This window comes from Amblyomma americanum, chromosome 1, assembly GCF_052857255.1.
Source record: "Amblyomma americanum isolate KBUSLIRL-KWMA chromosome 1, ASM5285725v1, whole genome shotgun sequence".
Taxonomy (NCBI): Eukaryota; Metazoa; Arthropoda; class Arachnida; order Ixodida; family Ixodidae; genus Amblyomma; species Amblyomma americanum.
Window position 1 is genome coordinate 275,670,023 of NC_135497.1, and position 70,927 is coordinate 275,740,949.

At 49.5% G+C, this 70,927-nt stretch overlaps 3 protein-coding genes and 1 pseudogene across 3 annotated transcripts; 2 read left to right on the forward strand and 2 right to left on the reverse strand.

Moving 5' to 3' along the window:
- Positions 1 to 5,936: 5,936 nt before the first annotated feature.
- On the forward strand, positions 5,937 to 8,826 carry LOC144097239 (uncharacterized). Its single transcript, XM_077629986.1, has 3 exons — positions 5,937 to 6,262; positions 6,983 to 7,095; positions 7,697 to 8,826. The coding sequence occupies exons 1-3, from the start codon at positions 5,937 to 5,939 to the stop codon at positions 8,824 to 8,826; spliced, it is 1,569 nt and encodes a 522-aa protein (XP_077486112.1).
- A 1,307-nt stretch (positions 8,827 to 10,133) lies between these two features.
- LOC144118053 (uncharacterized) lies at positions 10,134 to 11,936 on the reverse strand (annotated as a pseudogene).
- A 7,268-nt stretch (positions 11,937 to 19,204) lies between these two features.
- On the reverse strand, positions 19,205 to 24,982 carry LOC144118069 (uncharacterized). The gene is made up of 8 exons (XM_077651260.1): positions 24,956 to 24,982; positions 24,068 to 24,124; positions 22,597 to 22,650; positions 22,425 to 22,485; positions 21,881 to 21,930; positions 21,562 to 21,615; positions 19,499 to 20,261; positions 19,205 to 19,431 (listed from the first exon to the last, which is right to left on the reverse strand). Exons 1-8 carry the CDS (start codon positions 24,980 to 24,982, stop codon positions 19,205 to 19,207), a joined length of 1,293 nt encoding a protein of 430 aa, XP_077507386.1.
- Positions 24,983 to 48,412: 23,430 nt separating this feature from the next.
- LOC144115118 (uncharacterized) lies at positions 48,413 to 50,288 on the forward strand. The gene is made up of 3 exons (XM_077649283.1): positions 48,413 to 48,795; positions 49,570 to 49,738; positions 49,814 to 50,288. Exons 1-3 carry the CDS (start codon positions 48,603 to 48,605, stop codon positions 50,283 to 50,285), a joined length of 834 nt encoding a protein of 277 aa, XP_077505409.1. The 5' UTR covers positions 48,413 to 48,602; the 3' UTR covers positions 50,286 to 50,288.
- Positions 50,289 to 70,927: the final 20,639 nt, after the last annotated feature.

A 70,927-nucleotide genomic window follows, 5' to 3' on the forward strand; every position in this document is an offset into this window, starting at 1 on the left:
GAGTGGATTCCAAGAGAAGGCAACCGTAGCAGGGGGAGGCAAAAGTTAATCGGTATTCACACGGGGGACCTGGGCGCGGATGGACGGGGAGGGGAGGCGCGCTACGTCACTGGCCGCCCAACTCCTCCCCCGCTCCCAAATTCAGGATTCACACGGACAGCGGGGATCCACCGCGGGGGATCCAGACGCGCGAAGCGGACGGGCTGCGGAAACAGGGGTGGGAAGGGTTAAAAAAAAACGGCCGGACGGCCGGTGTTGCTGTTCTTTAAAGACGGCAAAGGCTAAAACGAAAAAAAGAAGAAACAGATTGAAGGGAGATAAGAGGGAAAAGAAACCGAAAAAAAAGGAAACAGAAACACAGAAAGTTCCCAGCACAGAAGCTCAATACATCTCGAAATGTCTGGCGCTGCAGGATCCAGAGTAGCAGAAATGGACATTGCAAAAAGGCGCAAGTACGTGTTGTTGGCGGCTTTACTGGAAAGCGAGGACGAGGAAACCGAAGACTTTGACACATCAAGTACATCATGCGGCCGTATTTACTAAGACAAAGCGACTCTACTCACCTACAGTGTACGGCTCAAACTGGGGGAAACGAGTTGCCATCTCCCGACAGATATTCTCCCAGACAGAGGCTTTCAACTCTGTCTTGTTGTAGGTCTGTTGGATGGATGGATGGATGGATGGATGGATGGATGGATGGATGGATGGATGGATGGATGGATGGATGGATGGATGGATGGATGGATGGATGGATGGATGGATGGATGGATGGATGGATGGATGTGGATGGGTGGGTGGATGGATGGATGGATGGATGGATGGATGGATGGATGGATGGATGGATGGATGGATGGATGGATGGATGGATGGATGGATGGATGGATGGATGTGGATAGATGGATGTGGATGGATGGATGGATGGATGGGTGGATGGGTGGATGGATGGATGGATGGATGGATGGATGGATGGATGGATGGATGGATGGATGGATGGATGGATGGATGGATGGATGGATGGATGGATGGATGGATGGATGGATGGATGGATGGATGTGGATGGGTGGATGTGGATGGATGGATGGATGGATGGATGTGGATAGATGGATGTGGATGGGTGGATGGATGGATGGATGTGAATAGATGGAGAAGGAGGGAGGGAGGGAGGAACGTCCCTTTTGAAACGGAGCGGTGGCAGTTGCCGCCATGCCCGGCTTTTTTTTATTTTGTATTTCTTTAACGATGTAATAAATTGGTCTATAAGTTAGCCCTTTTCTTTAAATGCATTTTTAATCCTACACTTCTAACAAATATTGACCTCTCAGCTTTTGAGCCACCAATCTTCCAATCGATTTTTGCAACAGCTTCCGCCGAAGATTCATTCACATGACCATTGTTATCTATAAACCATAGGGCCCCCGGGAGAGTTACTGTGTCTGCATCGACATCCGGATGAATACCACCACATTTGAGCATAAGATGTTCAATTGTTTCCACACATTTACCACACAATATACATGCGTGATCTTCTTGATTATTTTTTTTTTGTAGCTTCGCGTTCGGAGACACCCTGGTCTAGCTTAAAAGAGTAGGGCACTGCCTCTTATGTCATAAAAGCACGATTTCTTCCTGATCTGCCTTTTCAATTTCTATATAGTACTACTCTTTTCTATTGAATGCCATTTTTACCTTCTGCGTTTTTTTCCTGTAGTTTAAAGCTATTTATTTCTCCGCCCTTGTGTCCTGCATACTTACTCGTTAGTTTCCTAGTCTTTTTTCCGCCACTGTGTGTCAACGCTCTTTCTGTATGAGTATTTAAATATCTTAGCTGCCAACCTGTTATCGTCCAGTTTCCTCAGGCAATCTCCGTATAGTATTTTACTCCGAGCTTCCCGTGCTTCGAACGATGTCCAGCCCATATCCCCCTGCACTGCCTCGTTGGTGGTTTTCGTGTGAGCACCTGATGCTAATCTTCCAGCCACTCTCTGATTTACTTCTATAGTCTCTTTATAACCTCTGCCCTTAGGCTGCGCGCAAAGACGCATTCCCGAAGGTAAGCCCTGCAGCACCATTATTCCTCTCCAAATACCTCTCAGTACTTCATGCTTGTTATACCCCCATAATGTTTCATTATCGCGGCATCTCTTCGTCCTTTCGCCTTAACAGTCTGTTCGTGTTTTTCCCTGTATATCCATCCTTCGTTTACTCATACCCCGAGACATTTGTATTCTGCCACTCTGGGTATTTCATGGCCCTGTACTGTAAGCACCTGATCAACTGAATTATTGTAAAATATCATACCTGACTTATTTGCGCTAAAAGTGAATTCTAGAGCGTCTTATTCGTCTCCACGATAATTAATCGGATTTTGCAAATCTTCCTGGCTATTCGCTAACAGTACAATATCGTCCGCATAGATTAAACCAGCGAGCCGCTGCGAAGGCTGGACGTGGCGGGAGTTAATAGGGAGTTCTAGAATACGGGGGCCCTATCGACTAGAGGATAGGGGAACAGCAGGGTGCTAGTGCGCACGCGCAGAAGAATACCGCGCCTCGTGTTATTTTCTTGCGCCTGTGCACTGGCGCTCCGGTATTCCCCTATCCCCTTAACCGATAGGGTACTCTATTCTAAAACTCTCTAATGTGCTTCCGGCGTTTCTAAAGTGTAATTCGCGGACGCGATGTATCGTGCGCAAGAGAGCGGCTGTTTGTATGAGGAAAAATGGATATACGAGGTGCTTCAGGGAATACTCTAGTAATTCTCAAAAATAGGGGCTTTTTTGTGAAAATATGGCTTTTTCAGCATGGTATTACCAAATTTGGCAGACACCAGAAAACTGGAGAATTATCTTAAGTAGTAATCTGGTTAACTATTTTTTAATAAATAACTTTTTGACTATTAGCGTTAGGCGCCTAGTTGCAATTAGATATTTGTAGCCATTTCGAAGACGCGATTACCCTTGGCGCTGTGGCTGTCAGATCTGTCAGACACTGTCAGATTCCTAGAAATCGGTGGTCACTACGCGGTCCTTCCCTCTTCCACCAGACACACCCCGTTCGGGATGGCGGCGAGATTAGGTGTCAGAAAGAGGCGAGTTTTGTTGCTAGCGGCTGGCGTTTGTTTTCCGCTGCTGGCCGTCTCTCCGGCGCCAGTCGCCCCCACCTCAAGGCAATTCAAATAGTGCTCTAGCACATAGCGTCCACCATAGCCGCTCAAGTATACGCATAGAACGAGCGTTCGTTTGGGCATGCATGGAGGACGAGTGCTCGTCCTCCTTGCGCGGAGGTGACCCGACGGGCGTGCAGGAGAGACTGTTCCTGTGCTTGTGGCGACAGCATTTGGATTCGTCATCCGTCGCCTGCAAGTACTGCACGCCGCATCACTGTCAGCATAAAAGACGGAAAAGGGGCTGCTAATTAGCAGCGCCGAACGCATCATCGAAGCATCAGGTCCAGCTCAAGAAGCCTCGTCGCCAATCTAAGTGTGCTCGTTTAACTGCTGAATTCTTCGTTGTATCTTGAGGATGCAAGAACGAGTTTCGCTTGATGTTTTCGGCAATTCTTTCTACTCTGTGAGCCTACGTAACTTATGAAAATTATGTCAGGCGGGGGTTCTCAAGCGCCGTGCCAGAGCTGCGTGAAATATTGCATCACACGTGTAACGAAAGAAAAATGATGCCAACGACGTAGTGCACAGACCCTGCAAAGCCCCCTGCAAGCCCTCTACATGGAGCCCTTACTACCACCTGAACATTGCACTCACTGAAGGAATGAAACTAGAAGAGTTATCCACTGCGCAAGACTTCGTCATGCGTTTTGCGGCTCTCATGAAGAGCTGCCGAAAACTACGGCATAAGATCAACGCTCTGTGCCATTTCTTGGGTCTTGAATAAAAGTGCCTCTCCACAGTGAGCCCCTCGTGGTGTTTTTTTTTTTATGACGCTCTCGCCGATGTCCTGCAGCACTGGCGCCGAAATGTGCCTTCTCTTAAAAACAGAGACGCCGTTGAACGAAAGAGCGAGAAACTCAGAACTCTTGTCTCAACTTACGAGTATTCGCAAGAGCTTCTAGTGAAAATGACGTTTGTATACTTGGCGGTTGGCTCATTGCGCGAAGGTTATAAGACGCTTGAGTCAGAATTCCTTCGTGTACGAGGTGTATCCTATTTAACTTGGCATGAAACTGGTCGCCTTGCTAGAAAAAGGAAGTACCAGTAGGATGAGGGAAGTGTTGACAGCCTAATCAACATGGTGGACGATGAACTGAGGATCAAGCTCGTACCATCTTTCACAGAATACTACAAAGTGCTCAACTTGAAAACTGGTTCATGACTTCGAGAGCATCTAGCGGGATATCCCTTATGGCTTCAAATTTGGCTTATAGTTTATGGGGTTTAACGTCCCAATTGCGACTTCAAAGCGAAATTGTCATTCGCCGCACCAACCCGCTTAACGTTGTGCCGTTTATGACGTTTTTAGGCTGCTTTAAATTTTCAGTTTTTTCCTTTCACAGTCGAATTGACCATGGATGAATGGATGGATGGATGGACACGGCTGAACCCTTTACATCGGGCGGTGGCTCAAGCCTCCTAGCCATGTCTTGTGAAATTTTACTCCTGTCTTGCTTTTAGCCACCAATCAGATAACCTTCGCTTGGTTACTTCTAACCTCTTAAAATCCACTTTCCCTTCACTATCCCTAAACCCCAATGCCTTGGGTAAGTCAGCTCCGCTGCCTTCCACTGTAGGGTGAAGCCCTTTACAGAAAAGTATCAAGTGTTCAGCCGTTTCCTCCTCCTCTCCGCACGCAATGCACAAAGTGTCTATCTCCTGGTACCTGACTCTATACTTCTTAGTCCGCAAAACTCCAGTCCTGGCCTCAAACAACAAAGAACTTCCCCTACAATTATCATAGATATTTTCTTTGACAATTTCCTGTTTAAAGGTCCGGTATGTTTCTAGTGCCGATTTCGTCAGCATCCCTGTTTTCCACAAAGCTCTCTCTGTTCCTTTAACCTTTTTCTTAACCGATAATTGCTGATTTGCCCCCTTACTGCTGTCCAGATATTTGCTTGTCAATTTTCTAGTTCGCTTTCTCCATTTCGTGTCAACATTCTTTATATACAGGTATCTGAAAACTTTCCTAGCCCACCGCTTTTCCTCCATCCTTCTCAATCGTTCCTCAAATGCTATCTTACTGCTAGCCTCTCTGCTCTCGAAAGACGCCCATCCCATATCACCCTGTACCCCCTGATTTGGTGTATTGCCATGTGCTCCCAAAGCTAACCTCCCTACTCCCCGTTGCCTAATTTCCAGCCTTGCTTGAACATCTGGCCTCATACACAGGACCGCATTCCCGAAGGTCAGGCTAGGGACCATCACCCCTTTCCAGATCCCTCTTACCACCTCATACCTATTGTAATTCCACAGTGCCCTATTTTTCATGACAGCTGCATTCCTACTAGCTTTATTCATTACATATTTTTCATGCTCTGTCAGATACTCAACACTGTTATTTATCCACACCCCAAGATACTTGTACTCATTCACTACCTTTAGCACGAACTCCTGTATTCTATGCTCGCCGCCCTCTTCATTAAATGTCATGACTGCAGATTTTTCCTTACTATACTTGAAGCCTAATCTATCTCCCTCTGTACTGCATATGTCTAACAACTTCTGCAGGTCTTCCTTGTTGTCAGCCATTATCACTATATCGTCCGCATATATTAGTCCCGGTAATGTCTGTTTAATCAATTCCCCTTTGCGGAAAAGCGAGCGCCCCCTGTCGTGCAAACGAGGAAGCTCCACCTGCACTTCTGGTTGGAAAGGGGTTCTTTGAGCGAGCATGTGAGAGGCAGCGTTCGGCAGTTGGCGTGCACTTGTTTTGTTGTTTTAGTGCCGTTTATTTGCCGGAAACGTGCGTTTGCCAGCCAAAGACGATGATAGAGGAGGAAAACATCCCATTTCCGTTTCAAGAAACGGGGTGGAGAGAAGATTTTTCCCGTTGTAGCGTGAGAACCGAGCACGTGTGGCAGTTCCTGCACTCTGCTACCTCAACTGTTCGCCAGGCTCATCGCGACTGGTCCTTCAAGGAGGAAGGTTACGTAAAAAACTTGAAGGTGAACCTTGGAACAGCTGACGATGAACTAGGTCTGATGAGAGCGGCGTGCGCACCGTCTATGAAGACCGGTGTTTACGTGACAACGGCATGGTTCGTCGTTGGTACGGGCCACATCGTTGGAGCGCACTGCGATTGTGCTGCTGGGTGAGATATTTTGTTTATAAACGTGTGTCTCTCTAGTGCGGAACGCCGACTGACTAAATGAAAATGTGTATGAATGTGCGCCTATGCGCGAGCGAGTTTAACAGTATAATGGGGTGCAGTTCTAACACGCACAGATGTTTATGTTTACGCTTTCTTTATAAGGCAGGAGTTTTTGCTAACTTCGTACAGCACCTTTTGCCACTGGGCACACTTTACTGATTAGTAAACGACCCGTTGTACTACTCATATAATGCTCGTGCTGATACTGCCCGTTGCGCGCTAACGGGCCGCAGGAGAGAATGCGCGGATGTACGCGAGGTTGTGCCGTTGCGCTCTCCCGTGCTCCCTCTGTTCAGATAGTAGAGCTTGACATTGTAGCATCTATGGTCAGTGTTTATACAAGTATATTTCATGCGGTGTTTACCCAATACGCGCGTGCGTTGATGGCAAAACTCTTCTGGAACGACCGCGCTGTGTGCACTTGGCAGCAAGCACGAAATATAGCAGGAGCACCAGTTTCGAAACGTGCTGGATGCGCGCATTACTGGCCTCATCAACGGCTTCGTCTTTTGCGCCTTGTATCTTGTCGCGGCCTTTCTTACGTGCAAGTCTCGCTGTTGCAAAACGCGTGCATAGTTTAGATAGAAACGCGTTGCAGTTACATGGCTGGCCTGCGATTTTGTGCGCAACAGTGAATATTGCGTTTCTTTGCTCTTGTAGACTCAGCGAAAGCTGCCAACATGTGGCAGGGCTGCTGTTCAGTGCTGCTGCGAGGGCAGAAGATGCACCGTCTTGCACGGATGTACTTTGCAAGTGGATAGTCCCTGCTGAAGGTATAGCACCCATTCCACCTACTCACATCTCCAATAATGCTACGTTGCCGTTCTTGCTGTACACTAAGAGCTTTGTGTTTCAATTAGGTTCGTAGCTATAAAATTCTTAGTGCATGCATATTATGATCACGATAAATATCAATGGCACAAGGGCAGCTTGGCTAAACTGTGCACATAAACTGGTTAACTCAATGTGGGGTCAAAGACCAGTTTTAGATGCATTTCACTTCGGAGAAACTGAGCACCAGAAAAAAAAAGGGGGGGGGGGTTTACTTGGTCTTATTCATGCATGAATGGCAACACCGGAGATTGAACCCCAAGGTGTTCCGTATATAAGGTGGATGCTGAAACCAATAGACCACTGCTACAAAGAACATTGTTTCATGAGTTCACATGTCATTGTTTCCTTCACAAAATGTACAACTGCACAGTTGCATGATTATTTATACAGTCATGGCAATTTATTCAACGGTGTTACATTGTTTACTCAATACAAAACATAGCGGACACAATAAGCTCAAGTTTTTCATATATTGAACAGCCATGTTTATAATTAATTTGGTTGCACAACTGAAGCAGCCTATTTTTCCTTCACTTGCAGCAAAAAAGGCAGCTCCAAGGAAGCCTTTGGTCGAAATCAAATTCCAAAAGTACTGTGTCAACAAGCCTCCACGTGGGAAGCGGGAGCGCGATTATGCCCCCTGCCCCATTACACCACTCCCTACTCCCCACGACATTGAGTCACTCAGAAAAAAACTAGCATCCGCCTGTCCAGATCTGCAAGCACTCCGGTACTTGTGTCCCACCGACAAAGCCAAGACAAGGCCACCATGCAACAAAAAGGCTATAGAATACAGCGACGGCCTCTGGAGCGAGCCTTCAGCGACTGAGGTGCAGTCATATATGCAGACACTCAAGCTACTAAGCCGAGAAGAGAGGCATGATATATGCGAAGAAACGGTGGGCCAAGCAGCCAACAAGAAGTGGCATGCAGCTCGGGTTGGCCGGCTAACAGCATCACTCTTAAAAAGGATCTGCCGTTGTACCAAGCCAGATGGTTTACTAAAGGGACTGCTGTACCGTTGTAATAGAGCTACGTCTGAAGCGATTGCATATGGCAGAGAGCACGAGGCAGATGCTGTAAAGGCCTATGTAAAGCTGCAGCACGCTAAAGATTTGAGTGTAGCAGTGCACGAAACTGGCCTTCTTGTCCATAACCAGTACTCCTTCATAGCTGCCTCACCAGACAGGATTGTTGTTTTAGATGGAGAAGAAGGCCTACTTGAGGTTAAATGCCCCTTCTCCAAAAAAGATATGGCATGCGAAGAAGCCTGCCTAGACAAAAACTTCTGCTGCAGGCTAACTGAAGACGGTGTGGAGCTGAAGCGGGACCATGCCTATTTTTACCAAATTCAAGGCCAGATGGCAGTTACGGGCCATAACTGGTGCGACCTTGTCATCTGGACCGCGGGAGACACGCCAGAAGACCCGCCATACCTCTATGTAGAGAGAATAGAGTTCAATGAAGAATTCTGGAATCGGGAGCTACTGCCAGGACTCCTGCACTTCAGCAAGCATGCACTGATACCAGAGATTCTGACAAGGAGAGTCAAAAGGCTTGGACGGCTGTACACGTCCGGCACGTATGTGTCGCACAGCAAATTCAGACAGGGATATTACGTGTGCATACCTCTTGGAGGTCTGCGTATAAAAATGAAGAAATTAAAGTAGCACACTAGACTACCTATCATCATTCTCATCTAGGGCACAAAAATTTCATCTTGTGTTTTTTATTTTTTAGTCTCAAGAGTTGCAATATAGAAGTGTCAAAATGTCTCCTCACAATTGTGGCACAAGCATATGTCCAAGCATACTTTTCGAACTCGAGCCTTCACTCCAGCCTTCATTTTCAACTGTTCTGACCTTTTACGTTTCCTGCTAACCTGGAAACTTCTAGCTGTAAAATATTGGGTAGTTCACTTTATTTCAATGCTTGTGACGCATCTAATTATTCTGAACTTCCTACTGTACTGACTCCCCACATGCTTTGGTCTATGTGGAGACCAGCAGTTTTGTAAATAAATAACAAAACTTAATGTTTTGAGCACTTTATATGCGTGTTTTGATGAAAGAAGCTGGCAGGTTAATGCGGTAGTGTTAAGGAGCTCGTGTCGCAGAACAGCCGGTGTCAGCTTTGCAGCACGATAACTTCCAAATAAGAAAGAAATTGTGGAGATACGCGGAATCGAATCCAAGTCTTTCAGACTGTGAGGCGAGCACGCACAGAACACTACGTAGGCTCATTGGTTCGAACTGAATAAAAGGGGACGTAGTGATTGCGTTGGGGTCTGTGACTTCGTGAAAAGTCTTTGTGTACTGCTGCATACATAAGTAATTCCCTGGCAGCGCTGCAACATGCTGTCGCATTCCACAATTAAAGGCTAAGCTTACGCGTCCTAAAATTTTGTTCCCAAATATAGTCGGGAACAGTGTAGCAAAGGTAGACTGCTTGTTACATTACATTTTAAGACTGAAGGTATGGTACGTAAGGTTTGAAGTCGCGTATAGCTGCGAGATGTATTGAAAAGCTCGAGATTAATTTCAACAGCATAGGGGTTCTCGAACGTAACGTCATGCAGCACAACGGTGATTATAGTATGCGTATAAATGCAAGGTAGATTGAAAAAAAAAATTAACTGTAACGGTTTCCCCGGTTATATCAATTTCAGCCAAATTGGCAGAAAGCATGCTGCATTTCAACAACAGAAAAATTTCTATTGTTGCATCACCTGCAGCTACCAAAGCACTGTTCTCTAACTTTGTGAGATCACTGGTAGAGAGAGAGGGCAGGCAGAAAGCTTCTTGACACTCGCAAGGTCAACAACCGAGGGGAGAACTTCAGGGTGCTTGCCAACGTTTCGACAAGAGGAGGCAAGTCGTCATGTCGAAACTTTGGTAAGCAGCCCGAGGCTTCCACCTCCCTTGTTCCTTTGTCAGCTCTAGCCGATTATATCCTTCATAATTCAAAATGCCCTCCTTCAGCAAACAGACAACTCGTGCCCATATCTATCTGTCTCTCTTATCAATGGTTGCCTCATATTGCTTAAGAGGCAGCAAACCTCAAAAACCTGCTCAGCGATATCAATCATTGAGATTGGAAAGGGCCTGTCTAATATATGGAATCCTTTAACTTTTGAAATGGCTCTTTCAACGTGCATTCTTGCAGAAGCAATGCGCCTGGTTTCATCTACTGCTTTTGCAGGCATCTGTTTTTGGTGCGACTCGCGAAATGGAGGCCGATAAACTTCATACCTTGTGGCAAGTATGGGAACGTGAAGCCTTTGTCCACCATTATAGCGTCACCTGCATCCAGCTTGTCAAGAAGGTTACTGGCTTCCAGAATAGCTTTATCGGAGCTAGAACCCCCCATAGACGCGACATATGTGAGATGTACCACAGCCAATAAGTACCTTATAGGTGTTGTAGTGTTTGTAGGGAAAGTTTGGCGTTGTGCATTCATTGCTGAAGGCCGCTGTATTCTCACCTCCCTGGCATCAAGGACAAGGCGGGTGTCGGGAAAATCGTAGAAGGAGTTAGGTAGGTGGGGTCCTATATCTTCTCGAGTTGGGAAGGTTGTCAGGTGCCTAAGTTCTCGTTGTAAAAAGTTGATCCACGTGGAGAAAGTGCGGCTAACTTGACTTTCAGATATCGGGAAATTGCGAGACAGTTCTTGGCATTGCATACCTGTCCTGAGCCGTACTAACACCATCAAAAACTCATTGCCCCGATAACTTTGTTTTCGATTGCCCCGGGGGTCATCCTTCTGCTTCTTATCAGAGCCCCAGTACATTATTTCTCTAGCACGCGGTGCAAAGTATTCTAGTAAAGTTTGAAAAACTTCGACATTTGGCAGTCCAATATAATACATGCACTTCTTCGGAGTGTCAAGCATACTCAAGGAGAGAAAACTTGACATGGCTGCATCCAGCCGCATCTCGAGCTTCGCATTTTCAATCTGCAATCGGAGAATCAGGTTCTGTGACTCTCCCATTGTCTGCTCCAAGTCTTTTACCCTGTTAAGTGCGCTGACTTGACAACAGCAATCTGGCCAGGTGTGCTCCTTGATACCTGCAAGCCGCACAGAAAAAAAGCACACGTAAAGCACTTTAGAGCTTCTTCTGCAAGCATACTAGAACACATACTCTCTAACAAAAGAGCTCTATAATTAATCTCTAGTTGATGAGTTTCTCGCGGCAGAAGCAGGCTATCTGCAACAAGCAGCCGCAGCGTTCGCACCATGGTGTGAGCAAAAGCTCAGAAAAGCATTTCATTCTGCAAAGCGCGTGCAAACTCATCATTTTCAGGCTGCTGCAACTCTACTGTGTCCTCCTGAGCCGTTGTGACGTCCCGAGGAGAACTTGTGGCTATGTCAGGATTTTCTGCAAGCAAGACAATGGCTAGCACTCAGAACCTGGAAAAACCTGGGAGGCTTCTCGGACCAGCACAGACCCACAAGAACAGCAACGGCTGATCAAACATGTGCAAACTCACGATTTGCAGGCAACTGTAGTGCCACTGAGTCCTCATCTGCTCTGTTATCCTGTGCCGCATTTCTGTCCATGTTAAGATTCCCTGCAAGCAACAACAGCTCGCACTCAGAAGCTGAAGAAACCCTTCGTACATAACATTGACTGTGCTATCTGAGTATACTGCAGCAGAAGCAAGGCCAGGTGCAACAAGCAGCTACAGTGTTCACAAAACAATATGTGTAAAAGGTTAGAACATTACAGTCTGCAAAGCAATGCAAGCTCACCATTAGCAGGCTGCTGAAACTCTGTCATATCATCAGGAGCAGCTACACGTCTTTTTGCTGCACGCGCTGGCGTTTCAAGTTCCCCTACAACCATGAAACAGCGGTTATGCAGTAAACATACTGCTCAATACAAGCAATGAGGGTGAGACATTCACAGCAGCCACATATTGTAGGTCAGAGAAATACAGTGAAAATATTTTCAATGAAGGCATTGCATTGGCGTTCACAATTTTGAAAATGTCCAACTTTGTAATCTAAAAGCACTTCATAAACGCGGGTATCATTGGCAATATTTATCGACTGGGTAATAAATCTACACGCGGTATTTGCGCGGCTTTCGCCGTGCGGGTTCTCTAAACCACGCAACAGGTGACGGCCGCACTACGCTAGCCACTGCAAATCACAACGACAAGCGTTTACAGGCTCATCCCACTGACGATGAAAGCGACCACAAAATAAGAGACGCGAACAATGCATTACATGTGCTCCCCAGCTCTGCGTTGGTACTTCTAGACCCCGCGAGAAATCGACAGAAAAAGTAGCGCTTACCTTTATGTCGTTTCAGCCATCGGCTATGACGAAGCACAGCAGCATCACCGGGACTCCTAACGTAGTTGAACACACTTGGAACGAAATCAGGATGGTTCTCGAATTTTGACGGCCATCCTGCATTGAACGTTGTGTAACGGGGGGTTTGTTACGAGGTACTGGGGCGACGGGAACGGCAACGGCAGCAGTCTGGGATCAGATCGGCAAAAGACACACAAGCGTAGCGCTGGCAAAAACTCTCGAGAGCACTGTCACCTCGTCTTCGTCTTTTCAAATCATCAGACGCATCTTCTTCTTTAGCCTTACAATCACCCCGGGGACAAGAGGAGCCATCCTGGCGACTTAGGATGATGGCAAGACGGCGGGGTCGTAGTAGGGCTTGAGGCGCTGGACATGAACGGTCTCCCGTCCTCGGCGGCGGAGATCAGGAGACGGCGTGAGGGGTTCCACGATATAATTAACCGGATAGGTGCGCTCCAGCACACGGTAGGGACCATGGTACTTCGCAAGAAATTTTGAGGAGAGACCGGGAGTTCCTGAAGGGATCCAGAGCCACACAAGTGCACCAGAAGTGTAGTTCGGTGGGGTTTGGTCTTGGTCGAGGCGGGAGCGCTGGCGATGCTGGGTGTCAGTGGTGAGTGACCGGGCAATTTGGCGGCAGGCTTCGGCGTGTTGCGCGGCGTCGGAAACAGGCCGGTATTCGGATTCATCAGGGCGGTAAGGGAGGGTAGTGTCGATAGTAGCAGAGGGTTGGCGGCCGTAAAGTAGGAAGAAAGGAGAGAATCCGGTGGTAGACTGCGTAGCGGTATTGTACGCATAAGTAACGTACGGAAGGACGAGATCCCAATTCGTGTGGTCAGAAGCGACGTACTTGGAGAGCATGTCTCCGAGTGTGCGGTTAAATCGCTCAGTGAGGCCATTGGTCTGCGGATGATAGGCGGTGGTAGTTCGGTGAATCGTGTTGCACTCTTTGAGAAGCGCCTTCACCACCTCAGATAAGAACACGCGGCCTCGGTCACTGAGCAGTTCACGAGGTGCACCGTGGCGAAGGATGAATCGGTGCAAAATGAAGGAGGCGACGTCCGTCGCTGTGGCAGCCGGAAGGGCAGCAGTTTCGGCATATCGTGTAAGGTGATCCACCGCTACTATAGCCCAACGGTTGCCGTCTGCAGTGTATGGAAGCGGACCGTATAAATCAATGCCAACGTGGTCGAATGGGCGTGGAGGGCATGGTAACGGCTGCAGCTCAGCAGCAGAACGATGGGGAGGTGTCTTGCGACGTTGGCAGGGAATGCATGCGCGCACGTACTTCATGATAAAGGTGTACATTCCGCGCCAGTAGTAGCGCAGCCGTATGCGGGTGTAGGTCTTGAAAACGCCCGCGTGACCGCTGTGGGGGGCAGCATGGAAGTATGCGCATATCTCCGAGCGTAAGTGACGTGGAATAACGAGCAGCCACTTGCGACCTTCGGAGTTGTAGTTACGGCGATAAAGTAGGGTGTCACGGATCGCAAAATGGGCAGCTTGGCGGCGGAGCGCACGTGACGGTGAAGCAGCCGTCGGGTTGGCGAGAAAGTCGAGAAGGGAAGCGATCCAGGGATCCATGCGTTGCGCTGAAGGCATGTCGCTGAGGCGAAGCAAGGGCAGAGAAGCGTCGGAGGTGGAAAGGCTGGCGATCTCGGCTGGAAGGGGGCAGCGTGACAGTGCATCGGCGTCTTGATGCTTGCGGCCGGTGCGATACACGACGCGGATATCATATTCTTGCAAGCGAAGGGCCCACCTAGCGAGGCGGCCGGAGGGGTCTTTCAGGTTGCAAAGCCAACAGAGCGCATGGTGGTCGGTCACAACGTCAAAAGGGCGCCCATAAATGTACGGTCGAAACTTCGCGAGGGCCCATACAATCGCCAAACACTCTTTTTCAGTTACGGAGTAGTTGCGTTCTGCTGGTGTGAGTGTGCGGCTAGCATAAGCAACGACGTATTCGTCAAAGCCAGGTTTTCGTTGGGCGAGGACAGCGCCGAGGCCAACACCGCTGGCGTCCGTGTGAACTTCGGTAGGAGCGGCCGAGTCGAAATGGCGCAGAATGGGCGGCGCCGTGAGGAGACGGCGCAAGGTGGTGTATGCGTCGTCGCACGCTGGAGACCACAGTGATAAATCCGCACTTCCAGACAGCAGTTGAGTCAAAGGCGCAGCAATGGACGCAAAGTTGCGAATAAACCGGCGGAAATATGAGCACAAACCCAGGAAGCTGCGCAGGTCTTTGATGGAGGTAGGTTTGGGAAAGTCAACCACAGCACGAAGTTTCGCTGGGTCGGGACTGACGCCCTGCTTAGAGACAACATGACCTAAGATGGTTAATTGACGAGCGGCAAAACGGCATTTTTTTAAGTTCAGCTGCAGGCCGGCGTCAGAGAGGCAGGTCAAGACGTGCTTCAAACGGGAGAGGTGGGTGTCAAAGTCCGGGGAAAAGACCACAATGTCGTCGAGGTAGCAAAGGCATGTCTTCCACTTAAGTCCGCGCAAAATGGTGTCCATCATCCTCTCAAAAGTCGCGGGGGCGTTACAAAGCCCGAAGGGCATCACCGTAAATTCATACAAGCCATCCGGTGTCACAAAGGCGGTTTTGGGGCGATCGGCTTCTTTCATAGGAACTTGCCAGTACCCGGAACGCAAATCAAGAGATGAAAAGAGTTCGGCCCCTTGCAAAGAGTCCATAGCGTCGTCTATGAGCGGGAGGGGATAGACATCTTTGCGCGTAATCTTATTAAGGCGGCGGTAATCTACACAGAAGCGTATGGAGCCATCCTTCTTTTTGACGAGCACCACAGGCGACGCCCATGGGCTGCTTGAGGGCTGAATGACGCCGCTCTGGAGCATCTTGTCGACTTGGTCTTCAATAACTTGGCGCTCGGCGACAGACACACGATAGGGACGTTGTCGCAGCGGTGCGTGGTCACCTGTGTCGATGGCATGGGTGACAGTGGAAGTTTGGCCCAAGGAACTTTGATGTGAGTCAAATGATGAGCGAAACTGATTAAGTAAAGTGAGAAGCTGTGCCCTTTGCGGCGCTGGAAGGTTGTCGTCGATGGAGCGAAGGAATGCTTCGGTTGAGGAGGGATCGGGCGCAGCAGTAGGTGGGCTGAGTGCGGCTATGGAGAGGTGCGGCGCGTCGTCCGTCTCTTCGCGGATGAGCAGAGACGCGAATGGTTGTACCGTGCCGAGACATTCACCTAGGCGCAAGGCGTTGGGGAACGAGAATGGGTTAGACACGAACAGTACGGAGAGGCCAGCGGATATAGTCAGTACAGCGTATGGCAGAGGCAGACACTTGCGGTGCAGAAAGATAGGGGACGGAGTGAAGAGGACTGTGTCGTCGCGAAGAGGGCCGCAAGAGAGGGGTACGAGGACTGAAGAGCAGGGAGGCAGGTCAATGTCTTCGGCAACTAGGGCCTTAACACAGGCACCAGGAGGGGCAGTTTCCAAGACAGCTTCGGGCAGGTGAGAGAACTCGACTTCAGCTCGAGCACAATCGATGATAGCAGCATGGCGCGATAGGAAATCCCAGCCCAGGATAACAGCATGAGAACAGCAGGGCAGTACGACGAATTCGACGGCATAAATGGTCCCCTGGATTACAACGCGAGCGGTACACGCTGCTGACGGCTGGATGTTCTGAGCGCTGGCGGTGCGCAGTGAGAGTCCAGCAATTGGCGTCCTTACTTTTCTTAAAGAACTACACAGCTTTGCGTCCATGACGGAAACGGCAGCACCAGTGTCGACAAGCGCCATGACAGAAACGCCGTCGACGGAAATTTCAATGAGGTTAGCGGCTGACGGATGAGGCCTTTCGAAGTTCGTTGTGGACGCAGTTCTCGCCTCAGGAACTGCGGCGCCTAGTTTTCCTCCTGGTTAGCGGTGGGGCGACGTCGCATAGGCGAAATAGACCGGCGTCGTGGAGAAGAGGGCCGGCGGCTGGAGAGGGTAGAACGGTCCGGCGAGGAAGTACGACTTTGCGGCGGCGCAGCTGGTACCGAGTACTGACTCGGTGGGGGCCAGTACCCAGGAGCTTGGGGAGGAATTTCCGCGTCCGGGAGACGACGGCGGCAATGCCGAGCTACATGACCTGGGAGACCACAAAAGAAGCAAATCGGCCGATTGTCCGTTGTGCGCCAGGAATCGCTGACCCTTGGAGTAGGTCGTCGGTAAGCCACTGGCCCTCGCAAATGCGCCGGAGGCGCACTATAGATTGGCGGCTGCGGTCTTGCTACGACATCGGCATATGTCACTGGAGCCGCGACAGAAGGCGGTCTCGCGACGGCTTCGTCATATGTGAGCGGAGCCGCCACAGGTTGTGGTCTGGCGACAACGTCAGCGTATGTCAGCGTATGTCTGGACCTTGTGCGTTCTGGAAGGCACGACGTTAAGGAGGTTGATGGAAAGTACATGCTTTCTGAAAATGGGCCGAACGGTTATTATGGCCAAGTTCAGCTGCAGGTGCTGTGCACAGGCAGTGAACTCTGTTATTTTTACATGTGGAGTATAGAAGCTGAAATTGTTGTTGAAGTGCCTTTTGCACCTATGTTTGTGAAATCAAACTTGCCACGACTCCAACAGTTTTACTTACGTGACCTCCTGCCAGAACTGGAAAGGCGCCATGTGTCTGGACGGCTCATTATTTCCGCAGAATACTCAAGGTTCTGTGAACTTGGTGTTTGAAATGGGAGTGCTACTGGAATAAATGTTCTTGAGTATTATCCAGTACCCCCTTTAAAGTGCGAGATACTGTATATCTGAAGTGTGCTTGCACAGTAGGCAACCCTGCAATTCGGAGGCGAAATTCTAGAGGCCCGTGTACTGTGCGATGTCAGTGCACGTTAAAGAACCCCAGGTGGCCGAAATTTCCGGAGCCCTTCACTACGGCGTCTCTCACAGCCTGAGTCGCTTTGGGACGTTAAACCCCCATAAACCATAAACAAACCCTGCAATTCATGAATTGATTCCAGGTTCAAGACAGGTATTCAACAAGTTGTGGCCTAATTGTTGCTCTGTGTGATCTATAGAGCGTCAGATCTGCTCAGTGCCAAAACCATTTTTATAATCCATATCTCTATGACCAATGCACTGTTACGTGCAATGATGTCTAGAGTTTCCACTTGTTTCGTGTGTGCATTGCTTATGGCCATTGTGTTCATCATTTGGGATATATGTGCAAATAAGTGCACATTGCATTGCTTGCACAAATGGCACAATGTTATTAGAAAGTGACCAAACCCATTTCAATGAGTGTAGCACCATAATAAGGCCTTTTAATTACAGATGCATCCATTTAGTTTTACAGTTATTATGCATTCATAAACTGGAAAACTGTGTGTGTGAAACACCTCAAGTTCAAATACCTTGCAGTCCAGTCAGCTGGGACAAGTGTTGACATTGGCTGCAAGCAGTACCAATCTAGAAAATGATGTGAAGTAAGGCCACGTGCACGTGTGCAGTGTCCCCACATTTGCATTGCCGGTTCTTTGCTTCATATGCACATTGGGGATTAGAATGACCTCTTCTTTAAGGTATTAGTGACAAATTTTGAGTACGTGTAAGGTGCAATCTTTGAAATGCCAGCCACGTCATTGCTTTGAAATGAGGTCCTTTCCAAGTTTCAGTTTGGAAGGCTACTGCAACATGGCTCCAGCCATATGGTATGGCTACTTTATTTCGTCCACTTTCCACACATACTCTTGTACTTGGTAGTGGCATAAAATTTTGTTCCGGGGGGGGGGGGGGGGATCATGTTGCAGCGCGGCCTCCTTACAGAATTTGTGGAAGAATCAAATGCAACAATAATAACTGTATTGCCATTGACAATGCTATTGTGTATTAGATAACGCTGCGCACTGTCTAGACAAGTGTAATATGTATTTTTTTAAATAAAAGAATGTATTCGTATGTCTTAAAAATCGTGGCAGACATGATTACAAAACATAAACCTGAGCAGGGGACAAGACACAACAGGGAAGCAAACAGGACGAGCTCGTCCTTTATGCTTCCCTTCTGTGTCTTGTCCATGCTCAGTTTTATGTCTTGTAATCATGTCATACCAACTATCCCCTTATCGTTCACTCGTGGGAGACATAACGAATACCAGTGCTTCCATGTTTTTGCGTATTTAATAGGTAAAGAAAATATCACACGAAGTCTAAAACTATATGGAACCAGCAAAGCAGTGCATGCATGCCGCTGATATGAAAAACGTAAAGGCGATGAAATTAGCAAGTAGAGGACGAATATTTTAATGAATGTTTGTCGTTCAAGAACATTTACATTTTTGTACATATGCAACGGGCAGGAAAAATTCTGAATGACGCTGTCCTTCGTTCCTGTGTACTGCGCAGCAGCAGCTGTCACCGGTCATGTATTGCGAGTAATTGCACCGAAATTTTAGTCGCAACAGCGAGCCATCGATAGGTCCTTGAAAGTTGGTGCTAGGATGGGGCCCCTTGCGTTACATGACTCCAGGTGCACGGGCGTTGCCAAGAAATCCAACCAGAGTTAGCCATGTACGCGCCAAAATGTCTTTTCTAGTCTGAAAAACACTTGATGACAAAATCCAGAATGACTTCGGTGGTTGTTTTGGTCAGCGGTGCGGGACAGCTCGAAAAAATTTCGGCAGGGAGTCAGGAGGGAGGGGCTGAAGCCCCGTAAGCCCCCCCCCCCCCCACTTCCCTGGCTACGCCCCTGGTACATGGCACAAATCTACTCCGTTGTGGGCTCTCTTCTGGTAGCAATTAAAGGGCCTTTGAGATTGCAAAGCCCTGCACAAACAAGAATCATATCGCTTATCGTCTTCTTGGACTTGATGGGCAGGGCCTGATTAAATATTCTGTAGGTTTTAATCCTGTTTATGGCGCGCTCCACGTGAATGCGCACGGAAGCTATCCTTCTTGTCCTGGTGACTTCCTCTTCACTGAGTTGAGATTTCCCTGCAAAATGACATATCCATGAGGCAATCGAGCTATTCATTATAGCATGTTTGCACGATACCCTTACCTTTTGTGAACGCAGGCACGTTAAGCTTCACCCCTTGAATAATCATGCTTGTTGTCAGGGTGAAGCCTCTGTCAGCCATGACTTCATCTCCTGGGCCGAGATGGTCCTCCAGCTTGCAGTCTTTTGTAATATATTTGTCTGATGCACGTCCTCCATAAGCTGGAGACACATACATTATGTACCCATCTGGTGCTATGGCAATAAGGAACTTCACAGTATTGTGCGCCTTGTAGCTACTATAGGTTTGCGCCCTTGGCGTCAGTTTTTTTGGCCGCTGCAGGTTTATTTCGGAGCAGTCGACAATGCATGTTGTTGTGTCGTATCCGTTGTCAATGAATGACTTGGGCATACTGTTTCGGATTATTGATCGCGGTAGCCAAGTTACGACTTTTTCCATAATGGTGCACAGCACCGACAGTACATGCCTGAAAATGTTGCAGACACTCCCTACTGATATTTGAAATATTCTAGCCAAGTGCCCATAGAGAAGGCCAAGGCGCAGTCGCATTAGAGTGAGCAGCAGCTGATCTTCATAGGGGAGCACAGTGAAGAGCTTCCTCGACTCTACTTTCACTGCTGTGACCAAATTTTGGAAGTGTGTTTTACCCAGCCCTGTATAAAAGACACAGTCGTCTTCTCCTAACGTTGCAGCAGATAGCTGCTGTTTATCTGACAATGTGCCTAGACCACGTTGGCAGTAACTATGTTCATTGTTCTGGTCCTCCCACTGAGTTGAAGCAGTTCTCACTTCAGGAGATTGCTCCTGCATAGAAAGAAAGTTGCAAGAGTTACTAGCGCATGAAATAACAAATCAATGCACCAATACATTGGTTACAGTCTCGTGATTATCAAAAACTACACATGCACGTTTGCCAGAAATAGTCCTGAAGTACTTTCGAAACATCTGCATCCCACTAGGCCAGCTAGGCATAAGTTCAAGCACAAAAGTCATCAGCATGCCACATCTGCCGGAACCCTTTTACCTCCTCCCTGGCTGGTAATAAGAAACTCGTTGGCCTAAACAAATCTCTTCTTATTGCAAAGAAAAAGAGGCAGTAAGTTGCCAGGTCTGCATGTTGGTGTGGATGGTAAACCTAAGCAGAGCTGCATTCCCCGACTACAGCTTGTGAGCTGCACATATTTTTGAATCAACTTTTGAGTTTTTTCTGAGCCCTAAGCAACACCTTAGAGGCTGAACCATAGGAGTACACATTTTAAATGCATTGTAGTAATAAAATGGCTCCTCCATTTCAAACTAGCGCCTTGAATTCTTCAGCTGCGCAGCAGCTATTTGTGGCCGCTTGGACTTCCATCAGCATGAACTTATGTTTGCTTTCATAGTGGGCCCAACCCGCGGCAACCATGACAATTCGACAATAGACCACTCCTTAAGTTTCTCTACGCGTGCCAAAGGTTCTCTTCATAAAATTGGTAGCAAAATTGTTTCTGCTGAGGTGTAAAGAACTGTGGCGCATATTGGGAACTGGCACTTCACATCATCAGAACATGATGGAGGATTGTGGAAAATGTGCTCACTAAAAAGCTTACGATATGATCTCCAGCAATACCTTTAGTCATACGAGTTCAGAAATCATTGCCTCCACATCACGCCACATTTAGCGCACTAAAAGGTAATCTCCATGAACAGAGATCATCCTCATTTTATTTCTTAAACCAATAAAACTACTTGGCCCAAATATCACTTGGCAACCACCCTTTCATAAGTTTACATTTTGAATTATTTTCTTCTCTTGTATATAAATTTTAATTATGAAATGAAGCTCTTACTCTCCCTCAATTTCTTTGTGAGCACACTGCACCTGTCGTGGTGAGTTGCTAGTGCCTTACATGAGACTTCACTGCTGTGTGTTGTTAGTGCGGATACGCTTCTACATGCGCAGCTCTTTAGCACTGGGAAAACGTACTGGCGCTGGCAACCTGTATTTTGTCAATGATACATATTTGTGCATGTCAGAGCTTGTGCATAATGAATGCAACCATTTTCCATCAGCTTTGATGAAAGCTTTGTACCATGGAGGGCACATATGCATGTTGCCACTTACCATGGCAGGTGCTGCTTCATCTGGGATCCCGTCATCAGCCATTTCTGGTGCTGCCTGAATAATAAAAAACAATGTGCATCGAGTATTGCTGGCAGTGTGATACTTGTCCTAGAGTGCACGCTTGTCATAATGCGTGCTGCTATCATCTTCAAGGCACAGACTAGTTCTACACAGGCTGAGGCACCAATCATCAGCATCTCAAACAGACGCACTGTTATTGGATTTCGGGGAGGGCGCGTTCTGGGTGTAACCGTCTGCCCTTAGCCATGACATTAACACTCAGAGAAGAGCACACAGCTGGAGGCAGGCGGGCACTTACCACGGCAGGTGTCAATTCATCCTCCGTCATCTCCTCGGCCGTTTCAGCAGCTGCCTGCATTATGGAAAAATGTTGTGCATTCAGTGTGAGCAGCAGTGTTATGTGCAGTAGCACCCAGTATGCTTTCTGATATGCAAGATGACCTTGGAGCTTTTTCCCCAAACATTTGAAGACCGGTATGGGAAGAGAACTTATTTACCTAGCCGCAAATCATTACATTTTAGCGCGACCTTACAAGTGTCGTCTACTAAACATATACAAAAGCACACGGAGAATGTTTACTACATTCAAGTCAGTGCGAAAGCACACATTTTTTTCTTTGTAGGAGATTACAGAGTGAACAATGTCGCGGGACGGAGAGCTCACGGAAGACAGACAACGAACAATTTTGCTCGGGATTTGTACCCATTGGATTAGGGCTTACGCACTAAAGTCCTTGTTACCTCCATATTATAAATTGAAGCACAAGTGCTGAATATGTCACGGCACGTGCATTCTGAGCGCAGTCAACTAAAACAACAGATTGCAGATGATAGGAGTGCACTTGCCATAGTAGGTATTAGTACTTGGTCTAGAATTGCCTCCTCGGCCATGTCGGGCACTACCTGCATCGAAGAAAAATGCATGTCAACTGTTGATCATAGTACTAAGCACATTCGCTTGTTAGAACTAATGTGGAACTTAGTGCTAACATAGGCACCTGGGAAAGCACTTACCACGGCAGTTGCCACTTCATCTGATTTTGGCTCCTCGACCATGTCATCGGGTGCCTGTATCAATTCATATTAAAGTGCAGTTACCAATGTGTGGTTTTAATTCATTTATAAAATGAAAAATGTGTTGCAGCGTGCATATTTGTCGCCGCTAGTTTCCATTATGCAAGCCAAATCCATTTTCTGGTACAGAATTCAACCCTTGACCAAATGCAAGACATATTTTACAGTGTTTCGCTTCACACTGACTACTTTTTATCTAATATGCACTAAGATAGGTTACAGACGGGTATTAGCAGTTTAATGCATCATAGTGTTGGGACCCAATGTCTGATTTAGCGCCAGCAGAAAAGAGTTACAGCCCTTCAGATTTTTATTACTATTTTATCGGTATGAGCATTGCATATTGATGACCAGTGGCCTTTTGGTCAGAATTATGCTCATAATGTTGCTATCTAGCACCAGCTCAACCATTTATGCAGTTCTGTGGTGAAACTGGCCTTTACACCTAACCTAGATGTCAATGCACTGTCAGTCAGGCAACCCACATTTTACTCTAGATGCATTGAAAGCTGGAACGTGTACTGTTGGGTGGATGAACAGGGCCGAATAAAATACCAATACACTAAGGTGTGCAAGTTACATGCATACATACAAGGCAGCAAAAATAAAAAAGGGTGTTCACCTAATGCTGTGTGTGCACTTATCCAGAAACGCCTCTGCCTATGAGGCAGTGACATATCGGTATGTGTTGCGATGATGCACAAAGTCGGCCACCATGCAGTTATGAAGTGAAACTAGCCCTTGCTCCAAACTACACAATGGTGTTGTACTTCAAAGTTTCCATTCTGAACAAAGTCTGTATTTATTAGCAGTTCAGATATGCCCGCATGAGTATGAACTTCTCTCTCAGCTTGTATCATATAAAGCATTTAATGACGCTGCGTTTTGGCACCTTAAGCGTTAGATGCTGACTGCGGAAGGAAACATTAGGGTGACCGCGTCCTGCCTTAGTGGATATACTGACGCAAGCTGTACTATCGCAGACAAATTTTTGTGGGACTTGAGTTCTTGGAATGAATGAATGAATGAATGAATGAATATTGAATGAAGGTGTTAAAAGGCCTAAATGCACCTTCCTCCGGTAGCAATATCGGGCGACTGGGCAGCGAGGTGAAGCTACAATAAACGTTTTTCCAAAAACTCTCATCCCGCAAACTTTTCTCCTCGACAGTATAGATAGTTCCTACTTGATATGCCTGCGCAACTTTCTACAAAAGAAAAAAATGTTTAGAAGAGCTTTCATTTCCATTACTTTAGACCTAACAATGATTCCAAACGTCTCACAAGGGCATGATTTAATGACTTAGGAGGGTGTAGCTGCGAGCAATCAATGATGCCATGACATGCACACAAATGTGCTCCAGAATGTGAAAGTTGTGGACATTAAGTGGTATGCAAGGTTTTCACTTACCAAGCAAGCCTCGTACTCCTCAAGTGGTGTATCAGCATCCTTATAATCAGACATGGACTGCACAAAAATAACAATTTTACCATTTAGTGCTTTCCTCGTAACCTGTGACATTTACACAGCCACATTCACCATGAATGCAGAGGCATCATTAAATATGTCAATTTCACCCTAGATGGATAACTATGTGTCATTGCAGCTGGAGGAAAGAACTTGTCTGAAAGAAGCACCCTCTGGTAAGTTAACTACGCCGAAACATAATACCAGCACAGTCTAGTATGTAAATTATGCTCCCACGTACAGGAGAGGAAGAGAACATTTTTCAGGGCATTCACTTAATGCTGCACGTATAAAACTCTTCTGCCCATGAGGTAGAGGCCTTTCAATGGTACTTGTCTGGCTATGAAACAGTGCAAAAAAAACGGCAGGTAATTTCCGAAGCACATGAAAAAGTAAAGTAACGTGCGTCTGGTTTCGGCAATTCGCAATGTCGCTCAACCGCGCAAGCTCCAAAACCTAAACGAGCATGCCATTCTCTCTTTTGATTATTTCGTTGCGCCTGCACTGTAGCAGTCAGAAGATAATAAACTTACTAAATCTGGGCACGCTTGCGCGCCAACGTCAGTTATCTGTCCAGCATCGCTACACAACCCCGTCTTGGCGCCAGTCGATCTCCGCATCTACAAAGAGGCACGAGCTGTCACACTTTCAAAATGTACGTTAAATATGGACGTGAAACATCACAGCGTACCTTCTTCGGTTGCGGTGTGTACGTCTGTCTAACTAGGCGGCGGCGTCCAACAACCACCTGAAAAAAAGATGCTGGTAAATCGTCGTAGCAGAAGCGTGTGCGCTCATCTGGGTCGCGAGCGAAAGATGACGGAAACTTACTTTCTTCTCGTAGCCCATATCCAGCATGGGGACAGCGTTTTCCTCCGTCTTCTTTCCTCCGACGAATTGTCGCGAGCACACACGGAGGCTTCTGTCGCGTCAAAGTTCTTCCTGTTGACGGCAGCGATCCACTGCTGCCGCAGTGCAGGCGACGTGGGGAAACGATGCAAAGTAAACATATCGCATCGACACTCCTCTCGCGGAACGCTGTGCTGTGGGCACACGATGATGCCTAGAATGTTTCTTTTGCGCTGGTTGTTAGTGCAGCCGTAGACAGCGCAGTTCCGGCCAGATTATTTTCGATTAGAGTACGACATAGTAGAAGCACGCCGCTTCGAAAGCCACACACAGGGCCGTGGAACCGCTAGGCGAGTCGGCGATGTCACAGCTCGGAGAGAGGTGGCAACTATGGTAGGATACCCTCAACACCAGGGATGCCAGCGCAGGCGCGCTGGTTCAAGGGTAGTCCGTGAAAAGGTGTATAGAGGGCGCTGGCTGCGCCGCCGCAGCGCATGCGCAGAAACTTTTTCCGCAAATGGTCCATTCGGGGTACGCCTACTTTTGCTATTCCCGGCTTGCCATAGAAAAGTGAACGGTGCTTTGTGAACAGTCTTCGCACTTCATTCTGCTCCTGCTCCCGCAGGTGGGCTAACTTTTCTAATGGTATTAGCTCCTCGTCTAGTATAGGTGGCGCAACTTGTGGCGCGCACTCTATTCCCCAAACTCATGATCTTCATCAAACGCCACACCAATATGGCTCACCCTCACGTAGTACGGTCTCATCCGGTTGGCGTGCACCACTGATCTTTTTCCTTGTTCGTTCTCTACCGTGTACGAATGTTGCCTGTTAACTTGGAAGCCCACGGCGCCGATGGGTCGTTCCCCTCACCCCCCCCCCCACCCCCCGCACCTGTTCCCGGGAGCGGTCACCCCGTAGGAAATAGAGGAATTTACTGAGAGGCTCGACGCCCGCGCGCAGGGTGCCTGCTACCAGCACTAATCCTTTCGGCTCTGGCGCCGAGTCATCCCCTGCTGACCGGCAGGGGGCCGCCGACCTTGTCCCGCTGAAAACATTCATTTGCTGTCAGGGAGACTGCAAATCCGATGCGTGGCAATCGATGGAATGCACATGCAGCGAGCTGCGTACGCAGAGTCACGCGCGAGGACCCTCTGTGACCTTCGTAGAGAGAAGACGTGTTTTTCTTGTGCTCCGTCCGCTCCCGTCGCGGCATCGAGTCCGCCTCCTCCACACCCCCGGCGTGAACGTTTGTGCATGGCGCTTGCTCCCTGGAGTACGCGCCCTCCCCGCCGGAGCGGCCTTTGCGCCATCGCGCGCTCGCCGCCTTCTTGTGCGCGCGTCCACTCTGCCGTGTGTCCGCGGCCCTCGCTCGTCGTTTTACATCCTTTATTCGTTGCCCGCCGTGTGATACCTGTGCCTGCTCGTTATCGTGCCCTTCCCGTGTTGGCGCGTGCCCTGTGCTTGTGGGTGCGTCCTCCCTGTCGTGTGTCTACGGCTCCCGCTCGTTGATTTACGTGCACTCGTCATTGCCGCGGTGTGTGACACCTATGCCTAAGACTGTGCGTGTTCCTGCCCGCGTTCGTACGTGCATTGTGGACTGTTAGGCCGCCGGGGTCTTTGCCTGCAGTACCATGGCGCTCTGCCGTGTGCGGCTCCCCTCGCCCACAGGATAACAGGGTCGCTTCCCGCCGCCACATCATAGCACCATGGACGAGGACGCCCTGCACGTCCTAGATGTGCCCACCATCTGTGCCCGCATAAACAGCCGGCACAGGCGCGTGAACAGCGCAGGCTGTTCACGCATGCTACGCAAGCTCCTCACTGAGGCCAACAAGATCGTCAACTCCCTGGCGGAGGCGCAGCGCCTCATTACCGCAGTTGAGAATCCACAGCCGCTCACTGCTACGTCCGAGGCCCGCACAGATGCCTCTGCGCCCATCGAGGCCACCTGCGAAGTCCGCACTCCTGACCCTCCAGTGCTAAGGCGTTTTGATAGCCTCACACCAACTCCCGTCCCCACAGTTGGGCGTGCAAAGGCATCGTACTGCGCTGACAGCCCAGTCCCTACCATCGCAGCGGTATGCCCTTCAAACGAGTTGCAAGAACGCAGCAACCCCCCTGCGCCGAACTTCCTCATGCCACACCGCTTCGAACCCCTTCGAGCGCTCATGCCCTCGGACACCGATGCCGACGAAGAAGACCTTGCTCTCCTCGCCACCCAAGAACAGGAATCATCGACACACAACGACGGTCCTCCTCCTCCGCAAACCCACACTCAGGCCCCATCACAGCGCCTAGAAACTGCCCACACAGGTTGCGCAGTCGATTCCCGTGGTGACGCCTCTGAAAATTGCATTGCTGCACACCGCGCTGCAATGGATACTCCAACCACTTCCGAAGGCCCTGCTGAAGAGACCGTGCAAGGGAGAATCAGCACAGTGCCAACTCCACACACAGTAGACGCCTTCTCGCAAGTTGACCTCAGGTCTCCATCAAACGCCATACCAGCTCCTTCCGTAGCGGAGGCCTTCACGCAAGAGGAATACACACAGCAGCCACGATGGGCTTCTTCTTCAACCCAGCGCTCTCCATCCCGCCCCCCGGCAACGTCGGGGAATCACAACTCTGCCCAAACAGCTCCAAACGGCTGGAAGCAAACGAACCAGCGCAACCGCTCCCAGAAAACTCGGCGCGGACCACAGGCGCCTCCCGCCACCGCAGCGCGCTTCTCAGCGCCCGCACAACAACCGCGCCAACGCCAACCAGTGGAGACAGTCCTCTACAGGCCCCTTGGCAAGGAAAACTTTCTTTCGTGCTCCAAAGAAGCCATCGCGGCCGAGCTATCCAAGCTCCCAGGCGTTCGCAACGTGCGAGTGAACTACTTCCGCAACGTCGTGGCAGTTGACGCAAGCCGCAACTCAGAGCTCCAGCCTCTCCTCGCCATCGATAGTGTCTGTGGTGTCAGTGTCCGCGCGAAGGAGGCCCGCACAAACACATGCTCCGGCATCATTTTCGGTGTGGACAGATCCGTCCCCATCGACGAGATCACAGCAAACATCGACAGCAATGCGCCCGTCATTAAATGCTCAAGGAGCGGCAGCAACGTAGTTGTGCGCTTCGCTGGCAACACACCACCTTGCCCTGTACAAGCTCCGACGCTCCGTTCGAGCACGTCTTCCGCGCCCAGTGCAGTGTGTGCAGTGTGGTGCCTACGGTCACGTGACCGCTGTGTGCAGGGCGCAGGCGTGCTGCTTGCGTTGTGGCGGTGCCCACGGCAGCAGGGAGTGCGATGCTCCCCGTCCGCGCTGCATCAACTGTGGCGGTACTCATCCTGCCATGGAGCCCCGCTGCCCACGGTGGCAGGAGGAGCGGAAAATAGCCATACTCCGCACCTCCTCTCGACGACCGGTCCCGCGCCCAGAGGCCCTCCGAGCCGTGCGAGAGCAACAGCCTGCTGCCCACCAACCTCAAGGTGCACCAGATACCGTGGCCCCACACCGGAAACCCCCCCCCCCCCAGTGCAACAACGCGCCACATATAGCGACGCACTCAAGGGCACCACCTCGAGCGTCATCGCAACGGTAAGCGACGCCACCGCCGATAAGAAGGACGCTGTCATTGCAGCTCTCTCAGCAGCTGTAAAGGCGCTCATAGATCTTCTTCCCCCTGATTCTCCAGCGCGACAGCTCTGTACTGCGGCCTTGGCCGCTCAGCATGCTCTCAGCCACCATGGCTAAAAACTTTGCCCCTCGCCCGCGTATTGCTCAGTTGAACTGCAACTCCCTGCGCCGCCGGCTTGCTGAATTGCGAGAACACCTCCCCCGATGCAACTGATGTACTCTGTTTTCAAGAAACATATGTTCGCGCGGAGGAGGTGCCTCTACCATGTTACATAGGGTATATTAGCCCCAGCGAGTGTGGTTCTGCTGTGTGCTGTGCCTCCCCCTGTGCCGATGTTAGCCACCCTCCCGGATCGCCCCGAACTGCAGTGTATGTACGGCGCAGCCTTTCTCATGCTGTTCTCCCTGTTTCTGACTTATGCAACAGCACGGTGGAGTGTGCCGCGGTTAGGGTTCGCATCGGAAATACCGATACAGCTGTTGCCAGCGTTTACGTGCGCCCGCACCACACCTATGATGCTAACTTCATAGTGCACCTGGTGCACCGTCTCAGCCGCGAGTCCCTAATATGCGGTGATTTCAACGCACACCACACTGCGTGGGGTTGCCGCAAGAACAATGCCGATGGGAACAAAGTTCTCAATGCTATCATAAGTGCTAACCTCCTAGTCTTAAACACTGGCCAAGCGACCTATGTGCGACCAATGGCTGCCACTGCTATCGATCTGTCACTTGCCTCTGAGCGATGCGCCAGCCTCAACACCTGGGTGCGAGCGCCGGATACTCTCGGCTCAGACCACTACCCCATCGAGGTCATCCCTACCAGGGCAAACCCTGCCCCGAAACGCACCTACAGTGTGGTGAAGTGGGACCACTTCCGCAAACTTTGCAGTGCCGAACCTCATGATGGTGACTTCTTCTCCCATGTGGCAATGTGTGCGCGCGAGGCAACCGTTACGTGTAGTGTCCCCGCGGGCACGCCTGTGCCAGACATAAAACTACTGAACTTATGTGCTGCACGCCGAGTCGCTCAACGCCGAGCCATCCGCGCAAACAGGCCCGAACTGTGGACAATATATAACACAGTAGATTCCCGCTGTAGGAGACACGCCCAATGTCGCCGCCGCCAGAGTTGGGCTAACCTCTGCGCCTGCCTTAACGACTCGCGACGCCAACCACGCGTCTGGCGCATCGTCGATGCAATGCTCCGCCCTAATATAACTTATTGTCCGGTCATGGCCATTGCCGTCACCCGCGGCATAACAACATTAGCTCTGGCCAACCTCCTAGCAGACCAATTTGCCTTCTCGGCAAACGGACTCGCAACTACCCTGGCCTCTCCCCCACTTAACACCATCCTTACCCCCCAGACGAGGGCTCTATGTTGCGACAGTTTCACACCAAACGAGCTCCAGACTGTCCTTGACAGTTCTAAGCGCCGCAGCGCACCTGGCGCTGACGGTATAACTTACCAAATACTACGTAACCTCGACCACCATCAGCGTAGCCTATTACTAGACGCGTTTAACAACGTCTGGCACAGCGGAAACTTCCCGCAGGAGTGGAGCTGCGCCATAGTAGTCCCTGTTCTCAAACGCGGAAAGCGAGCTAACAACTTGTGCTCCTACAGGCCCATTTCACTAACCTCCGCGGCTGGTAAGACTATGGAGGCCATGGCCCTTCGTCGACTACACTGGTTGGCCGACTCCACTCAAACCCTAGCGCCGCAAAAGAGCGGTTTTCGACGGCACCGCGCCACAGCAGACTGCATTGCTGATGTCGTCGTCACGTTAGAGAGCGGACTTGCCAGCGGTCATGTGGGGTATCTGGTTCTGCTCGACATAAGGAGCGCCTTCGACCTCGTCCCACACCCCGCCATCATAGATGCCCTTTGTGCCCTCGGGGTGTGTGAGAACATGCTGAGCTACCTCAAGGGCTTTCTCAGCGGCCGCTCTTTCCGTGTTAAAGTGCGCGGTGTACTAAGTGCCCATCGTGATGTGCTGTGTGGTGTCCCCCAGGGGAGTGTGCTAAGTCCCTTCCTCTTTAACCTGACCCTGGCACGACTCCCCTCCTGCCTCCCCAAACCTGTGCACCACAGTGTTCGTGTCGCAGTGTACGCCGATGACTGCCATTTTTGTGACCGCACCTACTGCAAGAGCAGCTAACGCCCGCAGAGCCCTCCAATCAGCCATGGATGCAGTGACTGAGCACCTCAAAGGCATTGGCCTGGAGCTATCACCTGCCAAGTCAGAAGCACTCCTTGTGCACAAGCGCCCGAGCACTGCCCGCTGCCGCACCCCCCAGCTCCGTATCGGTGACACCCCTCTGCCCTGGCGCACATCTGTGAAGTATCTGGGGCTCCACATCGACGCCAGACTCAGTTGGAGCACAGCCGTACTCAAGCTACGGAAAGAGATGTTACGTATCTCTAACGTCTGCCGACCCCTCCTGGTTAAAGGCGCAGGCTGCTCCCCCACGCTATGCACCCGCATCTACGAGGCACTTGCGTCAGCTAAGGTTCTATACGCCCTGCCCATTGTTAGGCTCTCGGGAGCCAAATGGCGACGGCTGGACATTGCCCACCGCACCTTTGTCCGAAGCGTCTATGGCCTCCCACGTAGCTCGCAAATAGGGCCCACCTACGCAGAGACAAACACTTCGCCTTCGTCTCTCCGTGCGCAACAAACAGCCCTACGGCATGCATTACGCAGGCACAGTGCCCCCGAGTGCAAAGAACTCCTGACTTACTTGCAAGACAGACCCGAGACCTGGTTCGGCCGCAATGTCAACCTCTTCAAAGAAATCTTTGGTGCTCCCCGCCACTCGGTCCTCACCCTCAAGCCCCACAATGCCGCAGGCCCCCACGAGTCTGCACCACTCTACCAGGCATTACATGCAAACGCCAGATGCCTCACGGTGAACTTCAGCAACTCGTCGCTGAAAAGATCGACGACGACCTACAGGGCTGCCTCCTCGTATACACGGACGGCTCGGTTATGAACAATGGTCGATCCGCTGCTGCCGCCTGCATTGCCCCTGCCCTGTCCCGCCATAAGCAGTGCAGACTCCCCACCCCGGCATCGTCCACAGTAGCAGAGCTAGCCGCCATTCACCTTGCCGCAGACCTCCATTCGGAGCTGCCAGACATCAGAAGGACCGCCATCTTAAGCGACTCCAAATCAGCGCTCCTCGCAGTAAAACACGCCGACGAGGGCGGACACACTCTCCACCTCCTGGACCACAAGCTGGCTGCTCTCTCCGAACGCGCCTGCCACATAACCCTCCAGTGGATTCCTGCCCACGTAGGCATATCGGCAAATGAAACTGCCGATCAACTAGCCAAACAGGCCCATGACTCAACAGTTCCTCTAACAAGTGCAGTCAGCCCATATGACTGTGCTACACTCATAATTAAAAAAAACATGCGGCTCTTCATCATCCCGACGCCAGAGTGGCTGCCGACACTCCCCCCCGTCGCATTCCCGGGCGAGAATTTGAACGCGCGGATTGCATCCTCCTCCTTCACCTCTGTATAGGATGTGTATGGACAGCCGAACGCCTCCATCGTCTCCGTGGCTTCACCAGTGACCAATGCACTATGTGGGGGGGCTGTGACACCCTATGTCATCTCTTCTGTGAGTGTGCGGGACTCACCAGTGCCCGCTCCACCCTAAAGTGTTCCTACAAAAACTGGGGCTCGCCTCCGAAACTTTGGAACACTTTCTCTTCCCGTCCGGCCCGACATCTTCTGTGTGCCGCGCCCTCCGTGCAGTGCTGACCTTCGCCGAGAAAGCGAAACTTCGTGCTAAACTACACCCCCTCCAGTGAAACCATCTGGAAGTGAACTGGGTTCGGTGCCCTCCCCTTGACCTTGCCTCCTCCTCCTCCCTGACCCGCCTCCCCTCTACTATCCCTATACACACCCCTCCCCCTGCACAGTGCCGTTGAGGTGTCTCTCAATGAGCCAGTTATAGCGCTGTGCTATCCCCTTTCTTTCCCCCCCCCCCAAGCGATCATTGTGTGCGTGTGTGAGTGCGAACATACAACCTCTATAGCCGCAAGCGACACGTCCGCTCGCGCTGACGATCCCAGCCGATGAGTGCGCTCTCCCGCGCGCGCCGCAATCACGCCGTCCGTGGCGCCCTCCCTTGTTAGTTAAGGCAACTAACCAGGAAAAGTTTCGTGGTTCGCCCCTCTTTAGACGGAGCCGTGGGAGGGTGCACCGCGGGAAAGCAAACAACAAGGGGAGGCTGCGGGGCAGTCCCCACAATATATATACGCCCGTTGAGTATCACGATCCACAAGCCTTCGTCACTGCAACGTCACACTTTCACTATCCTGTACAAAGTCCGTGTAAAACCGATTGCTAAACATCGGTGGACCCTCCGCTACAACACGGAGCAAACGCAGCTGCGTGGAAAACAGCTGCGTGGAAATACCCCGCCAAGTTATCCAGGACTCTACCTCACCAAAACAATGGATGGATGCATGGATCTGCATGCTTGTTCTATGTTCTCTTTTTGTGTTTGCAAAATGTGTTTTTAAAATTTAGCATGACTAAACTCTTATTTCAGATCTTACTTTTCATTGCACCTGTGTTCCGCTATGTAATTGCTATCTGCCATTTATTTATCCTACTTCAAATATGCAATTAATTACAGGAGGTCCCCCTGACAGTTTCCACTTTGGGACCTCCTTCTGTAATAATCAATTTATGTACATCTTACCTATGCATCTTTTTCAATAAACTTTCAAACTTTCAAAGAAAGGAAGAAAGGTAGGAAGGAAGAAAGAAAGAAAGCAAGAGAGAAAGAAATAAAGAAAGGAAGAAATAAGGAAAGAAAGAAGAAAGAAAGGCAGAAAGAAAGAATGAAGAAAGGAAGAAAGAGAGAAGAAAGGAAGACGGGAAAAAAGGGAAAGAAGGAAATGAAGGGAGAGAGAGAGAGAAAGAGAGAGGGGGTAGAAAGAGAGAGATAGAGATAGATAGATTGATAGAGAGAGAGAGAAGCGTCCCCTTTGAAACGGGACGTGAATTTGTTCGAACAGGCGCATCTCCTGGAGCCGCCATTAAAATTGTTAATTCCAAAAGTGATGAAAAATTTGACACTGTCCTTTCTGTCACGCTGCCTGGTGGCGCGGGATGACCACCACCGAGTCAACGGGTATTTGAGAGAGGCAGCAAACTTGGAATTCAAGAAGTTATTCAGGCTGTCTCTCGAGACAACCTTTGGCAGTTTATACGGGTGGCTCTGGCTGCTGTCGTTCTATCCAAATCTGCAGTTCTCTGCCAATGGTTGCAGCAGAAGATAGTTTAGTTGCCTGATAACTTGCATTTATTTCAACTCAACAACTGGTGTTCACTTTTGGCAGATATTGCGGCAGAGTGACTATCAGAAACTGACTAGCAGGCAAAGGGTTCGTCTGACGGCGACCACAAAGACAGTCGCTACTGTAAGCGGAGGTGCGGATGATGTCGCAGCGAGCCATCACAAACGTGGCGATCATCCACATATTAATGATCTCACCATCTGCCTCTTATGATGACGATGAAAACGTTTAGTCAAAGCCACACCGATTTAGATTAAGGGAAGGCTGATCGGGTCCGTAGTCCGGGACACCGTTGGTAAAAGCCGCTGCCCGTGCTCTGGCGACGAGGGCTCGTTGTTCCTCGAGGTAGGACCCGGCCATCGCCGCCTCCCAGCCCTCCCACTTTGGCTAATTTATTATGTCAATACTGTTATTTTCCTGACAAGCCCATACCATATGGTATAAGTTTGCCTTCTGGCTACAAAATTTCCACTGTTCCGAAAAGGCCTCGGGCTCAATGGCGTGAAGCATAGCTGGATTATTAAACCACATAGTTTGTAGCCTTTGAAGGTGACATTCTTCTGATTTACTAAGACCCTTGGCGGGCCTCGGGAGTGTCTGCCTTTCGAGGCGCAAATACTGTAATATCTCTGAATAAGTTGTTTAAGGAGAGTGGAGCCTGACGGCTCGAAAAGCAGGCGTAGTGAAGCTTTTCAGTTCAATATCTGCAGGGTTTGCGCGTCATTTGGAACCGAATTTGGTTCCATATCTGCGCATACAACGAGCAATAATACAGTTGTGAATATCACCGAAGCTAGATACATATATACTGTCTTGTGTGGGCGCCTTTAATGTCGTTTCGAAGAAAGGAAGATGTTTAACAAACGAAAAATGCCTGCTAATATGTGTGTGGTAGTATATAAGGCTATCTATGGAAACCGCCAGTTGCTCGAGCACAAACGTAGCAAGAGAGATGCAGCTCTCCGTTTTCAACCAGGGTTAACCAGAGCTAAACTACCAGCAATTTTTTTTAACCCACCGAGGTGGATCACTGGTTAGAATGCACGCCTGCTCAAGCCCAGGACGCAGCGTGCAATCCCGCTGCGGCGGCCGCGTTTCGATCGAGGCGAAATTCAAAAGTCCCCCTCCAATACGGAGGCTCTCCGTTCCTTCATTCTCGACTGAGAGACCCTGCTGCGCTCGGAGGACCCGGCCGTGCAGACAATCGCCACTGGCCGGACCTTAGGGACATAAACACTTGAGTGCAGTGGGGTCGTGCGGAGACCCAGGGGCATGCCCCGACTTCCTCTCAAACAATAAAGTTTTTTTTCTCTCACTCTCTCCCCCACCTTCATCGCCTATATGACTTCTCCTTCAACTTTTCCTTCACGGTATTAAACGGACATCGTGGAGAAACTGATGTTAGCCTGCATCGAAAGACCACGGCATTCGAACGAAAAAGAGAGCACACCAACGGACACCGGAGTTTTTATATTCTAGAAAGACCAAACGACATAATACAGGCGCTGCCACCCCCGCCTAATTATGTAAATAACCTGCAAGAGTAGACACCGAATTTTTGCTCAGATCCCATGGGCTATTATCCTACACTGCAAGTTACTTCAAAACGGCAGCAAATGGTCCTTCTCGCTGCAGGCTTCCAGACTTTGCTTTTAGTGGCGGGAAAACTATTATTTCGTTTTGTTCTAGCAGGAGTCTTTTTTGTCTTAATGACAAACGTCAGCATAGCAACAAAGAGTAGATGAATTAATTTTTACTGAGAACAATAACTGCATGGAGCTGTCCTCGGTTCCCTTTGAAACACCCCTGATGAACTAAATTAATCGGAGCCCTCCTCCGCGACACATTTCTTTCTTCCGTCCGGCACTCCTTGCTTCATCCTTTCCTTCATTCCCTCCCTCAAGGTGCGGTTCAGGTGTCCATCTGGAAATGAGACAGTGGCTGAGTCTTCCCTTTACACAAGACCCAATTTTCCTTCGTGGTGATGGCTGGGGTGTCCACCGATAATCGGCGCCGTGGCTCGTCGTTGGACCACTCGGCTGCTGAGCCGAAGGATCCGGATTCGAATCCAGCTGCGCTGGCTGCGTTTCAATGAACTAGAAAAGCAAGAGTTGCCCGGGTGCTGTGCGATGTTGAAATTATTACTGGGCCCCCCACTACTGCACTTCTTTCTCTCTTTCTTCTTCCACTCCAACCTTCCTCTCTTCCCTCAAGGCGGGGATGATGTGTCCACCGAGAAATGAGGAATTGCGCCTTTCATTTGCTCATTTCTCGGTGGACACATCAACTCCGCCTTGAGAGAAGGCAGGAATGTGATAGTGAAAGAAAAAGAGAGGAAGAGGTGCCGCAGTGGAGAGCTTGTGTTCTGTGCGATATCAGTTCACGTTAGCGATCCCCAGGGGGTCGAAATTATTCGGGTCCCTCCACTGCGACGCCTCTTTCTTCCTTTCTTCTTTCACTCCCTCTTTTATCCCTTTCCTTACGGCTCGTTTCAGGTGTCCGCCGATATGTGAGACAGGTATTGCGCCATTTCCTTTTCCAAAAAACTAAAACCAATTTTCATTTGTATTTTTCATTTGCTAAATAAAGTGGGGTGTCCAGAGCTAGTGAGAGAGTCACTGCGTTTTTCCTTTCCTTTTGCTACAAAAAAATAGATATTTTTATTGGCCGTGCTGTTGCGTTGTGAACGTGCTGGCATGTGTCGGGCCCCATTCTGACGACGACAGTGTATTCTTTAAAAGGTATGCAACGCGCAACAGTCAGACACTAGGTGAACACCTCACAGGTGCTATGAAGGGAGTGACGAATAAAGTAGTGAAAGCGGGCAGAAAATAAGCTTATTCGTCATGCAACTCTGACAAAATAAATTTGGGTTATATAGATTTCGCAACAAAGCGCAAAAATTGCAGGCTATATGGTGTGCGCTGATATATCGATGATATTCTACAATTCTAGAAGGCAAAGCTTAAGAACAAACAAGTGCATGTACGACCGTTCGGCAGGACTGCATGAAACGATGCAGCTATCTCCTTTGAGCTATCTATACTCTATGTACTTACAAGGACTGGCTAAATAAACAAATACAATGGAAATGGCCTGTCTTATCTGGTGACGCATTGTCTAGGACGTGCGAAAAACGAAAAGGAAAAAAAAGGCATATCATTGTTTAATCAGGCACCTGTACTTTACACCCGCAAGGATCACGCAACGCGGGAAGTGGTTGAAGCTTTCCATATCGCAAAGGACCAGCAGAAGTGCATCTCCAACAAATCGCTTGTTCTATGAGATGGGGAGATAGCTTTCCTTGAGGATGGTTGAAGATCGGGGGATTCTGCTTGGTTTTTATTGTTGTTTTATTTGCGTCATCACTTTTCATGCCATTGAGTGCTCCTTTTTAATGCACCAGAGTTTTAGCAAATAAAACCTTCAGTTGCGAGTCAGCGTCTGTCCTGTGTCTTCCTTTCTCTGGTCTCTCGTCGTTTGCGCTGTTTTACATGTTCATTCTTTCGTGGGCGACTACGGAATTGAACTGTCCCCTACACACCAAAGCAAGTAGTACGAATGAGCGATGAGCTAGAAGAGTGGGATAAAATAAGTGCTCTTGTTGCGGTGCAGCTGCGTAAAAAAAAATGCAACATTAACCCTTGTTGCATAAATCGCGAAATTTATCAAGAAGTGGAGGAAAAACGCTAAGGCGCCCGTGTGCTGTGCGATGTCAGTGCACGTTAAAGATGCCCAGGTGGTCGAAATTATTCCGGAGCCCTCCACTACGGCACCTATTCTTCCTTTCTTCTTTCACTCCCTCCTTTATCCCTTCCCTTACGGCGCGGTTCAGGTGTCCAAAGATATATGAGACAGATACTGCGCCATTTCCTTTCCCCAAAAAACCAATTATTATTATTATCAAGAAGTGGCGTAAGTGTTGCCATTTTTTAAGCTCCCTGATCCTTTCCCCTTTTGCTTTATTCTGTCGTGCATGGAACGGCCCAGGTGTCCACCCACTGTAAGACTGCCACCACGCCTTTCCTAATAACTGCTTAAGCCCTACAAAAGCTTGCACTCTTTTGGCTTTGTCAGAGCGAGGGCCCTCGTGTCTCGAGCTTTGTTACGAATCAAGCGTGACGAATCACCAGCGCGGACATGCGACACTACTGAGTTTCCCGCAGCATGGCGTAAAAGTTGTCACTGAAATTTGCGGGCACAGACCTGCGAATGTTGGGCAGCCGTCCCGATCACCGGCTCCCTGTGTTCAATCCGCCCCACCATTGCTACGTACCGCTACGTGCCCTGCTACGTAGAGTGTGCGAGAGGCGTTTCGAAGCTTCAGTCGACGTCAGGGTTGCACTAAGGGCGAGGCTCTGGCCAGAGCTGTCCACGGGATCGGGCCGGCCCGAAAGCCCGGACCCGGCCCGGCCCGCGGGCCAGGCTCGGCCCATTTGGAGATTCTCTCACTCGTGCTTGGGCCGGGCCCGGGCCAGGCTTTCTATGCATCGAACGGGCCGGTCGGGCTCCGCGATCTCGACTGCGTACGTTACGCGAAAGTATGCTTGTTGTCTCGCATGTAGGTACAGCAGGAACTGTAATGCATTTATTCATAAAAATGGAATCTACAGGGACGGGAGAAAAGTGCAAACGCTAACAAAAGGCAAACGAAAGTTAGCGGACGCTCGGAATGCGTTTTCGCTTCTACCATGTACCGATGCTGTGGAAAAGCCGCCGCTTGCAGGCGCCTCCCAGTAAAAAGGCTGAGAAGGGAAGCGTTTGGGAAGCGAACATAACTGTGTGTACGGCGCACACGGTGTCGCCCCTGCCACACATACAAATTAGCCAAGCGGTGGCGTATAGGGAGCTTTTCCAATGGGCAGTGGTATTGCTTGAAGACTGGTCGTTGGTCGAAGTCGACAGGAAGCACACGTCGTCACTGCCCATGCTAGAAAGCAAACCGTTTTCTTTCAGCAACACCTTAGAAACGGGTGAACTTTTTCAACTCGCCGCTGTCGGCACCCAAAAAAGGGGATGATCGAGTGTTTTGTGGCATTCACAGGACGAGGCTTCACGAAGCTACGAAGACGTACACCAGGAAGCGCTTGCCTTATCTCTTGCTCGTCTTCCCGGCCGGAGCAAGTAGTTAGTTGCCGACTACCAGACTGCTGAACGAGACGAGCTGACCGATTACTTGGCTGCTGAATCGACACCGTGCTCGGAATCTGAACTAGTGCAGTTTTGGAAAAGCAAGGAAGCCACGTACTCAAAACTTGCTCTTTTTGCTAGGAGGCTATTAGCCATTCCTGCCACCAGTTCAAGAAGTGAACGAAACCTCAGCGCTGCCGGATTCATAATGCTGGAGCGCCGCACTTGCGTTAACCCTTCACCAATAGACAACTTGTCGTTTTTGCACAATAACTTAGAATAACAGTTCTGTGCACGCGTTGCATCTGTATATATCAGCGATTTTGTCATAAGGCATGCAAGATTTCAACATTATAAGGTCATTTAAATGAATTCATTTTCCTAATATTGTCTCTTTTTGTGTCGGCCTGGCTTTATTGCAGGTGGAGCCGGGCCCGGGCCGGGCGAACTCAGGCTTCTTTAGCGTCGGGCCGGGCCGCCTGTGGTAGTGTAGGGCCCGGGCTGCGCGCTGGCGTAGAATTGCGGCCCGTTCACAGTTCTAGCTCGAGGTGCGTGAGGGGGGTACACACGTGGTCACAGTTGAGGGCACGTTCCCCACCTCGACCCGAAGACAACGAAGGCGGCGTTGGACATGCGATCGCGGAACGGAGTTACGGGTTGCCAGTGGCAGAAGGTGCCCCTAAAGAGATCTAGCTGTGAATCCCTCTTTTATTCCATGCGAACCAGAGAATAATGGTTCCATATGCCGCACACACCAAGCCGCGGGAGCGCTGCATTAAACCATAATTTCCCTAGTTATTCAAACAGGTGGCCAAACAAGGCTAATGGAGAGAGTTCTTTGTGAAGCCTAGGTTCGTGGACTCTTGAACAAGTAAGAGGCCACCCTTGAGGACGTCCTTTTATTTTTTCTTCAAAATTAATTTGTTAGCACCACCATGGTAGCAGATGAAAATAGCTGGGAGTTTTGTGGCGACAGCTTTATATATCCGCTACTTTTTCTGGGAAAAAGGTTGTCGCTGTCCTAGTGTGTTGTCATCGTTAACTGGCGTTTTCCTGCCGGCCACTGAGAATGCTATCCAGGTGTGGACGCGGTGCAGTTGCCGTTGTCCTACGTCCCAGCCAGACAGCGGAGATCCTGGTAATTTTCTATGTAGTTCGTCGCGAAATATGGGCTCACGTGAAATTTCGCAGCGGTCGCCACGTGGCGGAAATCAGTCGATAACCAGGACTGCTGGAGTCAGCAGAGACGCTTCTATGACTATCCCTTTGGTTTTGCGTGCCGTGTGCAGCGTGTTGTCGTTATATTGAAGCATTTCAGGTGCCCGAGAGGGGCCCTACGTTACGGCGCTCGCGAACAAGGACGTGAACGCGTTTACATTTCGCATTACTTGCAGCGTCACGCTTATGGTACTACCGGCAATATTGAGGACGTGGAATACGTGACATAAAACCTACCATTGCTATCGCATGTGGACGCGTTAGAGTACTGTTCCAGAGGCCGTGCACTTCCCAGTGACACTATAGAGCTTGCGAGTGTGCTGTTTTATGCGTTGTCTCCGCCCTCCCTGCTACACTCTCGCTGACTATACTGGAGAGTGCAGTGAAGGCTATATATACTTTTTTTTTACAGCGCTAGCTGTTAAGCCACAGGCACGCGGGAAAAGCGTGTTTGTCGCCGTCGTCAAAAAGCGGCAGTGCACCCGAGCGTAACCGGGGGTGTGGGGTAGCAGGGACCTTGCACGAAGGATGCCCCTTTCTCGGCGTAGTCATTATCGCATGCCGGCTAGCGCTGATTCTCCGCATTACCAGTAGTGTAAACATCAGCCATCTTTTGTTTTGTAAACGCTGCTGCAAACGGTCCTGAGCGACACTCTCCTGTTGCTGCACTTCCGGATCGGATATGAGTCGGGTGGCGAGACGCCATTGTTTTCGTAATAAGAAACCGAAAACCTCGTTGCTAATTTCTACTCAAACGGCCCTGAAACACTTATCTTGGCCCACCCATGAGTTCCTTTCAATCGCTTTCCATCAGTGGCTTTTATGGTGTCAGGATGTCACTGAACGTCCATTGACTAGATTCTTTTTTCTGACAGGAGCTTCAATTCACGATTAACGCTTTCTTTCCTCAGAGAGCCAATGACTGGAATCACCTTCCTGCCGACGCAGCTCGCCGCACTAATGCATCTCGCTTCAAGGCGTTCTTTGAAAAAATCATCGACATCCGGAAACGACCCACCCCTCATGCAATACCCAACAGTGGCATTTGAGGTATAAATAAATAAATAAACAAATAAATAAATAAATATCTTCAACGTATGAAAAACAGCAAGGAAGATCAACACCGACAACATACCACACCCTGCGTCTTCCATGGACTTACTTTGCAGGAAAACAGCTGAACAGCAATAACAGCTAACTTTGAAGCTTCGAAATGAGATATTGTATTGGAGACTTCATATATAAACCATCCATTCAGCATTGCTGCGCAGTGCGCGTATCCTAGCCCTCGGTCGTCAACTTGCCTATTACGCCCTTGTCTCTAGCGGAGCGCTGCGCGCTTTTAGGAAGGTCTTAATGAGAACATAAATTGACAATGCAAGACGCCCGCACATATAATGTATACGCAATTTGACGTTGTTAACTTTTTTATCACACAGCGCCAAAACGCACTGCAAGCCAATCCTCACGAAAGCGGCCTACCTTGTTTTGTCACTATCCGGAAAGCTCCCTTTACCTTTGCCATCCTCCCGGCGGAATGGAACGTCTTCTGCAGAGAATTCGGATTCGGGTTTATGATAAGTGCCAGCCCCCATAATTGTCTGTCTTAGGCCTGCACAGATGTAGACAGCGGAGGTGTACATCACACTTCTCACTGCACACGTTTCAAATGAAATACGCAGCCCACTGACGCATAGTCAGCTGAGGATAACGTGCGATGCTCAGGTATATACAAGATGTTCGGAATTACGCTTACAGGATGCTTAAAACAACAACAAAAAACGACGAGCAGTACACAAAAGCCGTCTTTACTCGCAGTTTGTGTGACCAGGTAGGCATAAAGCGAACTGCTAATTGTAACCATTAGTCTCGTAATTACAATCAATTAATAAACATTTTACACCGCGCAGTAAGCGTGCATGGCTATGTTACAAACTTATAGATACGTTCGTATTCGAAGGCTATTCCATTTAGCATAATTCTCGTAGCACGCCTTCGTTTCGAGAAATTGGCGTCGAAATTTTCAGCAGAATCCATGCACGTAATTTCGCATGCAAGGCGGGGTGTACGTGTGCGAAACTCCTCCCAGTGAGAGGCAGCTGTTGCGTACTTCGTTTCGCCTTCCAACGGTATATATGAATAAGTCAAATTGATAACTGCTCCCTTTTAGTTTTTAATAGGGGAAAATAATAAAAATAGTAGAGTTAGGTAGAGGTAAGGTTACGGGCTTAGCGCAGTAATTAGTGTAATCTGATTGACGTTAGCAGCCGAGAAGTCTGGAGGCCCGTCTAAGAGTTTCACAAGCGACTGCCCGGTTGGGCGACCGGCAGGCCCGTTTTGGCGTCTCACAAACGACTGCCCAGCTGTAGGTCTCACAGGCCCTTTTTGGCGTCTCTTGCTCACGTGCATACTAGGCCTTCTTGCCCTTGAAGTCTTCGGTTTGATCGCTTTCACGGCACACTTCACGGACTCCAGGCTTAGATTGTGGGGTTTTACTTATGGGAGATAAATACGTTTCCACCATTCAATCACGGCTGACTAAGTTCAAAGCCGCCCGGACCCCACGCCGTGATCGCATACGCTACCGAGCGCACGCCGACCTCGACGTACCTTGCTCTGACGGAAGAAAGCATCGACACAGTGGCTGACACAAACAGGCATTTATTGCTACTGCAGCAATAACGCCAGCTAGCAACAAAATACGCGAAGGAATCCAGGTCGTCCGACTCACCAGCAAGGTTACGAGTGAATGTTCGCCCATGCTAGCACAAGGGATACTACGAAGCCGGGCGGAACGAAATAAGGGAGCACAGACCACGGAACAGGGAGGGGAGGGAGGGTCACCCCCTCCCAACCTTCTTTCAGAAAGGGCAGCGCCCCCCCTTCCCGCCCCGCCTCCCGCCCCCGTCTCCAACTACTTGCATTTGGATCAGATTTCTGACAATTGAAACACTTCAGTTCTAGGACTTTCTTAATGCAAAACACAATGGAGCTGAGCTGCTTGGCTTCGTAGCCAGTTGTAAAGCATGTCATACGTGACCTAAACCAGTCACGTCCCAACAGAAGTCGACTGTCTGACCCGTGTACATGATCATGATTAGCAGAATTTAAAAAAGTATGCACGAACTTTTTTAGTGCAATTGATCACTCCTGGTGCGTAAAACTTCCCATATAGAAGCAATTCCCATTTCAATTCGTTTTATATTGCCGTGGTTCTTTACACCGTTTGTTCGTTCACACTCAAAATCGCTGGCACGAGGCTTTATCATTTTGTTTTGTAATGCGGGATGCCACTAGACTTGTCTCCATTGATCGTGACCACGTTTTTCCAGATTCCACATTTTTCCAGATAATTGCAGTTCCTTTTGGTTCTTTACCTAGAAGGTTCCTTGCCAGCTTTAAATTGAGTGCGGCCAAGAACTGCAGGCATTCAGTTCGATGACCGCTCAGCGCGCTTGTGACTGTTGCCGCCTTCGAGTCATTCAGTTCTTAGTGGGCGAGAGTCAGCCCTTAAAAAGTTTCTTTTGGAAGCCTTTTCTTTGTCTTCCTGTCTGCTGGAGTGTCGTCACCACAACGTGACGGTTTTCATCAAGCTTTGAACATTGGGAAATAAGAAGTAAAAAGATATAAAATTTATTATGTACATGAGCATTAAATAAATAAATAACAAAATAGGCTCAAAGTCTTGCCCCCCCCCTACACACACACACACACAAAAAAAGTTCCGGAGTCCCTGTACGGGAGCAGCAGGTCTCCCCGCCTCTTCGCTCCGCTGGCCAACAGCGGAGCCGCAAGCGATACCTCCGCTCGCTCTGACGATCCCAGCCGATGAGTGCGCTCTCCCGCGCGCGCCGCAATCACGCCGTCCGTGGCGCCCTCCCTTGTTAGTTAAGGTAACTAACCAGGGAAAGTCACGTGGCGCGCCCCACCTGAGACGGAGCCGTGGAAGGGTGCACCGCGGGAAAGCAAACAACAAGTGGAGACTGCGGGGCAGTCCCCACAAGTATATACGTCCGTTGAGTATCACGATCCACAAGCCTTCGTCACAGCAACGTCACACTTTCACTATCCTGTACAAAGTCCGTGTAAAACCGATTGCTAAACATCGGTGGACCTTCCGCTACAACACGGAGCCAACGCAGCTGCGTGGAAATAAATACCCCGCCAAGTTTTCCAGGACTCTACCTCACCAAAACAATGGATGGATGCATGGATGGCAGAAAGAAAGAGAGAAAGGAAGAAAGGTAGGAAGGAAGGAAGAAAGCAAGAGAGAAAGAAATAAAGGAAGAAGTAAGGAAAGAAAGAAGAAAGGAAGGCAGAAAGAAAGAAAGAAGAAATAAAGAAAGGAATAAAGAGAGAAGAAAGGAAGAAAGAAGGAAAAAGGGGAAAGAAGAAAATAAAGGGAGAGAGAAAAAGAAAGAGAGAGGGGGCGGGGAGAAAGAGAGAGTTAGAGATAGATTGATAGAGAGAGAGAGAGAAGCGTCCCCTTTGAAACGGGACGTGAATTTGTTCGAACAGGCGCATCTCCTGGAGCCGCCATTAAAATTGTTAATTCCAAAAGTAATGAAAAATTTGACACTGTCCTATCTGTCGCGCTGCCTAGTGGCGCGGGATGACCACCACCGAGTCAACGGGTACTTGAGAGAGGCAGCAAACTTGGAATTCAAGAAGTTATTCAGACTGTCTCTCGAGACAACCTTTGACAGTTTATACTGGTGGCCCTGGCTGCTGTCTTTCTATCCATATCTGCAGTTCTCTGCCACTGGTTGCAGCAGAAGATAGTTTAGTTGCCTGATAACTTGCATTTATTTGAACTCAACAACTCGTGTTCACTTTCGGCAGAGTGACTATCAGAGACTGACTGGCAGGCAAAGGGTTCGTCTGACGGCGACCACAAAGACAGTCGCTACTGTAAGCGGAGGTGCGGATGATGTCGCAGCGAGTCATCACAAACGTTGCGATCATCCACATATTAATGATCTCACCATCTGCCTCTTATGACGACGATGAAAACGTTTAGTCAAAGCCACACCGATTTAGATTAAGGGAAGGCTGATCGGGTCCGTAGTCCGGGACACCGTTGGTAAAAGCCGCTCCCCGTGCCCTGGCGACGAGGGCTCGTTGTTCCTCGAGGTAGGACCCGGCCATCGCCGCCTCCCAGCCCTCCCACTTTGGCTAATTTATTATGTCAATACTGTTATTTTCCTGACAAGCCCATACCATATGGTATAAGTTTGCCTTCTGGCTACAAAATTTCCACTGTTCCGAAAAGGCCTCGGGCTCAATGGCGTGAAGCATAGCTGGATTATTAAACCACATAGTTTGTAGCCTTTGAAGGTGACATTCTTCTGATTTACTAAGACCCTTGGCGGGCCTCGGGAGTGTCTGCCTTTCGAGGCGCAAATGCTGTAATATCTCTGAATAAGTTGTTTAAGGAGAGGGGAGCCTGACGGCTCGAAAAGCAGACGTAGTGAAGCTTTTCGCTTCAATATCTTCAGGGTTTGCGCGTCATTTGGAACCGAATTTGGTTCTATATCTGCGCATACAACGAGCAATAATACAGTTGTGAATATCACCGAAACTAGATAAATATATACTGTCTTGTGTGGGCGCCTTTAATGTCGTTTCGAAGAAAGGAAGATGTTTAGCAAACGAAAAAATGCCTGCTATTATGTGTGTGGCAGTATATATGGCTATCTATGGAAACCGCCAGTTGCTCGACCACAAACGTAGCAAGAGAGATGCAGCTCTCCGCTTTCAACCATGGTTAACCAGAGCTCAACTACCAGCAATTTTTTTAACCCACCGAGGTGGATCACTGGTTAGAATGCACGCCTGCTCAAGCCCAGGACGCAACGTGCAATCCCGCTGCGGCGGCCGCGTTTCGATCGAGGCGAAATTCAAAAGTACCCCTCCAATACGGAGGCTCTCCGTTCCTTCATTCTCTCCCACCTTCATCGCCTATTTGATCTCCTCCTTCAACTTTTCTTTCACGGTATTAAACGGACACCGTGAAGAGACTGAAGTTAGCCTGCATCGAAAGACCACGGCATTCGAACGAAAAAGAAACCACACCAACGGACACCGGAGCTTTTATATGCTAGAAAGACCAAACGACATAATACAGGCGCTGCCACCACCGCCTAATTATGAAAATAACCTGCAACAAACAAGATTTTGAGTCTAGGGGTTTCGAATACCCTCGAAGAGCTCATTGAGGCTGCAAGGACCTTGCAGTATCAAATACTTTTGCGCAGTCGTACTGGTCGCAGCATTCTGGAGAAGCTGGGGAACGAGCCTCGTGCGTGCTCGAGACGTACGGACCCGGTTCCTAGACAGGTTAGGGACAAATTAAAGATACCCCCACTCCCCAAAAACATGCATCCCATCTACCATGAGAGCCGGAGGAAGGAAAGAGCAGTAGCGTTGCAAGCCCGCTTTCAGGGCAGACAGGATGTCTTGTATACGGATGCCGCACAATGCACAAACAGTACGGGGCACATTTCGGTAGCCACAAGGGAAAACGGAGGCCCATTAGCGTGCTGCATCACCAGACGCTCGACAGTAGCGGAGGCGGAAGAGTTGGCCATTGCGCTGGCTCTAACTCAACAACAGGTTAAAATTATCGTGAGTGACTCAAAATCAGCGATTATAAACGTTGACGCGGGCTGCATTTCAGCTACAGCAGCACGAGTGTTTGCCGGCAGTCCACCACCGACAGAACTGGTAGCGCTCATTTGGACACCCGCGCACCAAGGGTTGAGGGGAAACGAGAAAGCGCACGCACTGGCCCGAGGACTAGCTACTTTCCGGGATCCCAGTGGCGTCTTCTGCACAACCCCGTCCCCCTCGCGCGATGAGGAGCTCCTACAGTTCGATGACGACCTTAACACGTATCAGGAAATCCTAAACCATTACAAATTAGGCCGAGCGGTACTTCCAAAAGCAAGTAAGCAGCTAACCAAAAACGAAGAGGTTGTGTGGCGCAAGCTCCAAACCGGAGTATTCCCTAACCCTCAGCTTTATAGCAAGTGGCACCCTGAGATTTTCAGCCCCAGGTGCAAACGATGCGACGGCATAGCGCACATGATCCATATGGTATGGACATGTCCGAGCTTTGGACAACTTGACCGAACAGATGAGTCCAGGGAGGCACTGCTTCACAACGAGGACGAAACTAAACAACGTGAAGTCATCCGTCTCGCCCTTGCCGCTGCTGAGATCCAAGAGATCCCGGTCGACGGCTGAGGGGGAGGACATGGCTGGGACCGAGCGGCGCCTCGGATACCCATCATCCTTTTGACGGGTGCTAATAAATGTTATTTCTCTCTCTGCAAGAGTAGACACCGAATTTTTGCTCAGATCCCATGGGCTATTATCCTACACTGCAATTTACTTCAAAATGGCAGCAAATGCTCCTTCTCGGTGCAGGCTTCCAGACTGCTTTTAGTGGCGGGAAAACTATTAATTTCGTTTTGTTCTACATGAGTCTTTTTATGCGAAGCATATTAACGTAGGTTTCGGGCCTTCGCGCGACGCCCGGCGGTGGCCACCATTGACCCTGAAGTGGGGTCACGTGACATGACGTCACGTGATGACGTCACCCAGGCTGCAGATGGGGCCTCATATCGCGCCGTCGGTCGCCTCCCGGCGGTGGCCACCATTGACCTTCAAGTGACCTTCAAATAGGTCACGTGATATGACGTCACGTGATGACGTCACATAGGCTGCAGGTGGGGCCTCATATCGCGCCGTCGGTCGCCTCCCGGCGGTGGCCACCATTGACCTTCAAGTGACCTTCAAGTAGGTCACATGACGTCACGTGATGACGTCACACCGGCTGCAGATGGGGCCTCATATCGCGCCGTCGGTCGCCTCCCGGCGGTGGCCACCATTGACCCTGAAGTGAGATCACATGATGTGACGTCACGTGATGACGTCACACCGGCTGCAGATGGGGACTCATATCGCGCCGTCGGACGTCGCCCGGCGGAGGCCTCCACGCTTCGGTTCGCGCCGTCGCGCGCGACGCGGCGGCGGCGCCACCATCGCTGCATCACGTGATATGTGACGTCACGCAGGGGAAGAAGCGGCGCGCGCCCGCCGTCGCGTAAAGCCCGTTTCACATGCAAGCGAAAATGCCAGCGAATCCTGTCGCAGCGACGGAAAAACCTGTTTCGACCCGTCGCGGCGGCTCGGCGTGCCGGGGCGACGGGGTTCCAACAAGTTGGAAATTTTCGCAGCGACAGAGCGATAGCTCCGCCCTCTGACCAATGACTGCACGGCGGAAAAGCCACGTGACAAGAAGAGAATTCGTGCGGGAAAGACGACAATGTTTGTTTGCTACACGTGCTTCCGACACCACGACAACATGTCGCGTGGACTGTTCAATGAGGTGCTGATCATCGAAGTATTCAAGCGCCCACTTCTATGGGATGTTAAAGATAACAACTTCCGCAATAAGTCGACCAAGGAGTCCCTTTGGGAAGAAGTGAGGGACGCAATTCGAGCAATTGACGACACCGGTAAGTGAAAGCACGCTTTGTGGCGAGCTCGAATATTATCAGCCATTTTTTTCATTGTGCAGCCAACAAATTTTCCTCGTCACACTGGCAGGATTCTGCAGCGTGTCAAAAACTGTTTTATGTCCCCGCGCATTCCTGCGTACTGCTCGGTGTTTTTTTTTTTTTCGGTGCGCCGGCTATTGTGCGTAGATGAGCTGTATGAAAATTGTCGGCATCCCGCAGCCGTGAGCAAATGTTTTTGGTTCTTAAGACACGCTAGCTGCATCATTTTGTACCCTTCACTTCAATCGTGAAATGCACGACGTGCACGTTTTCATGTTCTCAGCTACGTTCGTAAATGCGGGAGGCGACCTTTCTCAGGCGTGAAGTTAATCCGGGCGCTGAGAGAATATTAAAATCGTCTCTTGCGTGTATGTAGAGCGAGCGCTCCGTCCCGCGGCACTGCCCGCTCATCGTAGTCTTGTACGTAGCATTAATCTGCAGCTCCTGAACCGCGCAAAATCATCTCGTGCGTGTCCGCAAAATAAATCATTCATCATGTGTGTGCCTCAGTTCAGTCATGCATGCATGCATAATCAGTAAAACTGCCTTTTAGAAGAAAAAAAAACTCGTGCTTCCGTACTGAATCGTGTGTTGTAAAAATTTTCTGCAACATTCTTGTGCGCTAACAGATGAGAATTTGTACATGTTCATGCTAAACTTTGGGCCACATGTCTGCCATTGTTTCCTTATTTGCTTGTTTAACATTATGCTCTATACTGCTCCATATTTCAGTAACAGTTGAGGAGATTATTGCTCGGTGGAAGAATCTAAAAGATACATACAGGCGAAAAATTAAAGAGGAAAAAGACGGGAAGAAGAGTGGGTCAGGAGCCACTGCAAAGACGGCCTGGCCACATTTAAAGCAGATGGAGTTCCTGAGGGACTCCATGGAAACGAGACGGTAAGCAATGACTGATACTAATGACGAATTGAATGTGTAAGTGACAGCAATTAACAGCCTGTACATTTTACTCAGGAGCTTCTGCAACCTCGACGCAGTGAGCCACGTGCAGGTGGCCAGCGCAGCAGCCGAGACGAGCCACGCCAGCTGCAGCCCAGCATCGCCAGGCTCGAAAGTACAAGCATCGCCAAATGAACTTGAAAGCATGTATAGCGTCCCAGGCCTTCCTGATGAACCAGGACCATCCTGTATGGCAGCAAATTCACAAGAGGTTCTCCCACATAGGGGAAACAAGCGACAAAAGAAAAGGCGGCAGGAAGTGGAGGCTGCTGACAGGGACATTCAGGCCGTGCGAAGTGCAATTGCTGCGCACAGGCCAATGGACGCCAGCAGCCATTTTCTTCTGTCCCTGCGGCCGCAATTGGAGGCAACTCCACCACACATGCTCGTGCATCTTAAGATGGAGTTATTACATATTTGCCATTTGTACAGCCAGGGTGAATACCCTTCTAACCTGGCTGTACATAAGGAAATAAATGATCATTAATTTTTGTATGTCTGTTTATTTTTTGCTGCAGTTGTTCTACCACAGAAGCATACATGTCACACATACATACATGAATTCAACACAAATATATACAGTAGCCAATTTAATCAGAATGTTAATGATAGAGACAGTAGCACACAGCAGTGGGACGTCCCGCCAGTAACAAAAGAGTAAATAAAGCCTTAGGAGCAATGCAAAGGTGAAAAGCAGCTGGTGAGGATCGGGTAACAGCAGACCTGCTGAAAGACGGAGGGGAGATTCTGCTATAAAAACTAGCCACCCTGTATACACAATGCCATATGACCTCGACCGTACCAGAAGCTTGGAAGAACGCAAATATAATCTTAATTCATAAGAAAGGAGACGCCATTAGACCGATCAGCTTACTGTCCGTTGCCTACAAAGTATTTACTAAGGTAATCGCTAATAGAGTCAGGGCAACCTTAGACTTTAATCAACCAAATGACCAGGTAGGCTTTCATAAAGGATATTCCACAATGGATCACATTCACACTATCAATCAGATGATAGAAAAATATGCAGAATATAACCAACCCCTATATATAGCCTTCATTGATTAGGAGAAAGCATTTGAATTGAATTAAATTTATTTCTCCAGAACAACTGGAAGGATTTCCAGGCAAAAAGCTGCTTTTACAGCTTGACTGGGCCCAGAAAACCTTTACATAGCATAGCAGTGGCTTCGACATATCAGCTGATGGAGATAAACATAATAAAGATACAACAAAGGAGAACAAATATACACACTATCAAATACAAACAATCAGTACACTTAATACATACAACTGTATGATTAAAACTATAACTTCTAGCCTCATATAGTGCAAAAGAATACGTAATTAAGAAATGCATATGTAATATAATCACAAAAATGAACTTTATGTTCAGTAATACATATTTTAAACATATGCATATACATGAAAAGCAGAATACACACATCAAGTTGCACCAAGTTGAGGTTTTCAGTGGAAACCTCAGCAGTCATACAGGCATTGCAGAATCAGGGTGTAGAAGAGCCTTATGTCAAAATACTGGAAGATATATAAACTGCACAGGTACCATAGTCCTCCATAAAGTCGGCAGTAAAATTCCAATAAGGAAGGGCGTCAGGCAGGGAGACATGATCTTGCCAATGCTACTCACCGCCTGTTTACAGGAGGTATTATGAGGCCTGAATTGGGAACGGTTGGGGATAAGAGCTAGTTAATGGAGAATACCTAAATAATCTGCGATTCACTTATAACATTGCCTTACTGAGTCACTTAGGACGTGAACTGCAAATCATGATTAATGAGTTAGACAGGCAGAGCAGAACGGTGGGTCTAAAAATTAACATGCAGAAAACCAAAGCAATGTTCAACAGTATAGCAAGGGAACAACAGTTCACAATTGGTAGCGAAGGGCTGGAATTAGTAAAGGACGTCTACTTCGGGCAGGTAGTGACCGCTGATCCGGATCATGAGGGAGAAGTAACTAGAAGGATAAGAATGGGATGGAGCGCATATGGCAGGTTCTCTCGGATCATGAATAGCAGGTTACCAATATCCCTCAAGAGAAAAGTGCACAACAGCTGTATCTCACTGATAATCACCTACAGGGCAGAAACGTGGAGGGTCCAGCTTAAGTTAAGGACAACACAGCGAGCCACGGAAAGGAAAATGATAGGTGTAACGTTAAAGAGACCGGAAGCGGGCAGAGTGGGTGAGGGAACAAACGTGTGTTAATGACAGCAGAGTCGAAATCAAGAGGAAAAATGGACTTGGGCAGGGCATGTACTGCAAAGGCACGATAACCGCTGGTCCTTAAGGGAAACGGAGCGGATTCCAAGAGACGGCAAGCGTAGCAGGGGGCGGCAGGAGGTTAGGTGGGCAGATGAGATTAGGAAGTTTGCAGGCACAGGGTGGGCGCAGCTGGCAAAGGACAGAGTTAATTGGAGAGACATGGGAGAGGCTTTTGCCTCTCCCATGTCTCCCATGGGTGTAGTAAGGCTGATGATGACAATCAGCAGTGTATCATCATCATCGCCGCAGCCCAGCTGATGCCCACTGCCATGGCACTGCTCCTTGGCTACTCATAAAATAAGATTTGAACAAATCTCTTGTCTCGGCTGCGGAACGACTGTAGTTGTGCCCTACAGGTGGCTCAAGATTGAGCACGGCTGCGTCTTCTGCTGCTGCCCGCCACTGACCTGCAGTAACATTGCCATAGGCATCTTCCACGTCGGCATAGTTTTCCGGCATATAGATGGCATCCTCCACAAGAAAGTTATGAAGAACGCATGATGCCATGACAACGTAGTCAGCGTTTTCCGGAAGGAGATTAATGACGCGGCGGAAGATCCGGAACCGGGACGCCATAACGCCAAAGGCGTTTTCAACGCACCTTCTGGAAAGAATGAAACATCACTGAGTGCTTTGTTTTTTTGTCAACTGCACACACACATGAAAAGTATCTGCATTCATTGCCACCAGGATAGTGATGAAATCCATGCAGTAGATCAGTTTTGTGCCGCAACAAACCTTGCACGGCTGAGCCTGTAATTGAATATTCGTTTAGAGTCGTCCAGGCCCCTGCCCGGGTAGGGTCGCAGAAAATCAGGGCGCAGCTGGAACGCCTCGTCTCCAAGAAAAACATGAGGTGCCACTGTTGAAGTTCTTGGTAGCAATTTAGGAAGTGGCAGATTCAGGAGGCCACGCTCAAGGCATTTTCCCATCCTTGATGCACTAAGGGTCCCTCCATCGCTCTGCCTCCCATAAGCCCCAACGTCAACCATGACAAACTTGAGATTGCTGTCGGCCACAGCCATCAGTACTATTGAGTACATACCCTGTAATGACAAGAGTTTATATATACAGAAAAATAATGTAATTGAAAAAAGACCATTCAATGTGTACATTACCTTATAGTTGAAATAAAGGCTGCCTGAATGTGGTGGGGCCTGAATTTGCACATGTTTGCCATCCACGGCACCAACACAGTGTGGAAAATTCCACTTTTCACAAAATCCGGAGGCAACCTTCTCCCAGTCAGCAGTGGTTGGTATCTGCGGTGGCAATGAAGTAGAAACATGAAAGCATTTTTAGTCTAAAACTAGTAGCAGCAAAACGACGGTGCAGTGAGAAGCATTCATCCGGTCTTCTCTGCCAATGTGTGCCTTCGGTTTGTGCCCATTTTCCCTGTAGTACAAAACGAGCGCAGCAACATGCACTACTCAGATGTTTTCAGTACATAAAGCAACTGCTCGTGTAAAATTTCTTTTCCTTTTTGACAGCAGGGGGAAGGCATGTAAGCTGCAGTAGTCATTAAATATACTATTCATTTTAAATGGTAGCAACACATAGGTCACAAGGTCCCAGTAAGCACAGCAGGCTTCGCCTGAAAGATTTCATGTTTTTATGGGGGTTTAATGTCCCAAAGCGCCTCGGGCTATGAAGGACGCTGCAACGGAGGGCTCCGGAAATTTCGACCGCCTGGGGTTCCTTACCATGCACTGACATCGCACAGTACACGGGCCTCTAGAATTTCCCCTCTATCGAGATTCCCTTCGCCTTAATGAGTATTTCACTCCGGCTGCAACGCACCTTGAGGCAAATCGGCTGGAGGACTTCCCAAAGCAGCTTGCAGGTGTCGCAGATGATGCCGTTCGCAGTGGAGATGCCCACGCGGAACGCCATGGCAACATCCTGGATCTGCATTCCCGATGCCAAGTACCTAGAAGGAATCGCAAAAAAACAATATCAGTTTGCATGCAATGGTCAGGTAGTCATCAATGCAACGCGTTTATAGTACCTCAGTGTCATGGCAAGCCTTGCTCGTGATGGTATCGGCTCCCGTATAATGTACTGCTTTGTGAGAGGCCCCTCAACAAGGGCGTGAAGTTCCTCGAACTTGCTTGCGGACATCTTATAGTACTTGTGGAAGTACTCACTGTCTCCGCTCATGAGGAGTGGCATCTGTACAGAAAACTTTGCAGTTTAAGGCACCAGTATCAGGCAAACTACAACGTGCAACTCACCGCGGTGTAGTACTCAGATTCTTGCTTGCGGTTCTCCCAGACGGGCCGCACCCACCAGCGCCGCGGCATTGGGAGCTCCAGCAACGCCTTCTTTTTTCTTAACAGACAGTATTCCTCTAGCAAGAGGAGATGGGTGTACGACGACTCAAATGTTTCGCATACATCCATTTCGGACGACACCACGTCTGCTCCGCCGTCTGCCCCTCCGATTGCACGAGCGTCCATGTTTACAAATGACCAGAATTTCGAAACGGCGCTGGTTACACCGCACGTACGGACTTAAAAAATGATGTTATTACCATCAAAATAAGAAGTATTTGATATTTAAAAAAGAAGAGTTCTTTATTTCTTAACAAAATTTGAGTAATCGTGGCAAAATAATGCATAAACATTGTCCGTGTTGTTGTTTGCAAACCACCGAAACCAACCGCGAGCTCGTATTCTTTGCCAGCAACACTGATATTCGCAGCGGCAGTAAACGCTGTGGAGCGACGCATGTGAAACGGAACCCTGCGAAAAGCATCGCTGCGCCGTGCCGCTGGTCGCCGAGTTCGCTCAATCGCTTGCGTGTGAACCGCCCTTAAGTCTCTGTGCCCGCAACCGCGCCACCGTCTTTGCGCCGGGCGTGCAGCTGCTTAACATGCTTCGCATCCACTGGGCTTAACCTTGATAAGCCTCCAATTTTTTTTCTTCCTTACAAACGTCAACATAGCAACAAAGAGCAGATGAATAAATTTTTACTGAGAACAATAATTGCATGGAGCTGTCCTCGGTTCCCTTTGAAACACCCCTGATGAACTAAATTAATCGGAGCCCTCCTCCGCGACACATTTCTTTCTTCCGTCCGGCACTCCTTGCTTCATCCTTTCCTTCATTCCCTCCCTCAAGGTGCGGTTCAGGTGTCCATCTGGAAATGAGACAGTGGCTGAGTCTTCCCTTTACACAAGACCCAATTTTCCTTCGTGGTGATGGCTGGGGTGTCCACCAATAATCGGCGCCGTGGCTCGTCGTTGGACCACTCGGCTGCTGAGCCGAAGGATCCGGATTCGAATCCAGCTGCGCTGGCTGCGTTTCAATGAACTAGAAAAGCAAGAGTTGCCCGGGTGCTGTGCGATGTTGAAATTATTACTGGGCCCCACACTACTGCATTTCTTTCTCTCTTTCTTCTTCCACTCCAACCTTCCTCTCTTCCCTCAAGGCGGGGATGATGTGTCCGCCGAGAAATGAGGAATTGCGCCTTTCATTTGCTCATTTCTCGGTGGACACATCAACTCCGCCTTGAGAGAAGGCAGGAATGTGATAGTGAAAAAAAAAGAGAGGAAGAGGTGCCGCAGTGGAGAGCTCGTGTTCTGTGCGATATCAGTTCACGTTAGCGATCCCCAGGGGGTCGAAATTATTCGGGTCCCTCCACTGCGACGCCTCTTTCTTCCTTTCTTCTTTCACTCCCTCTTTTATCCCTTTCCTTACGGCTCGTTTCAGGTGTCCGCCGATATGTGAGACAGGTATTGCGCCATTTCCTTTTCCAAAAAACCAAAACCAATTTTCATTTGTATTTTTCATTTGCTTAATAAAGTGGGGTGCCCAGAGCTAGTGAGAGAGTTACTGCGTTTTTCCTTTCCTGCAAAAAAAAAAATAGATATTTTTATTGGCCATGCTGTTGCGTTGTGAAAGTGCTGGCATGTGTCGGGCCGCATTCTGACGACGACAGTGTATTCTTTAAAAGGTATGCAACGCGCAACAGTCAGACACTAGGTGAACACCTCACAGGTGCTATAAAGGGAGTGACGAATAAAGTAGTGAAAGCGGGCAGAAAATAAGCTTATTCGTCATGCAACTCTGACAAAATAAATTTGGGTTATATAGATTTCGCAACAAAGCGCAAAAATTGCAGGCTATATGGTGTGCGCTGATATTTCGATGATATTCTGCAATTCTAGAAGGCAAAGCTTAAGAACAAACAAGTGCATGTACGACCGTTCGGCAGGACTGCATGAAACGATGTAGCTATCTCCTTTGAGCTATCTATACTCTCTGTATCTACAAGTTCTGGTTAAATAAACAAATACAATGGAAATGGCCTGTCTTATCTGGTGACGCATTGTCTAGGACATGCGAAAAAGGAAAAAAAAGGCACATCATTGTTTAGTCAGGCACCTGTACTTTACACCCGCAAGGATCACGCAACGCGGGAAGTGGTTGAAGCTTTCCATATCGCAAAGGACCAGCAGAAGTGCATCTCCAACAAATCGCTTGTTCTATGAGATGGGGAGATAGCTTTCCTTGAGGATGGTTGAAGATCGGGGGACTCTGCTTGGTTTTTATTGTTGTTTTATTTGTGTCATCACTTTTCATGCCATTGAGTGCTCCTTTTTAATGCACCAAAGTTTTAGCAAATAAAACCTTCAGTTGCGAGTCAGCGTCTGTCCTGTGTCTTCCTTTCTCTGGTCTCTCGTCGTTTGCGCTGTTTTACATGTTCATTCTTTCGTGGGCGACTACGGAATTGAACTGTCCCCTACACACCAAAGCAAGTAGTACGAATGAGCGATGAGCTAGAAGAGTGGGATAAAATAAGTGCTCTTGTTGCGGTGCAGCTGCGTAAAAAAAAATGCAACATTAACCCTTGTTGCATAAATCGCGAAATTTATCAAGAAGTGGAGGAAAAACGCTAAGGCGCCCGTGTGCTGTGCGATGTCAGTGCACGTTAAAGATCCCCAGGTGGTCGAAATTATTCCGGAGCCCTCCACTACGGCACCTATTCTTCCTTTCGGGAGGTGAGCGCATCGACAGTGTCACCGGCTGTCGCGCACTTACTCGGTCACAACGTGCAATGATCCTCCGCGCGCGCATTGGCTGCGTGTGGCCCGGGGAACGACGGGTGCGTCACGGAATCGCGACGAGAGATGTGTGTGTCGGATGCGGTGCAGTGCAAACACTAGAACACCTGCTCCTTCGCTGTGCCGCGTTCGCCGATGCTCGTCGCGATATGCTCGCGGCCTATAGGGCGCAGGGCATACTACCAGACTCCATCAAGACGCTATTGTGGCCGCAGGGCAGTGCGCGCACTCGTGAGCGAACTTTGGTGAGCCTCTGTGCATTCCTCGAACACACGGGCTTGACGTCCCGTCTGTTCTCCGTCAGGTAGTTTCACGCAGTGACCGAACGCTCCGCGAGTTCTACCTTGAACGATTAATAACTGGACACCCCACTCCAGTTGTAACCAACACAGTGCTGTGCGCGTGTGTGACTTAATACATCTAAAATGAACTAATCACGCGCATAACCTGGACACATTTCTTATTGTGTAAATAGTTTGTACATATTACTTCTCCCCCTGTCCTCTATTCCTGTCCCCTCACCTCTCTCATTTCATTTCTCCATTCTGCCTGCTGTCCTTTATTTCCGCTGCCCCAGCTCAGTTGCTTCAGTATCGATGGCAGATGCCGGGGCTAGCAAAAATCTTTTCCTTCCTTTTTACTATTATTTTTTAATAAAACCACCACCACCACCACCTTTCACTCCCTCCTTTATCCCTTCCCTTACGGCGCGGTTCAGGTGTCCAAAGATATATGAGACAGATACTGCGCCATTTCCTTTCCCCAAAAAACCAATTATTATTATTATTATCAAGAAGTGGCGTAAGTGTTGCCATTTTTTAAGCTCCCTGATCCTTTCCCCTTTTGCTTTATTCTGTCGTGCATGGAACGGCCCAGGTGTCCACCCACTGTAAGACTGCCACCACGCCTTTCCTAATAACTGCTTAAGCCCTACAAAAGCTTGCACTCTTTTGGCTTTGTCAGAGCGAGGGCCCTCGTGTCTCGAGCTTTGTTACGAATCAAGCGTGAGGAATCACCAGCGCGGACATGCGACACTACTGAGTTTCCCGCAGCATGGCGTAAAAGTTGTCACTGAAATTTGCGGGCACAGACCTGCGAATGTTGGGCAGCCGTCCCGATCGCCTGCTCCCCGTGTTCAATCCGCCCCACCATTGCTACGTACCGCTACGTGCCCTGCTACGTAGAGTGTGCGAGAGGCGTTTCGAAGCTTCAGTCGACGTCAGGGTTGCACTAAGGGCGAGGCTCTGGACAGAGCTGTCCACGGGATCGGGCCGGCCCGAAAGCCCGGACCCGGCCCGGCCCGCGGGCCGGGCTCGGCCCATTTGGAGATTCTCTCACTCGTGCTTGGGCCGGGCCCGGGCCAGGCTTTCTATGCATCGAACGGGCCGGTCGGGCTCCCCGATCTCGACTGCGTACGTTACGCGAAAGTATGCTTGTTGTCTCGCATGTAGGTACAGCAGGAACTGTAATGCATTTATTCATAAAAATGGAATCTACAGGGACGGGAGAAAAGTGCAAACGCTAACAAAAGGCAAACGAAAGTTAGCGGACGCTCGGAATGCGTTTTCGCTTCTACCATGTACCGATGCTGTGGAAAAGCCGCCGCTTGCAGGCGCCTCCCAGTAAAAAGGCTGAGAAGGGAAGCGTTTGGGAAGCGAACATAACTGTGTGTACGGCGCACACGGTGTCGCCCCTGCCACACATACAAATTAGCCAAGCGGTGGCGTATAGGGAGCTTTTCCAATGGGCAGTGGTATTGCTTGAAGACTGGTCGTTGGTCGAAGTCGACAGGAAGCACACGTCGTCACTGCCCATGCTAGAAAGCAAACCGTTTTCTTTCAGCAACACCTTAGAAACGGGTGAACTTTTTCAACTCGCCGCTGTCGGCACCCAAAAAAGGGGATGATCGAGTGTTTTGTGGCATTCTCAGGACGAGGCTTCACGAAGCTACGAAGACGTACACCAGGAAGCGCTTGCCTTATCTCTTGCTCGTCTTCCCGGCCGGAGCAAGTAGCTAGTTGCAGACTACCAGACTGCTGAACGAGACGAGCTGACTGATTACTTGGCTGCAGAATCGACACCGTGCTCGGAATCTTAACTAGTGCAGTTTTGGAAAAGCAAGGAAGCCACGTACTCAAAACTTGCTCTTTTTGCTAGGAGGCTATTAGCCATTCCTGCCACCAGTTCAAGAAGTGAACGAAACCTCAGCGCTGCCGGATTCATAATGCTGGAGCGCCGCACTTGCCTTAACCCTTCACCAATAGACAACTTGTCGTTTTTGCACAATAACTTAGAATAACAATTCTGTGCACGCGTTGCATCTGTATATATCAGCGATTTTGTCATAAGGCATGCAAGATTTCAACATTATAAGGTCATTTAAATGAACTCATTTTCCTGATATTGTCTCTTTTTGTGTCGGCCTGGCTTTATTGCAGGTGGAGCCGGGCCCGGGCCGGGCGAACTCAGGCTTCTTTAGCGTCGGGCCGGGCCGCCTGTGGTAGTGTAGGGCCCGGGCTGCGCGCTGGCGTAGAATTGCGGCCCGTTCACAGTTCTAGCTCGAGGTGCGTGAGGGGGGTACACACGTGATCACAGTTGAGGGCGCGCTCCCCACCTCGACCCGAAGACAACGAAGGCGGCGTTGGACCTGCGATCGCGGAACGGAGTTACGGGTTGCCAGTGGCAGAAGGTGCCCCTAAAGAGATCTAGCTGTGAATCCCTCCTTTATTCCATGCGAACCAGAGAATAATGGTTCCATATGCCGCACACACCAAGCCGCGGGAGCGCTGCATTAAACCATAATTTTCCTAGTTATTCAAACAGGGGGCCAAACAAGGCTAATGGAGAGAGTTCTTTGTGAAGCCTAGGTTCGTGGACTCTTGAACAAGTAAGAGGCCACCCTTGAGGACGTCCTTTTATTTTTTCTTCAAAATTAATTTGTTAGCACCACCATGGTAGCAGATGAAAAAAGCTGGGAGTTTTGTGGCGACAGCTTTATATATCCGCTACTTTTTCTGGGAAAAAGTTGTGGTGGTCCTATTGTGTTGTAATCGTTAACTGGCGTTTTCCTGCCGGCCACTGAGAATGCTATCCAGGTGTGGACGCGGTGCAGTTGCCGTTGTCCTACGTCCCAGCCAGACAGCGGAGATCCTGGTAATTTTCTATGTTGTTCGTCGCGAAATATGGGCTCGAGTGAAATTTCGCAGCGGTCGCCACGTGGTGGTAATCAGTCGATAACCAGGACTGCTGAAGTCAGCAGAGACGCTTCTATGACTATCCCTTTGGTTTTGCGTGCCGTGTGCAGCGTGTTGTCGTTATATTGAAGCATTTCAGGTGCCCGAGAGGGGCCCTACGTTACGGCGCTCGCGAACAAGGACGTGAACGCGTTTACATTTCGCATTACTTGCAGCGTCACGCTTATGGTACTACCGGCAATATTGAGGACGTGGAATACGTGACATAAAACCTACCATTGCTATCGCATGTGGACGCGTTAGAGTACTGTTCCAGAGGCCGTGCACTTCCCAGTGACACTATAGAGCTTGCGAGTGTGCTGTTTTGTGCGTTGTCTCCGCCCTCCCCGCTACACTCTCGCTGACTATACTGGAGAGTGCAGTGAAGGCTATATATACTTTTTTTTTACAGCGCTAGCTGTTAAGCCACAGGCACGCGGGAAAAGCGTGTTTGTCGCCGTCGTCAAAAAGCGTCAGTGCAGCCGAGCGTAACCGGGGGTGTGGGGTAGCAGGGACCTTGCACGAAGGATGCCCCTTTCTCGGCGTAGTCATTATCGCATGCCGGCTAGCGCTGTTTCTCCGCATTACCAGTAGTGTAAACATCAGCCATCTTTTGTTTTGTAAACGCTGCTGCAAACGGTCCTGAGCGACACTCTCCTGTTGCTGCACTTCCGGATCGGATATGAGTCGGGTGGCGAGACGCCATTGTTTTCGTAATAAGAAACCGAAAAACTCGTTGCTAATTTCTACTCAAACGGCCCTGAAACACTTATCTTGGCCCACCCATGAGTTCCTTTCAATCGCTTTCCATCAGTGGCTTTTATGGTGTCAGGATGTCATTGAACGTCCATTGACTAGATTCTTTTTTCTGACAGGAGCTTCAATTCACGATTAACGCTTTCTTTCCTCAGACAGCCAATGACTGGAATCACCTTCCTGCCGACGCAGCTCGCCGCACTAATGCATCTCGCTTCAAGGCGTTCTTTGAAAAAATCATCGACATCCGGAAACGACCCACCCCTCATGCAATACCCAACAGTGGCATTTGAGGTATAAATAAATAAATAAATAAATATCTTCAACGAATGAAAAACAGCAAGGAAGATGAACACCGACAACATACCACACCCTGCGTCTTCCATGGACTTACTTTGCAGGAAAACAGCTGAACAGCAATAACAGCTAACTTTGAAGCTTCGAAATGAGATATGGTATTGGAGACTTCATATATAAACCATCCATTCATCATTGCTGCGCAGTGCGCGTACCCTGGCCCTCGGTCGTCAACTTGCCTATTACGCCCTTGTCTCTAGCGGAGCGCTGCGCGCTTTTAGGACGGTCTTAATGAGAAAATAAATTGACAATGCAAGACGCCCGCACATATAATGTATACGCAATTTGACGGTGTTCACTTTTTTTTTCACACAGCGCCAAAACGCACTGCGAGCCAATCCTCACGAAAGCGGCCTACCTTATTTTGTCACTATCCGGAAAGCTCCCTTTACCTTTGCCAAGCTCCCGGCGGAATGGAACGTCTTCTGCAGAGAATTCGGATTCAGGTCTATGATAAGTGCCAGCCCCCATAATTGTCTGTCTTAGGCCTGCACAGATGTAGACAGCGGAGGTGTACATCACACTTCTCACTGCACATGTTTCAAATGAAATACGCAGCCCACTGACGCATAGTCGGCTGAGGATAGCGTGCGATGCTCAGGTATATACACGATGTTCGGAATTACGCTTACAGGATGCTTAAAACAACAACAACAACAAAAAACGACGAGCAGTACACAAAAGCCGTCTTTACTCGCAGTTTGTGTGACCAAGTAGGCATAAAGCGAACTGCTAATTGTAACCATGAGTCTCGTAATTACAATCAATTAATGAACATTTTACACCGCGCAGTAAGCGTGCATGGCTATGTTACAAACTTATAGATACGTTCGTATTCGAAGGCTATTCCATTTAGCATAATTCTCGTAGCACGCCTTCGTTTCGAGAAATTGGCGTCGAAATTTTCAGCAGAATCCATGCACGTAATTTCGCATGCAAGGCGGGGTGTACGTGTGCGAAACTCCTCCCAGTGAGAGGCAGCTGTTGCGTACTTCGTTTCGCCTTCCAACGGCATATATGAATAAGTCAAATTGATAACTGCTCCCTTTTAGTTTTTAATAGGGGAAAATAATAAAAATAGTAGAGTCAGGTAGAGGTAAGGTTACGGGCTTAGCGCAGTAATTAGTGTAATCTGATTGACGTTAGCAGCCGGGAAGTCTGGAGGCCTGTCTAAGAGTTTCACAAGCGACTGCCCGGTAGGGCGACCGGCAGGCACGTTTTGGCGTCTCACAGACGACTGCCCAGCTGTGGGTCTCACAGGCCCTTTTTGGCGTCTCTTGCTCACGTGCATACTAGGCCTTCTTGTCCTTGAAGTCTTCGGTTTGATCGCTTTCGCGGCACACTTCACGGACTCCAGGCTTAGATTGTGGGGTTTTGCTTAGGGGAGATAAATACGTTTCCCCCATTCAATCGCGGCTGACTAAGTTCAAAGCCGCCCCGGACCCCACGCCGTGATCGCATACGCTACCGAGCGCACGCCGACCTCGACGTGCCTTGCTCTGACGGAACAAAGCATCGACACAGTGGCTGACACAAACAGGCATTTATTGCTACAGCAACAATAACGCCAGCTAGCAACAAAATACGCGAAGGAATCCAGGTCGTCCGACTCACCAGCAAGGTTACGAGTGAATGTTCGCCCATGCTAGCACAAGGGATACTACGAAGCCGGACGGAACGAAATACGGGAGCACAGACCGCGGAACAATGGGGGGGGGGGGGGGGGTCACCCCCTCTCAACCTTCTTCCAGAAAGGGCAGCGCCCCCCCTTCCCGCCCCGCCCCCCGCCCCCGTCTCCAACTGCTTGCATTTGGATGAGATTTCTGACAATTGAAACACTTCAGTTCTAGGACTTTCTTAATGCAAAGCACAGTGGAGCTGAGCTGCTTGGCTTCGTAGCCAGTTGTAAAGCATGTCATACGTGACCTATACCAGTCACGTCCCAACAGAAGTGACTGTCTGACCCGTGTACATGATCATGATTAGCAGAATTTAAAAAAGTATGCACGAACTTTTTTAGTGCAATTGATCACTCCTGGTGCGTAAATCTTCCCATATAGAAGCAATTCCCATTTCAATTCGTTTTATATTGCCGTGGTTCTTTGCACCGTTTGTTCGTTAGAACTCAAAATCGCCGGCACGCGGCTTTATCATTTTGTTTTGTAATGCGGGATGCGACTAGACTTATCTCCATTGATCGTGACCACGTTTTTCCAGATTCCACATTTTTCCAGATTATTGTAGTTGCTTTTGGTTCTTTACCTAGAAGGTTCCTTGTCAGCTTTAAATTGAGCGCGGCCAAGAACTGCAGGCATTCAGGTTGAGGTTGAGGTGTTGAATGCTACAGGTGGGGTTAGCCTTGCTTTATCTGCCGGAAATTGCTCCACCGCAGCGTCCCTTCGATATTAACAATGCCGCATCTACCCCACCAAGCGCACAGTCGCGGCCAAGAACTGCAGGCATTCAGGTTGAGGTTGAGGTGTTTAATGCTACAGGTGGGGTTAGCCTTGCTTTATCTGCCGGAAATTGCGCCACCGCAGCGTCCCTTCGATATTAACAATGCCACATCTACCCCGCTAAGCGCACAGTCTCTTATAATAACACACATTCTCTCCCGCAGTCACCATCTATGCACACAATCAATCCACACAGTTCACATCACAGTCCACTCCAGAAGTCACCATCTATGCACATATTCAGTCACAGTAGAACATAGGCCATTGTAGTGCCACACTCCATACACACATTCACTCACAGTATAAAGTAGTCCACTCCGGAAGACACCATCTACGCACACATTCAATCACAGTAGGTCATAGTCCGTTCCTGCTGTCACCATTTAAAAACAAGATCCGTGTTCTGCAGAAATGTTAAAAGAAGGCGTGCAGCCTCCCTTCTGCATGTCTGGTTTCCACTCGGGTAGACAATGCCCTGCACTGTGCTGTGACGGGTTCCTGTCTTCTTGAAGGAAGCGAACATCACTTGCCTTTCCGCGTTGTACCCTGGGCAGTACATAATATAATGTTCGATATCCCCGCACACACCACATAAAGAGCAGAGCGGAGACGATGCTATGCCGGTCTTATGCATCCATGCAGGAGTGCGAGCAGAGGCCGTGCGAATTCGATGTAGAAGGGACGCCTGAGATCTTCTCAGTCCCTTGGTCACACATGGCTTGTGGGACGCACTCCACAGGTACTGAAGTGATCGAGCACCGTTTTCCTGCAGAGACTTTTCCCATCTTGAGGTACTTTTTTTGAAGGAATCCTTGAGAGAGCTTTATGGGCGAGACTGTCTGCCACCTCATTACCGTTGACTCCTATGTGAGAGGGCACCCACTGGAAATGTAGAGTAAAGCCTCTGCTGTGCAGATTCTGCACCAAGCGCAGAGAGCTTAGAGACAAGGCGTCAGTAGGGAATCCGCGCTCTAACCTCTGAAGGGCAGATTTTGAATCAGTTAGGATGGCAACAGGTTGAGGCGGACAAGACCCTAACTTCCGTAAAGCCGCCTCAATAGCAACACTTTCAGCCGTTGTGGAGGATACGACAGCAGTACAGCGTACGGACCACTTACAGTCCAAAGAAGGAATGTAAAAAGCCGCTGCGCTAGCTTGCTTGACCTTGTCCACAGAACCATCCGTGAAAATTTGAAGATGGCATACTCTGTTTCCAAGTATTCCAGTACAAGCGAACGCGTTGCTGCCAAAGGAGAGCTGCGCTTTGCGCTCACATGGGGAATTGTAACCTTACAGTCGAGGGTCGGAAAAGACCAGGGGGGTTTCAACCGTTTCTTTTGCCTTCGGACATTAATGCCTAAAGAACTAAGAGTATTGAGTGCCAAGTAAGCCTTCGACTCATATCTCTTGCAGAGCCGCTGGAGAAGGGATCGCCCAGCTACCGTCTCTCCTAAGCGGTCAAGATGCATTAATAGTCTCTGAGAAGCGATAAGGCTAAGAGGTTTCGATAGGGACTCATGAAGTACTGCCTTATTCGCAGCCGCCTGGGGAACTCCAATGGCTCTTCTTAGGCCCTTTCTGTGGACAACTTCGAGACGCTCAAGTAGTGATGCCGAGGGGGAAATTAAAGGTAATTGATACATTATCCGGCTGACCACCAGCGCTTCATGAAGTTTGACCATTGAAGAAGGATGGTTTCCCCCTTGCTCACGGGCAATTCTACGGATAACATTGAGACGAGAAGATATAGATGAAACAATCGCGTCTACAGCTTTTCGCCACTGTAGACGGGAGTCAATAATGACGCCCAGGAAACGCGCATGGTTGAATTGACGGATGCAAGAGTGACCGAGGTCTATCTTCAACCGCGCTTGCCGTCTTCCTACACCTGGAAACAGAATAAAGCCGGATTTGTCCACTGACAGGGACAACCCCACACCTTGAAGGTAAGCTTGTTCCGAAAGTATAGCCTGTCGAGCTATCAGGCCTAATCTCTTGTGTTGGTAGCCAGTAATCCAAATACAGATGTCGTCAGCATAAAGTGACATACGCACTTGCCTGCAACTTTTTTTCAACGAATCGGGTAGGCCAGCCATTACGGCGTTAAAGAGCGTGGGGGAAAGAACACTTCCTTGAGGCACACCTCGTGATAGAACCCTTTCGGTGCTTAACGTACTCCCTAACCGTAGACGAACCGCGCGATCACTTATAAACTTGTAAATGAATCTTAACATATGGCCTTGTATGCCCATGCCTTGCAAACTATTTAGAATTGAGCTCTGAAGCACGCTGTCGTAAGCTTTCGCAACATCAAGAAAAATGGCTAAGGTGGAAAGGCCGAAAGCTCTCTGGTGTTCAATGTGACTGATGAAGTCTAAGACACTATCTTGGGCACTAAGACCTCGGCGGAATCCTGTCATACATGATGGCAGTGCCTTGCTGTCCTCAAGCCACCATGATAAGCGTTCATTTACCAGCTTCTCCATCAACATAGCTACACAGGAGGTCAATGACACAGGGCGATACGAGGCAAGGTCTGTCATGTCTTTGCCAGGCTTCAGTACTGGAACAACATGTGCCACCTTCCATGACGGAGGAACATCGCCAGTCTCCCAAACTCGATTGATGAAGTTGAGGAGCTCCTTTCTGAGTTGCAAGGGCAGATTATTCAGCATTTGATTGGTGATGCCGTCGGGACACCGGTGCCGCAGGCCACTGAGCGCAGTCTGAAGCTCACGAAGCGTGAACGGGACGTCCATGATAGACCTGGAGGAAGCAGGTGGTGTATATATATGTATTCCAGAATCAGCGCGTACGAGTGCGTCTGCAAATTCCTCTGCCAAGCACGCAATAGGTTTTTCCTTGCGTATTGCAAGAGCTTCAAAAGGCTTCGAAGGACGAGATTCTCCAGCAAGGCTGTCAATAACTCGCCATATTCTCGTTATCGGTGAGAACACAAACTAGCACAGAATGAGGCCCATTGCAACCTGTACAGCTTGTTCGTGGGCCGTCTAATAGCAGAATTCAGCCTATTGAAGGTCGTCTTCAGTTGCCTGTCGTCCTTCTTCCGCACGAGTTGGCGCTCCGCCCTTCTTCTCGCTGCGCAAAGGTTCCTGAGTTTTAAATCCGGGGCCGGAAAATGATCAGGTAACTTGACCGCCATAGTTGCTGCTAGCTTACTAGAAATCATTTTGTCAACAACATCCCCAGAAACACGTTCTAGGTGCTTTCTGTACTTGTCCCAGTTGACCACGTTGCTAATTTTAGGACCATGCATACGAAAGTCGGCAGCAAATACAAAAAACCGGATAGTGATCACTTCCCATGCGGTCAGGCGCTGTTGACCAACTCACGCGGACGTCAGGTGAATGCAGTGTCAGGTCTATAGCTGTCGCTGAGGCTGGAGGCCGGAAAGAAGTGGGGCTTCTGTCATTGGCAACACACAGGTCCAACTGTCAATAACCTCTACAAGTTTGCGTCCACGGGAATCCGTGTTCCTGTCACCCCAAACGGCATGATGGGCATTGAAATCACCGCAGATGATTCTAGGTGCTAGGCAGCGGTAGCAGAGCTGCTGTAGAAACAAACCTAATGCTACCTTCTTCCGCGGAGACACGTACACGGATGCGATAGAAAGGGTTCGAGAGCCGAGCTGTATTCTCCCAGCCGCTACCTCAATGTCATCCGTCTAAAGATCGGCAACGCTTAGAGAAACATGTGGAATTTCTCTTCTTATGTAAAGCGCAGCACTTCCTGCAGGAAATGACTTTATGCTGCAGTTTTTGTGGGCGACATATCCAGTCAAACATCTCCCGCTTGGCAGGCCAGCTTCTGACAGGGCCAATACTGGAACACAAGTCTCTTTCAAGAATAGTTTGAGTTCAGCTAACTGACTTAAAATCCCAGCGCAGTTCCACTGCAATATAAACGGCACTTTTCGATGCATATGAGATCCACGAGGTTTAGCCCCATCCATTTTAGTTTGCAAGGAAGTTTGCTGCGAAGGTGGAAATTAGGGACTCAAAAGAAAGCACCAGCTGTAGGAAGTTCTTCAGGTTACCAGGCGCCATCGCTGGAACATGTGAACGCAGGGCCCCAAACAAAACATGAAGAAGGTCAGACATACCTTGATTTTTGAGCTCCTTATTTTGCACAACACACTCACTTACAACATTGACAAAACATGCTGACGGGGACACACTCTTGGCCGCAGTAGCTGGTTTTTTTGTCACTTGTGCATACGAGGGTCCCCCTTGCCGTGGAGTCTGGCTGTGATCCGGCCGCTCAGGAACATGGACACTTTTTGCTGGAGGTCGAACAGTCGACTCGCGCGCACTGGGCCTTGGCGTCTTGCTGGACTCATAGTCTCTTACGGACATTGTTGGGCAACGCAACATCAGACTCCAATACTGGGAACTCGTCTAATCCTGGGACAGGCGTCTCAGTCGGTGGGGTTTTTGGACCAGCAATAAAGGACATCCGACGGTGCAGAGCGCTCACACGGAAGGGGCAGCCTCCGAAACCCGCTGGATGATCGCCACCGCAATTGGCGCAAGCAAAATCTGCCCTGCAGGTTTTAAAGTCGTGGTCGCCTCGGCACCGCTTACAGCGTCGATCCTTTGTGCAAACTTTGGCCACGTGCCCAAACCGTTGGCATCTAAAACACCGTGGAGGAGCTTCAGTGAAATCTGCAACTGCGTGTTTTGTGAATCCCAGATCAATATTTTCGGGGTGCTCTGAGTTCGGAGCGAATGTCAACACGATAGAGTTGGTAGGTTTCGCAGCCCATTCTTTTCCTGGAGACTCCACACGACGCACAAGTCGTTTCACGTGCAGCACACCTTGTGCTTTCAGATAATCAAGTAGGTCGCGTTCTGAATACCACTTTGGTACACCCTTAATAACACAGGTGTTCTTCATGTAGGAATGGGGCAACCGCACGTTAACTTTGATGCCAAAAATCTGAGAGCTCTGCAGGACCTTGTCAACCTGCTCTTCCGTCGAGACATCCAGCTGAAGAGCCCCGTGTATGGTGAACCGACTTCGAATCGGAGCTGATCCCAGCAGTGATTGAATGGCCGCGAAAAGTAAGATGGGATTCTTCTCCGTTAAATCAACCCCCTTTTCTGTGGGCTCAACCACTACCGGGATCCCTACCGTTCGTTGCTTGCGATGACTCACCAACTTGGAGCCCTCGTTGTCCACGTCAGCCATATCGGCCACTGACTCGTCACCGTCCACGATCGTTGACTCAGCCCTACTAAGGGATGAGGTCTCGCTGGACGGGTGGTCGATGCCATGTTCTGGTCGCTCCACAGCCTGGGAAGCCATGGCCGCCTCTTCCGAGCCAGCCTCCTTTGAATGGCGTGGTCCCTTTAGGCTTGCCGGCGCCGGAGCAGCCGTACTCTTCCCGTAGGGACAGTACCGCTTTGATGATGCTGCCGACCTCGAATATTCAAATAAAACTAGGTAAATTAGGAAAAATTAGCTAAATAAACAGAGCTGAGGCGACAGGAGATCGAACAACATATTCGTCTTCCTCTTCTCAGGCATTCAGTTCGATGACCGCCCAGCGCGCTTGTGACTGCTGCCGCCTTCGAGTCATTCAGTTCTTAGTGGGCGAGAGTCAGCCCCTTAAGAAGTTTTTTTGGAAGCCTTTTCTTTGTCTTCCTGTCTGCTGGAGTGTCGTCACCACAACGTGGCAGTTTTCATCAAGCTTTGAACATTGGGAAATAAAAAGTAAAAATATATGAAATTTATTATGTACATGAGCATTAAATAAATAAATAACAAAATAGGCTCAAAGTCATGCCCCCCCCTCCCACACACACACACACACACACACACAAAAGTTCCGGAGTCCCTGTACGGGAGCAGCAGGTCTCCCCGCCACTTCTTCGCTCCGCTGGCCAACAGCGGAGCCGCAAGCGGAAGGATCGTCTCTGACCTTCGTAGAGAGAAGACGTGTTTTTCTTGTGCTCCGTCCGCTCCCGTCGCGGCATCGAGTCCGCCACCTCCACACCCCCGGCGTGAACGTTTGTGCGTGGCGCTTGCTCCCTGGAGTACGCGCCCTCCCCGCCGAAGCAGCCTTTGCGCCATCGCGCGCTCGCCGCCTTCTTGTGCGCGCGTCCACTCTGCCGTGTGTCCGCGGCCCTCGCTCGTCGTTTTACATCCTTTCTTCGTTGCCCGCCGTGTGATACCTGTGCCTGCTCGTCATCGTGCCCTTCCCGTGTTGGCGCGTGCCCTGTGCTTGTGCGTGCGTCCTCCCTGTCGTGTGTCTACGGCTCCTGCTCGTTCATTTACGTGCACTCTTCATTGCCGCGGCGTGTGACTCATGTGCCTAAGACTGTGCGTGTTCCTGCCCGCGTTCGTACGTGCATTGTGGACTGTTAGGCCGCCGGGGTCTTTGCCTGCAGTACCATGGCGCTCTGCCGTATGCGGGTCCCCTCGCCCACAGGATAACAGGGTCGCTTCCCGCCGCCACATCATAGCACCATGGACGAGGACGCCCTGCACGTCCTAGATGTGCCCACCATCTGTGCCCGCATAAACAGCCGGCACAGGCGAGTGAACAGCGCAGGCTGTTCACGCATGCTACGCAAGCTCCTCACTGAGGCCAACAAGATCAACTCCCTGGCGGAGGCGCAGCGCCTCATTACCGCAGTTGAGAATCCACAGCCGCTCACTGCTACGTCCGAGGCCCGCACAGATGCCTCTGCGTCCATCGAGGCCACCCACGAAGTCCGCACTCCTGACCCTCCAGTGCTAAGGCGTTTTGATAGCCTCACACCAACTCCCGTCCCCTCAGCTGGGCGTGCAAAGGCATCGTACTGCGCTGACAGCCCAGTCCCTACCTTCGCAGCGGTATGCCCTTCAAACGATTTGCAAGAACGCAGCAACCCCCCTGCGCAGAACTTCCTCACGCCCAACCGCTTCGAACCCCTTCGAGCGCTCATGCCCTCGGAGACCG

What these genes read in the sequence shown, in the direction of transcription:
- LOC144097239 (XM_077629986.1), top strand. Translation starts at nt 5,937, where the DNA reads ATGATAGAGGAGGAAAACATCCCATTTCCGTTTCAAGAAACGGGGTGG. An exon ending in CACTGCGATTGTGCTGCTGG is followed by an intron (nt 6,263 to 6,982) that starts GTGAGATATTTT and finishes TTGCTCTTGTAG; the next exon opens with ACTCAGCGAAAGCTGCCAAC. An exon ending in GTGGATAGTCCCTGCTGAAG is followed by an intron (nt 7,096 to 7,696) that starts GTATAGCACCCA and finishes CTTCACTTGCAG; the next exon opens with CAAAAAAGGCAGCTCCAAGG.
- LOC144118069 (XM_077651260.1), bottom strand. Translation starts at nt 24,982, where the DNA reads ATGCTGGATATGGGCTACGAGAAGAAA. An exon ending in ACTAATACCTACTATGGCAA is followed by an intron (nt 21,931 to 22,424) that starts GTGCACTCCTAT and finishes TAATGCAGGCAG; the next exon opens with CTGCTGAAACGGCCGAGGAG. An exon ending in ATGAAGCAGCACCTGCCATG is followed by an intron (nt 20,262 to 21,561) that starts GTAAGTGGCAAC and finishes CTTTCTATGCAG; the next exon opens with GAGCAATCTCCTGAAGTGAG.
- LOC144115118 (XM_077649283.1), top strand. Translation starts at nt 48,603, where the DNA reads ATGTTTGTTTGCTACACGTGCTTCCGACACCACGACAACATGTCGCGT. An exon ending in TCGAGCAATTGACGACACCG is followed by an intron (nt 48,796 to 49,569) that starts GTAAGTGAAAGC and finishes TCCATATTTCAG; the next exon opens with TAACAGTTGAGGAGATTATT. An exon ending in GACTCCATGGAAACGAGACG is followed by an intron (nt 49,739 to 49,813) that starts GTAAGCAATGAC and finishes CATTTTACTCAG; the next exon opens with GAGCTTCTGCAACCTCGACG.